At 35.2% G+C, this 72,089-nt stretch overlaps 1 protein-coding gene and 1 non-coding gene across 11 annotated transcripts; one reads left to right on the forward strand and one right to left on the reverse strand.

The window, feature by feature from the left end:
• Window positions 1–17,041: 17,041 nt before the first annotated feature.
• LOC121226447 (small nucleolar RNA R71) lies at window positions 17,042–17,148 on the reverse strand. Its single transcript, XR_005924262.1, has one exon. It is a non-coding gene; the product is annotated as a small nucleolar RNA R71 (small nucleolar RNA).
• A 21,470-nt stretch (window positions 17,149–38,618) lies between these two features.
• Window positions 38,619–52,401, forward strand: LOC121219439 (uncharacterized). Of its 10 annotated transcripts, none has more exons than XM_041097625.1 (4): window positions 38,664–39,142; window positions 39,259–39,369; window positions 46,457–46,545; window positions 47,722–48,234. In XM_041097625.1, exons 1-4 carry the CDS (start codon window positions 39,054–39,056, stop codon window positions 47,733–47,735), a joined length of 303 nt encoding a protein of 100 aa, XP_040953559.1. In that variant the 5' UTR covers window positions 38,664–39,053; the 3' UTR covers window positions 47,736–48,234. The 10 variants fall into 10 exon arrangements, 2 of the variants coding, with proteins under 2 accessions (XP_040953559.1, XP_040953563.1); XR_005916209.1 differs by lacking the exons at window positions 46,457–46,545; window positions 47,722–48,234 and adding exons at window positions 51,321–51,404; window positions 52,157–52,401 and having other exon boundaries at window positions 38,665–39,142; XM_041097629.1 differs by having other exon boundaries at window positions 38,666–39,112.
• Window positions 52,402–72,089: the final 19,688 nt, after the last annotated feature.

Here is a 72,089-nt window from a genome sequence, read left to right on the forward strand (position 1 = left end):
ACAGTCAGTGCCTATTAGTTGACGAGTGTGCCTGAGTAGTTGTTCTGGATCTAAGTATGGTTCAATTGGGGTGTTGGAGCTCCGAGTCATAAACAGCCTAAAAAAATTTAAAAAATTGAACAAATAAATAAAAATAAATAAATGAACAAAAATTTTACTATAATGGCAAAAGAACAAAGAGTATAAAAGATGGAGATAAAAAATAAACCCCAAAATCAAAAAAACAAAGAACCTTCAAAATGTAAACACAAAATTTTCCAAAAGTGTTATGAGTTCTAATATTTTAATACATGTATTTTCTAAGGTTGTAAAAAAGCCTATTTATAGGCTAAATTCGTAGGTTAAATAATAATAAAATAATCTAGACTAATCAGAGTTCGACTGAAACAAATAAATAAAGTTTAATTTGGAGATAATCTCTTAAATTTGACTGAAATATAAGGCATACTCAACAAATCTCCACCTTGACTCCTATTTCCACAATGCCATCGTTGCCAAGGCTCACAACGGGCCTATCTTAAACTATGCAGGAATTAACTGAGTCGAATTTATGCTTAGAAGCTAGAAGACTTCTAGCCTTCGACTTGTGCACTGCCAAATCAAAACTAATGTGGGTTTGATTTTCACGAACACAATGCCATAACTTTTCAAAACCCATATTTGCTCCTATGACCAAGTTGCCTCTGCTCCAAACGAGTTGACTTTGAATCTATAACGGACGAGGGATGTCCAATTTCACCTGTCACTGTAGAACCTTCCAGAATATAAAGACTGTCGGTCCTTTTACCTTTTTAACAAAACAAGATCCCCATGAGACACCTTAATGCTGCTCGATTTGATGCTAATTCTGCAACCTTTTGATTTTAAAATACTCAACGAGATGAGATTATTTTGTAAATCAGGTACATACTTGACATCTGAGAGTGTCCTAATCGTCGCATCATGCATCCTAATTTTAACAGTACCAATACCGATTACCTTACTAGACGAATCATTTCTCATGCACACAACTCCACTTTCAACCGAACTATATATGGAAAACCATTCTTTATTGGGACACATGTGGAAAGAACATTTCGAATCTAGGATCCACTCGGACATAAGCTGGGAGCTATCGCTTCTTCACATTAACAAGAAATCATCACCATTTTCATCAGCCAAATTAGCACCAACTACATCTTCCTCGTTACTATCAGCAGCCCTTTTATTTTGCAGTTTATAATAATCTGCTTTGATGTGACCTAACTTCTTACAATAACGACACCTTTTGTCTCGCTTCTTTGATCCTTCCAAAGCAGAAGCTTGCCTATTTGCCTCGTTATCCAAACCAAACTCATTTTCAAGTTTGTCTTTACTCAATAAATGAGTCTTCACATCCTCGAACGAGAGTTTGTCTCTGCCATAAGTCAAGGTCACCTTAAAAGACTTGTATGAAGAGGGTAAAAAACACAATAATAGCATCGCCTGATCTTTATCATCAATCTTAACCTCAACATTCTTTAAATCATTCAAAAAGGTAATAAATTGACTAATGTGATCTCTAAGAAGCTCACATTCGTTCATGTGAAATGTAAATAGATGTTGTTTCAACACTAAACGGTTAGCTAGAGACTTAGTCACATAAAGAGTTTCTAACATTTTCCACAAGGCGGATGATGTTTTCTCCATCAATACCTCCTAAAATACCCTATTCGCGAGGCATAACTGGATTGTAGACATGGTCTTTTCATCAAGCTCTTCCCATACTGTCTGATCTAAATTCTCAGGTTTTTTTCCTGGTAATGACATTTTTCAGACTAGTCTGAACTAGAATTGCCATTATCCGAACTTGTCATAGATTGAAATTTGTGACACCATTGAACTTCTCAATGCCAAACCTTGTTGCTTCCATCTTTGAATTGGTTTATCTACAAAAATTAAATAAGCTCTGATACCACTTATTGGGGATTGACCCGAAAAAGCAATGAATAATTAAAAAATAACGGAAAAAATTAAGAAATTGAACACACAAATTTAACGTTGAAACCCCCCCAAAGAGGATAAAAAACTATGGACAAAGATAATTTTACTATAATAGCAACAGAATGAAGAGTATAATAGATGGAAATAAAAACTAAACCCCGAAACCCGTAAAATAAAGAACCCTCAAAACGTAAACACAAAATTCTCTAAGAGTTTTATGAGTTCTAATCTTTTAATGTGTGTATTTTCTAATGTTGTAAAAAAGCCTATTTATAGGCTAAATTCGTATGTCAAATAATAATAAAATAACATAGATTAATCAGAGTTAGACTGAAACAAATAAATAGAATTTAACTTGGAGATTATCTCTCAAATATGTCTGAAATATGAGGCATGCTCAATAGTAAGATTATCACACTAAAAATATAAGAAATTAAATCGGAGGTGGCCACAAGTATACGGGTAATATAGTATATGTGTACAACGATACACAAGAGGTATTTCGAGGATCGTACCCAAAGGAGGATGGAATAAACCTATAAAAAATCTCTTTACAATAATAAGTCTAAATAGTAATAATTATATCCTATATTATGACATATCATAAAATAGATTAATAAGAGAAATTAAATAACTAAAATAAATAAATAAGAAAATAAACAAATGACTAAACCAATAAAACTAATCAGGAAGATTAACTCATTTTAGGGTTTGTAATTAACTTCGGGTTAGGGTTTTAGGGTGGATTATCTATCTATTAACTAATTATTACTTCTCGACCCCTGACTAATTAATTGATTGGTTGATACTCACTTATCTCCCGACCTTACTTTCTCAACAAGGCAAACTTCGACTTACTTGGTTAGACTTATCACCCGATCTCGTCTAACCTATGATTACTTTGTACGGTTGTCAAGCCTAGGGTTTACGAAGGCGTAAGCTATACCAATTAATCCTCTCGAAAAACTCTAGATACTCAGTAAATCATGTCCCCTTTCAGTCGTTAATCTCCCCTAAGGGATTTAGCCACTCATGTTGTAACACCTGAAACTCGGCCTAGACGTTATGGCTGAATCTGGCGATGTCACATTGAAGTGCTTTTCGCAAAGTATAATATCATTGAAAAACCTGTTCTATATTTAACCTCTTTGTGATCTTTAGCAAAGATTTAAGGATATCCCATTTATTTTCAAAGTTCAAGTCTTTTGACAAAAAGCTAACCATGTTAAATTTGTTATTAATTTTAAAACATTATTTCTTGCGGAAGCTTCTAAAAACATGTTGCGTAAACGTGGTGATTTGAAAAAAAAACATTGATCTTTCTGAAAACCCGCATCATACTAGTAGCAGATATAAATCAGAATAAATAAAACCCTAAACTTAAAGATTAAAAATTATAGAGGCCTTATTACATTTAAAACACCCAAAATAAAACTATTTGTAATTTAAAACCCAATAAGAAAGTTCGTGTAGTTGTATGGCCACCTTCGAGACCCTCGCAGCACCGACTCGCCTAAGCCTGAGGATTACCTGTACAGATAAACAGATGGGTGAGTTTTGAAAACTCAGTGTGTAATCCCATATCAGATAATCAACCAGAGAGCATATATAGTCTGGCCTAAGACCAATTCAGTCATGGTTCAGTTTCAGTCAGGGCCTTAGCCCATTACAGTATAAGTATTAGTGTGGGCCTGAGCCCATCTCAGTAACAGTACAGTGCAGATATGCAATAAATAAATCTTACCCCACTAGCCTCTACACCCTATCTCCGTCTAACCCTACACTCCATGTGGGGATAAAATCAACCCACCCATCCCTACCTCCAAGTAGTACCGATTGCGGCACTAATCAATATTTGTAGTAGAGCTGCCAGTACAATACACTTCCTCCAATCACAATAAACCCAATCCCCATGAAACATATCATGCATCATGTCATAATATCTTACATGTGATAAATATATATAAAATGGCATGCTCAAACCTAATCATACATCTCATAGGGGCATATCAGTCATTTTACCATGTAGGGGCATTTCAGTCATTTTGTCAATTAAAGGGTCTAGGTACACTTAGCTACCCAAGAGTAGGTCCACAGTCATCTCAAGCGACCCGTGCAACATTAACAGTCAAACAGTGAGAATGGGCCCACAGCCTATATTACGGCCCATGTGGCCCACATAGCCCAAAAATAGCCTTGGCCATGTAGATTACACAGCCTGGCCTAATATTCTCCACATGTTCGTGTGGTTTACCCGTGTGGGTCCTACGTGCCTATGGGGCCCACATGGTCCAGTTTGACCCAAAATGGCCTAAAACGATCTCAGCCCATGAAATGCTCACGGCCGGTTTTAAAGATTATACACCCATATTTAGGCATTCGGACTACCACACGAGCGAGCAGACCCCGTGTAGCGTCAACGATAACTTATTTCGGCTTTTGTCGATCTACGATTAAGGACAGTGTTTTTACACACCTTGGTACAAAAATACGTGAAAAACACACGAGTACCAAAACCTACATTCAATCAAGATAGTCCATTAATCATTTGATAATAGGGTTAACATCTCCTCTTAATATTTAACCCAAAATATTCATTAATACTTACCTTGATTGAACGAATAAAGATCACACACTTAATCATATACACGAGACCGATTACGAACTCCTTTGAAAATACCTACATTCCAAACGAACTTATTAACTAACATAGTACACGCATATAGCTTGAACAAAGTGCACAACCACTTATCGAAGGTGTAAAACCAAGAATAGGGAATGGAAACAATCGACCTACTATCCCCAAAATGATCACTCACTACGATAGAGACAGAGCTAGCACAACCATAACCTTAGCAATAGTCGGTAGCAAAAGAAGGTGTTAGATGAAAACTATTCATACGGCAGAAAGGAAAAAGAGTTAGAAAAATCGAATAGGTAATTACCACCAAGATCGACAGAGAAGAAGAGAGAAAAGTCGGCACAGTGAGGGTAAAAGAAAGAGTGGTATTCGGCCAAGCACAACCGATTGAGAAAGCCAGAAAAAGAGAAGCAATTGGTCAATAAGAAACTGATTGGAAGAGGGAAGAAGAAAAAGAGAATCAACCAACAAAAGCTGAAAGGATTTGAGTGAGAGAAAGGAAAGTATTCGGCCAAACAAAAGGTAACAAGGGGAAAAACGATTACTAAAGGAGTAAAGGGAGAAGAGCAAAAACCAAAATAGACAAAATGAAAAGTATCCGAATGATCCTCTAGCAGAATTCGACTATCCAAAAAGTGTAAAAAAGAACACAAAAGTAATTGTCAAAAACCGAAAGTGAGGAGAGAAAGCAACTAAAAAAGTGCACAGCCATCGAAACTAAAACTCACCCAAAGTTGAATTCTTCCCCAAAACTGATTTCTTTGAGTGCCTAAAGTTCAAATTCGGTACACCACCTCTTTTTACCTCAACTCCCTATGATTTTCTCCTAAAATCCCTCCATCCCGTCCATTCCCCTCTCAACTACTCAATTCAAAATTCATTCAAACACTTCAGTGTTTTGGTCAACCCACAATACTCGCATGGCATAGCAGCAAAATAAACACTCCACCGCGCCCACCAGGATTCGAACCTCAGACCTCAAGCAACTACCACATGCCATTTATCCCCTAGACCAGCAGGCCCTTTTCTGTCAGGTTATAAACATATTAATTTAAAAGACCTACTGACTAGAGACCGGGTTTATTCGTCTAAAAACAAAACTTTTGCACAAGCCAAGGCTTGAACCCAAGATTTCTCAAACTCTTCCCAGGACATATAACCACTGAAGCAGACACACAGTTGTGTGTCACAACCATACAAAAATAATTATTTATGATTTTGAGGCGTTACAACTCTACCCCCTAAAAGAAAATTTCGGCCTCGAAATTTACCTGATTAGAACAGATGAAGGTATTGTTGTTGCATCGCCTACTCAGGTTCCCATGTGGCCTCCTCAGATCTGTGATTATGCCAAAGTACCTTAACCAGTGGAATAGACTTCCTCCTTATAATCTTTACATCACACTCCAATATCTGAACCGGTTCCTCTTCAAAAGTTAGGTCTCTAATTTCAATCTCCTCGAATGAGATAACATGCGTAGGATTAGAGCGGTAGCAGCTCAACATAGAGACGTGGAACACATCATGAATCCGGTCTAACTCTGGAGGTAAGTCTAACTGATAGGCAACTAGTCCCACATGTTTCAGTATGTGGTAAGGCCCAATGAACCTAGGGCTCAGCTTGCCCTTCCGTCCAAATCTTAGTACCTTCTTCCATGGTAAGACCTTGAGAAAAATGAAGTCCTTCACAGAATACTCAATCTCCTTACGCTTTAAGTCTGCATACGACTGTTGTCTGTCTGATGCAGCCTTCATTCGATCCTAAATTAGTCTAACTTTATCCTCGATATTAGAAACTAACTTAGGGCCCAGAACACGCTACTAGCCCAACTCAGTCCAACACGAAGGAGTATGACACCTATGACCATATAATACCTCGTAAGGTGCCATCTGTATGCTAGACTGATAGCTATTGTTATATGCAAACTCTGCTAACAGAAAGTAGTCCTCCCTACTGCCTCGAAAATCCATCACATAACTCCTTAACATGTCCTCCAGTATCTGAATCACCCTCTCTGACTGACCATATGTCTGAGGATGGAACACAGTACTGAAGTCTAACCTTGTTCCCAGAGCTTCATGCAAATTCTTTGAGAATCAAGACGTGAAGCGAGGATCCCTATCAGATATTATGAAAACCAATACCCTATGCTGTCTCACTATCTCAGACACATACAGTTTAGCCAACTTCTGTAAAGAGTAATCGGTACAAACTGGTATGAAATGGGCAGACTTGGTCTATTGATACATGATGACCCATACCGAATCCTTCTTAGTAGGTGTTAGGGGTAGCCTATTAACGAAGTCCATAGTCACTCTCTCCCACTTCCAAAGTGGAATCTTAACTGGCTGAAGCAACCCTGAAGGTAACTGATGTTCAGCCTTAACTTGCTGGTAAGTTAGACATTTACCCACAAAATCAGTAACTTTATGCTTAAGACCCGACCACCAATATATCTCTCAAAGGTCTCGGTACATCTTATTTCAACCAAAATATATAGCATAAGTGCTACTATGCGCCTCTAACAGTATAGACTACCTCAAATCAGCATCCTTCGGTACGCAAACTCTCCCACGGAAATAGAGTACTCCTTCACTATTCAACCCAAAATCCACAGTATCCCAACTCTCAACCTATCGTAACCGATGACCCAGTGACTTATCTTCCAACTGTTTACCCTTAATTTGCTCAATCCATTTCAGTTTAACTTGGAGCTCGGCCAACAAGCTACCATCATCAAATAAAGTGAGACGGGCAAATATCACCCTCAGATCAGTCATAGCCCTACGGCTCAATGCGTCAGCCACCACATTAGCATTACCAGGATGGTATTTGATCGTACAGTTATAGTCTTTAAGCAACTCAATCTATCTACGTTGCCTAAGATTTAGCTCCTTCTTAGTGAGGCGATACTTGAGGCTCTTATGATCCGTGTAACTAATACACTTCTCACCGTACAGATAATGCCTCCAAATTTTCAGTGAGAATACCACTGTGGCAAATTCAAGGTCATGTGTTGGCTAATTTGCCTTATGAGTCTTAAGCTGATGAGACTCATATGCAGCCACCTTACCCTCTTGCATCAACACACATCTCAACCATGTGATGCATCGCTGTAGACAGTGAACACTTTTCCAGACTCTGGCTGTATCAAGACAGGGGCCTCAGTCAGAACTTTCTTAAGCTTCTTAAAACTCTCTTGCTGTACATCAGTCCAGTTAAACGGCACACCCTTACGCATCAACTTCGTCAGAGGTGCAGCAATCAATGAAAACCCCTCAACAAATCGTCGATAATACCCTACCAGTCCCAGAAAACTGCGAATCTTTGATACAGTCTTTGGCGGTTTCCAATCCAGAACAGCTTCAATTTTCTGAGGATCAACCTTAATTCCTTTAGCAGATACCACATGGCCCAGAAATGTTACCTCTCGTAACCAATATTCATATTTACTGAACTTGGCGTACAATTGTTTCTCCCTTAGAATCTGTAGAGCAACTCGGAGATGTTTATCGTGTTCATCTTTAGTCCTCAAATACACCAGAATGTCATTAATAAAAACCACTAAGAACTGATCCAGATAGGGATGGAACACTCGGTTCATCAAATCCATAAAAGTCGCAGTTGCATTTGTCAATCCAAACGGCATCACTAGGAACTCATAATGATCATAGCGAGTCCTAACACTGTCTTATAAACATTAGTCTCTTTAACCCTCAACTGATGGTACCTTGATCGGAGATCAATCTTAGAGAAAATCGAAACTCCACGAAACTGGTCGAACAGATCATCAATCTTCGGTAGGGGGTACTTATTCTTAACGGTCAATTTATTCAGTTGCTGATAATCGATGCATATGTGCATGAATATATCTTTCTTTTTCACAAACAAAACTGGTGCTCCCCATGGAGACACACTAGGTCGGATGAACCCACGATCTAATAATTCCTTAAGCTCTACAAGCTTCTTCTATGCCATTCTATAAGGGGCAATGGACACTAGAGCTGTACCAGGCAGGAGCTCAATCCCAAACTCAACTTCACAGTTTGGAGGTAACCCAGGTAATTCATCAGGAAAAATATTCGGAAGGTCTTTAATTGTTTTGATATCCTCGACAGAAGAAACCCTAGAGTCTGAAACACTGATGTAAGCTAGATAGGCCTCACAACCCTTACGAACCAATTTCTCGGCCCTTAATGCAGAAATCACATTTAACAAGTAATTCTGACGCTTCCCAATTACAACTACCTCATTATTCCCTACAGTTCTCAGTACCATCTGTTTAGTAGCACAATCCAAGTTTGCCCGATGTTTCATCAGTCAATCCATCCCCAGAATTAAGTCGAATTCTCCAAAAGAAAGTTTCATCAAATCCGCTAAAGAGATAACTCCTTGAACCTCCAATGGCACATCTTTGAACAGTTTATCTACCCTTACAGACTGCCCCAATGGACTCAACACAGTAACGTCACTTGCAGTACTCTCAACCAAGATATCCAAAGTCTAATACACATTACAAGCTATATAGGAATGAGTAGATCCTATATCTATCAGTGTAGTATAAGGTACATTATAGATAAAGAACGTACTTGTGATAACGTCTGGGGCATCACCATCCTCTCAATGGCGTGCAGCATAGACCAGATTGGCTGCCTCACCTCAGTGCGACCAACACCTCTGCTCGGTGCCCTCTGACCACGACCCATACCATTACCACCTCTAACTTGACCACAACCTCTCGGTGGTTGCTGAACACCTCTCGACAGTTGAACAGTACCCATACCAGTAGCTTGCATCTGATCGGGCCTCTATGGACAATCTCTGATATGATGCTCCAATGATTCGTATCTCTAACATGCCCCAATCCTTTTACAGTACCCGCCTTAATGGCGTCTCCCACAATCCACATAGGGCCGCAGTCCAGTAACAGTAACAGGGGCCCCAGCTCTGACTGGTCCATCAACTCTGGCCTTTTTCTTAGGCCGCAGAAAGGAACTTAAAGGCTTTGAATCCCTCTTATTCCTGCCTCTCTCCTTTTGACGGTTCTGGCGCTCAACGCGTTTTACATCCTCGGCAATCTTCGCCTTATCCACTGAAGCAGCAAAATCTCGCTCCCTCTATGAAGCTATCAGAACTCTTATACTATCCCTGAGTCATTCCTCGAAAAGAACACACTGCTTGTACCCAGTCGCCACCATACCTTGCGCATAGCTGCTAAGTCGCAAAAATTCAGCTTCATTATTGGCCACTGATTTATCCCCTTGTGTCAGATTTAGAAACTCCCTCCTTCAGGCATCCACATAACTAGTGCCCACATACTTTCCTTAAAAAGTGGTCTTAAAGAATTCCCATGTCAATCGATTGGGCTGAGTGCCCTCTTTTACTATGAGCCACCATTGGTAAGCCTCATCTCTCAGCAGTGATACTGCACCCTTTAGTTTCTACTCAGAGGTACAGTCGAGATTATCCATAATCCTTTTCGTGGCCTCAATCTAATATTCAGCCACATTAGGGGCAACTCTAGCAATTCCCCTAAAAATTTCAGCTCCATTGGATCGGAGTCGTTCCATAATCGACCCGTGGCCCACAGCACTAGTATTGGGTCCAACGATCCTCTCCAGAATCCGTAACATGGCCTAAGACAATGCGTCATCCCCAGCTGTATGATCATGAAACCTAGTCTTAGTCACAGGTGAAGCTGATACCTCTTTAGCTTCAACATTCGGCATGTGGCCAGATGACGAAGACCGAGCTCGAGCACCTCCACGGCCTCCGCCGCGGCCCCTTGTACCCCTTCCACGAGTACCTCTGGTGCTCATTATCATATTACACTTTATCTATATTAACAATTTTATGCATCAGTTTTACAATTCCAGTATTTATTAAGAATATTTTATGAACACAGTACCAGTAATTTAGAGTTCATTTTCGCGGATCGTAGTCTTACTACAGTTTTAGTTTACCCTAAATAGAGTATTTCAGTATAGTCTACTACCTATAGTAGTCTCAGCATTTTAGTTTAAAACAAGCAATAGTTTCAGAAGACTTACAGAATTGGCGCTGTAGACTCGGTGTACCACACATTCAGTAAAACTTTTCAAAATACTTTCAATTCATTTAAAACAGTTTTTTTTGGAAATTTCAAACTTTAGAGAATACCTAAATCCACAGTCGAGTTTTGTAACCTGGCTCTGATACCACTAAATGTAACACCCAAAACCCGGCCTAGACGTTATGGCTGAATCTAGAGATGTCACATTGAAGTGTTTTTTGCAAAGTATAAAATCATTGAAAAACCCGTTCTATATTTAACCACTTTGTGATCCTTAGCAAAGATTTAATGATATCCCATTTATTTTCAAAGCTCAAGTCATTTGAAAAAAAGTTAACCATATTAAATTTGTTATTAATTTTAAAACATTTTTTCTTGCAAAAGCTTCTAAAAACATGTTGCGTAAATGTGGTGATTTGAAAAAAAATATTTATCTTTCTGAAAACACATATCCCACTACTAGCAGATATAAATCAAAATAAATAAAACCCCAAACTTAAAGAATAAAAATTATAGAGACCTTATTACATTTAAAACGCCCAAAAAGAAAATATTTGTAATTTAAAACTCAATAAGAAAGTCCATGCAGTTGTGTGGCCACCTTCGAGACCCTTGCAGCACTGACCTGCCTAAGCCTGGGCTTACCTGTACAGATAAAAAGATGGGTGAGTTTTGAAAACTCAGTGTGTAATCACATATCAAATAATCAACCAGAGAGCATATATAGTCTGGCCTATGCCTAATTCAGTCATGGTTCAGTTTCAGTCAAGGCCTTAGCCCATTACAGTATAAGTATCAGTGTGGGCTTGAGCCCATCTCAGTAATAATACAGTGCAGATATGCAATCAATAAAACCTACCCCACTAACCTCTACACTTCATCTCAGTCCAACCCTACACTCTATATGGGGATAAAATCAACCCACCCATCCCTACACTCCAAGTAGTACCGGTTGCGACACTAATCAATATTTGCAGCAAAGCTGCCAGTACAGTACACTTCCACCAATCACAATAAATCCCATCCCCATGCAACATATCATGCATCATGTCATAATATCATACATGTGATCAATATATATAAAATGACATGCTCAAACATAATCATACATCTCATAGGGGCATATCAGTCATTTTACCATGTAAGGGCATTTCAGTTATTTTGTCAATTAGGGGGTCTAGGTACACTTACCGACCCAACAGTAGGTCCACAGTCGTACCAGGCGACCCGTGCAACCTTAACAGTCAAACGGTGAAAATGGGCCCACGACCCATATTACGGCCCATGTGGGCCACATGCCGTGTGGCCCACATAACCCAGAAATGGCCTTGGCCATGTAGATTACACAGCTTGACCCAATATTCTCCACACGTTCATGTGGTTTACCCGTGTGGGGCCCATGTGCTTGTGGGGCCCGCACGGTCCAGTTTGACCCAAAATGGCCTAAAATGACCTCGGCCCATGAAATCGCTCATGGTCGGTCTTGACAATTACACGCCCATGTTTAGGCATTCAGACTACCACATGAGCGAGCACATGCCCGTGTAGCGTCAACAATCACTTAGTTCGACTTTTGTCGATCTACGACTATGGGTAGTGTTTTTACATACCTTGCTACGAAAATGTGCAAAAAGCACATGAGCACCAAAACCTACATTCAATCAAGATACTCCATTAATCATTTGACAATAGGGTTAACATCTCCTCTTAATATTTATCCAAAAATATTCATTAATACTTGCCTTGATTGAACGAATAAAGATCACACACTTAATTCGATACACGCGACAGATTACGAACTCCTTTAGAGATTAGTTGTATTCCAAACGAACTTATTAACTAATATAGTACACGCACATAGCTTGAACCAAGCATACAACCACTTACCGAAGGTGTAAAACCAAGAATAGGGAAGGGAAGCAAATGGCCTACTATCCCCAGAATGATCACCCACTATGACAGAGACAGAGCTAGCACAACCACAACCTTAGCAATAGTCGGCAGCAAAAGAAGGTGTTAGATGAAAACTATTCATATGGAAGAAAGGGAAAAAAATTTAGAAAAATTGAATAACAGCAATTAGCACCAAGATCAACAGAGAAGAAGAGAGAACAGTCAGCACAAAGAGGGTAAAAGAAAGAGTGGTATTCGGCCAAGCACAACCGATTGAGAAAGCCAGAAAAAGAGAAGCAATTGGTCAATAAGAAATCGATTGGAAGAGGTATGAAAAAAAAAAGAATCGACCAACAAAAGCTGAAAGGATTTGAAAGAGAGAAAGGAAAGTATTTGGCCAAACAAAAGGTAACAAGGGGAAAAACGATTGCTAAAGGAGTAGAGGGAGAAGAGTAAAAACCAAAATAGACAAAATGAAAAGTACCCAAATGATCCCCTAACAGAATTCGACTATCTAAAAAGTACAGAAAAGAACCTGAAAGCAATTGTAATAAACAAAAAATGAGGAGAGAAAGCAACAAAAAAAAGTGCACAGCCACCAAAACTACAACTCACCCAAAGCCGAATTCTTCCCAAAAACTGATTCCTTTGAGTGTCTAAAGTTCAAATTCGGCACACCACCTCCTCTCACCTCAACTTCCCATGATTTTCTCCTAAAATCCCTCCATGTCGTCCACTTCCCTCTCAACTACTCAATTCAAAATCCATTCAAACACTTCATTGTTTCAGTTAACCCACAACATTCTATGGCACAGCAGCAAAATAAACACTCCACCGTGCCTACCAGGATTTGAACCTCAGACCTCAAGCAACTACCACATGCCACTTATCGCCTAGACCAGCAGACCCTTTTCTGTCATGTTATAAACACATTAATTTAAAAGACCTACTGACTAGAGATAGGCTTTATTCCTCTAAAAACAAAACTTTTGCACAAGCCAAGGCATGAAACCAAGACTTCTCAAACTCTTTCCAGGACACATAACCACTGAAGTAGACACATAGTTGTGTGTCAAAAACATAAAAAAATAATTATTTAGGGTTTAGGTTACATGTTATTCATAATTTTAATCTCAATTGAATAAAACATTTAAAGAAAAGGTTTGAATCAAAAGATAAAAGAGATTAGAATAATCCTAGATTTGATGTCGATTGAAGAATAGAGTAGTAAATCTCTCGATAGGAATAACGAATAACGTCACTTGCAAAGGAAAATAACTAAAGTACTTCAATAATATAAAAGAGCTATTGGATTGAAAATGATTCCAAGAGATAAGAACAAATTTGTCTATGAAAATTGAAGGAAAGATAAGCTTAATCCTACTCCTAAACTACGAGGGTTTTTGAAGGGGTTTAAAATGACTTAGTTACATCAAATCCCTAAAGTCTTATTTATAGAAGTGTTGTTAGCCTGAATTAGGTCTTCAACACATCCTATGTCTTAGTATAAAATCAATTGTGTAAACAAAAATAACCTTGATATATTTGGGTGGCATGTCAACTTATGTCACACCATAGGCCTTGCATGGCACGACACGACAGGTGTTCCATATCTTATTTGGTTCGTTTAATGCTTTGACACCTCAGGAAGCTTGTACATCACTCTTCCCTTGACCCACATCAATTGGGATTGTAATTCATCATCCTACACACTCAATTTAACATATTAGCTTTATCTAAGGCCTATGTCGGCCTAATAGGTCACAACACTCACAAAATGTGTTAAAAACACTTATTTTTACTAACTATTAATAATAAGTACAAAATATTGAAAACATAATAATAAATATTAAATTTCTAAGAAAACAAGCTTCTTAAGTGCGAAAATAGACTAAAATAACTACTACATTTGACGACAGACCAACCATGTTGGATTATTGGTACACCTTGTGGTGCAAGGGAAAAAATTATTCTGTCAATTATCAACCACGGATCCATGTACAAGGAACGAATTAGGTTGAAATAAGGTTAAAAATATACCTTTTCAAACTGAAAAACGACGTGTAACATTGTTGATTGGAATCCTTTGCCCGATGTCAATCCAAGCCCCAATAAAAGTGTCTCAACCTCTATGTCGTCCACACAGTCAACCACGAACAGAAAAACTCCTCGAAAAATTTTAAAAAGAATTCAAATACGGCTACTAGACCCGTTGAATTTTTCTTTCTTACTTATTGATTCCTACATAATCAGGACTTATATTCTATTTATTAATAACATGTTTTAAAACAAAATAATTCCCCTTTTACTTTGCAGAGAAAATCATAGAAGATATTGAAATTATATTCATTCAAAAGAATACTAACTTCCATATTATTAACTCTGAAAGATTTTGTTAATCGTATCCGCCAGGTAATTCTATCCGCCAAGCTATAATATTTGTGATAAACCATAATATATACATATTTTTACCCCATGCTTGGCATATTTATGGATGATTTTTCCTTTGTTTCATTGAATTTGATGCTCCTAATCTTTTAATTTCATGTTTTGTACTCAGGAAAGCTTAGGATAGCGAAAAGAGCGAGAAACGGGCCAAAACAGACAAATTTAGCCTAAATCAGTGTTTCACACGGCCTAGGCACTTCCACACGGGTGATCCACACGCACATGTGTGACACACGGGTAGATCACACGCCCGTGTGTCATAGCCGTGTCGACATTAGTCCAAGTCAGAATTGCACACAGCCTGAGCACTTTCACACGGGCATGGCACACGACCGTGTCCCTATCAAGCCCAAGTCTAGTTCTACTCGAAAAAGGCTAATTTTGGGCTATTTTGGGCATTCGTAAGTCTATATAAACACCCTATAAGAGGATTAGGGGGGACGGAGAGTGGAAGGTAGAAAATACTCAAGGACAGCCATCAAAATCACCTCAGAGGTAAGATCTACATCAAGATTGAAGATCTCCATCCAATTTCCTAGAAGTCTTTGGGTTTCTTTATGTTTTGTTGTTTTCCAAACTTTGAGATGTTTTCCATTATTATTATGAACTAAACTCCCTAAATACTTAAGGGAGATAAAACCTCAGACGGATCTTATTATTATTTAAGTTATATGATAAATATTTGTTCTAATTCTTAATTGTGAATTTAACCCTTGTTTTAATATTCCAGGATATTAATTCAGGTTTTTGATGTGCTTATTCGGTGGAGCAAAAGTCCCTGTTTAAAAGTAGATCATTCATAATTAAGCGGAGTTGCATGCAATCCTAGAGATAGGACAACATAAATCTGCCGGATTAGAGTCAAATCTAATAAGGGAATCCATAGATCGAGTTAATGTGACAATAGGGGTTTTAATTAGAAAGAGATTTCAATTAATCAACCTAGAGTCAGTTGTTTTTAGTCTCGAGAGAGATATTAACATAAATCAGGGATTTCTACGGATTAAGTCAAGTGAATAAATCATCTAACTCAAAGGTAATAAGTGAAGTCTAGGTGGATTCTTCCTTGGGTATTGTCTTCTCCATCGGTTTTCCAGAAAGTATTCTCCAACTTTAATCTCTGTAGCAATCTTAATTAGTTTTAAATAAAACATTCTCTTAATTTTTAGGCTAGATAATAAAAAGATAGTAATTACTAGTACTTTTAGTCCTCGTGGATACAATATTTCTGGTCTCACCATAACTATACTACTATTCGATTGGTGCGCTTACCTTAAGTCAAATTTTTAGTTAGTTTCAGGATCATCAAGTTTTTAGCGTCATTGCCGGGGACAAAGATATTAGGAACACTTAATTTTTATTACTTTAGCCATTCTTTATTTTTATTGCAATTTAATTTTGTTTTTAATCTTTTTTAGTTACTAAATTTTATTTTCTTTACTTCTAGCAGGTTTTTATAGTTTATGATTAGAAGAAACCCATCAGGACCTCTACTATTTGACAGTGAGATCGAGAGTACAGCTCGCAGAAATCGAAGAGAAATAAGACGAAGCCTACAATATATAGCGGAAGGGCAAGAGGACAATATTCATACTACAAACAAGGAGATAGCTGATAATCAGAATAATCCGTTACCTCCTGTGGTTACTGCTGATCCAGTAAATCAGAATCCTACTTCTCATACTATGTATGATTATGCTAAACCTACTTTAATAGGAACTGAATCGAGTATAGTTAGGCCTACTATTGCTGCAAATAATTTTGAATTGAAACCTAACACGATTGAAATGATACAACAGTTTGTTCAGTTTGATGTTTGTAGGACGAAGATCCAAACACTTATTTAGCAAATTTTTTGAAATTCTTCGACACTTTTAAGATCAATGGCATTTCTGACGCTGCCATTCGCCTCCGGTTGTTTCCATTCTCATTAAGGAACAAAGCTAAATAGTGGTTAAACTCGTTACCACTAGGGTCAATGACTACTTGGGAACAAATGACTGACAAATTTTTACTAAAATATTTTCCACCGGCTAAAATGGCTAAACTAAGAAATGATATTTCTTCTTTTATGCAGATGGATTTAGAAACACTCTATGATGCATGGGAGAGATGCAAGGATCTACTGAGAAGGTTCCCTCACCATGGGTTACCTCTTTGGCTACAAGTTCAAACTTTCCACAGGAGTTTGAATCCCTAGACTAGACAGATGATTGACACAGCTGCTGGTGGGACTATTAATAGTAAGACACCTGAAGAGGCTTATGAGTTTATAGAAGATATGTCACTGAATAATTGTTAGTGGCAAGTCATGAGGACAAAGCTGACGAAAGCAGTCGGTGTTTTTAACGTCGATTCTGTTACTATGCTTTCCAATTATGTAGAACTTTTGAATAAAAAAATTTGGTGGTTTACTTGGTTCTACGCAGGTACATCCAGTAATGCAATGCGATGCAAATGGAGGTGGATTAAACAATTTAGACTATCCATCTTATGGCCCTAACATGGAGAATGAGCAAATGAACTTTATGGGTAATAATTCTCGACCTCAAAATAATCTTTATAGTAACACTTACAATGCATGTTGGAGGAACCACCCAAATTTCTCATGGGGAGGCCAAGGAAATCAAAGACCACCACCCCCTCCAGGCTTCTAACAACAACCTTACCAACCAGAGAAAAAGCCGAACCTTGAGGAGATGATGACAAAATTTATCTCAGCAGCGGAGACTCATTTTCAGAATACTAAAACTGCACTTAAAAATCAACAACCATCAATTCAAGGGCTCGAGAATCAAATAGGACAGCTGGCTAAGATGATTTCAGAGAGACCACCAGGGAGCCTACCTAGCAATACCGAACCCAATCCAAAAGAGCATGTGAAAACAGTTACATTAAGGAGTGGGAAGGTGTTAGCTGAATTTGAAAAGAAGCTGCAACCAGAACCTGATAGAAAAGAAGGTGAGGAGGAAGAACCCTAAAACAATGAAAAACCGGTGTTAAAGGAATATAAACCACCAATCCTATACCCAGCAAAGTTGAAGAAAGACAACATGGATGCACAATTCGGTAAATTTCTTGAACTTTTTAAACAATTACATATTAATTTACCTTTTATTGAAGCTATCTCGCAGATGCCTGCATATGCAAAATTTTTAAAGGAGTTTTTAACAAATAAAAGGAAGTTTGAAAACTTGTTTACAGTGGAACTCAACGAGGAATGCTCGGCCATACTCCAAAATAAACTGCCAACCAAACTGAAAGATCCAAGAAGTTTTACTATTCCCTGCTTAATTGGTAGTTTGAATGTTGAGAAGAGACTAGCTGATTTAGGCGATAGCATTAATTTGATGCCATATAAAATGTTCAAGCAACTGGGTCTTGGGGAACCGAAACCTACTAGGATGAGTATTCAACTAGCTGATAGTTTTGTTAAATATCCTAGGGGTATTATAGAGGACGTACTTGTAAAAGTAGATAAATTTATATTTCCTGTTGATTTTGTTGTACTTGACATGGATGAGGATGTTTAGGTGCCTTTAATTTTAGGATCTCCATTTTTAGCCACTGCTAGGGCTGTTATTGATGTGGGTGATGGTAAACTTGTGCTTAGAGTAGGTGACGAAGAGATTATTTTTAAAATTTATGATGCCATGAGATTTTATAGGGAACAAGATGACTCATGTTATTTTATTGACTCTATTGATTATGCTACTCAAGACTCTTTACAGTAAATCGTACATAAGGACATGTTGAAACTGTGTCTTACCCAAGGAGATGAGGTAATTGACGATGACTTTGAGATGGGTAAGATAAAATCTTAACTAAATTCCAATGAGCCTTCACTAAGACAGAAGAGCTATGAGGGTATTGAGGTAAACAATGAATTAAAATTAAAACCCTCTGTTAAAGAACCGCCTAAATTGGAATTAAAAAAATTACCAGATCACCTAAAATACGTATTTTTTGGAGATAATTCCACATTACCAGTAATTATTGCTTTAGATTTATAGCCAACCGAAAAAGATGAGTTACTCAAATTATTAAAGGAGTATAAAAGGGTCATAGCTTGGAAGATTTCTGACATAAGAGGGATTAACCCTTCTTTTTGCACACATAAAATTTTAATGGAAGATGAATTCAAACCCTGTGTGCAAGCTCAAAGACGATTGAATCCTAACATGAAATAATTCGTAAAAGCTGAGTTAATTAAACTTCTAGATGCTAGAATTATTTATCCTATTTCTGATAATTCTTGGGTGAGTCCTATGCAGGTTGTTCCTAAGAAAGGAGGCATGACTGTCGTGGCCAATGAGAAGAATGAATTAATTCTAACACGAATAGTCATGGGATGGAGAGTCTGCATTGACTATAGAAAATTGAACGATGCCACAAGAAAATATCACTTTCCCCTACCATTCATTGATCAGATGTTGGAAAGATTACCTGGACATATGTATTATTGCTTCCTAGATGGACTCTCCAGTTATTTCCAAATCCTAATAGCTCCTAAGGACCAAGAGAAAACAACATTTGCATATAGTACGTTTGCTTATCGACAAATGCCTTTTGGATTATGTAATGCTCTTGCTACTTTTCAGCGATGCTTGTTGGCCATTTTTGATGAACTCGTGGAAAACATTATGGAGGGATTTATGGATGACTTCTCGGTATTCGGTAACTCTTTCCATCTTTTCCTTAAAAATTTAAAATTTTTTTCATTAGATGTGAGGAAACAAATCTTGTACTGAATTGGGAAAAATGTCACTTCATGGTTCGTGAAGGAATTGTGTTAGGCCATAAGATTTCTAGTAAGGGAATCGAGGTTGATAAAGCAAAAGTTGAAACTATTGAGAAACTACCTCTCCCTAATTCAGTAATAGCTATTCGTAGTTTTTTAGGTCATGCTAGATTTTATAGAAGATTTATTAAAGACTTTTCTAAAATAGCTACGCCTTTAACGAAGTTCCTAGAAAATGACGTACCTTTCAATTTCAGTCAGGATTGTTTAGAAGCGTTCAATACTCTTAAGGATAAATTAATCAATGCTCCGATTGTAGTTGCACCTGATTGGAATTTACCTTTTGAACTAATGTGTGATGCGAGTGATTTTGCAGTAGGAGCGGTTCTTGGACAGCGGAAAGACAAGCGCTTTCAACTGATTTATTATGCTAGCAAAACATTGACAGCTGCACAAGAAAACAATATGACGACTGAGAAAGAATTGTTGGTTGTAGTTTTTACATTCGATAAATTTAGACCATGTCTAATATTATCTAAAGTTGTTGTTTACACTGACCATTTAGCTCTTCGATACCTCCTTACTAAAATAGATGCAAAACCTCGACTAATAAGATGAATTTTATTGTTGCAGGAATTCGATTTAGAAATTCAAGATAAGAAAGGAGTAGAAAATCTTGCAGCAGATCATCTATCTAGATTAGAAAACCCACATCTCAATGAACTGAACGAACAGGAGATTAATGACTCATTCCTTGAAAAATAACTTTTTGCTATCTCTGACTCTGAGGAACCTTGGTTTGCAGACATCGCGAATTATTTAGCCGCTAACATTATACCAAAAGGGTTGACACATCAGCAAAAGAAGCGATTCTTCACTGATGTGGAAAACTATTTTTGGGAAGAACCTTTTCTTTTTCGTATATGTGCAGATCAAGTAATTCGAAGATGCGTTACAAAGACAGAAGCGATTAAAATTTTGGAGCATTGTCACTCAGGACCAACTGGAGGACATGACAGTGGAACCAAGACCGCACATAAAACACTCAAATCAGGTTTTTACTGGCCCATACTATTCAAAGACGCTAACAGGTATGTTGCTACTTATGATAAATGCCAACGAACAGGTAATATCTCTAAACTTGATGAAATGCCCCAAACGTACATGCTCTCATGTGAAATATTTGATGTATGGGGTATTGATTTCATAGGTCCATTCCCTAGCTCATTTGGGAATAAGTACATATTAGTAGCCATTGATTATATGTCTAAATGGGTGGAAGCCCAAGCCTTACCTACTAATGATGCTAGAGTAGTGGTGAAGTTCCTTAAGAAACTTTTCTTTTGATTTAGAACACTTAGAGTAATCATCAGTGATACGGGCACTCATTTCTGTAATACTCAATTTGATAAAACCCTTAAGAAATATGGAGTTTACCACAGAACAACTACCCCTTACCATCATCAAACTAGTGGACAAGTCGAAGTTGCTAATAGGACTTAAAGGCATTCTAGAAAAGACTTTAGAGTCAAATAGGAAGGATTGGGCAAAGAAAATAGATGATACTTTATGGGCCTATAGAATCGCTTTTAAGACCCCATAGGAACATCCCCTTACAGACTTGTTTATGGGAAGAGTTGTCATTTACCGTTTGAATTGGAGCATAAAGCATTCTGGGATATAAAATTTCTAAACTTTGATCCCAAACTCGCAGGTGAAAGGAGATTGATGCAACTGAATGAGTTAGATGAATGGAGAGCTAATGCCTATGAGAATTCACGAATATACAAGGAAGCAACAAAGCGCTGCCATGATGCTCGTTCAAAGCAAAACAAGCAATTTGAAGTTGGAGATCTTGTCCTGTTATACAACTCAAGGCTCAATGTGTTCCCTAGGAAGCTTAAATCACGATGGTCAGGTCCATTTGTAGTCCAAACTGTCTTTCCATATGGCACAGTAGAGGTAAGTCACCCAACCCAAGGCACTTTCAAGGTAAATGGACATCGGCTTAAACTTTATAACGGTAAGGATTTCAAAGATAAAGGAGAGGAGCTACAGCTCTATGAAACTGAATAAACATACCTACCATGTAAAGTTGAGCTTAGACTCTAAATAAGCGCTTCTCGGGAGGCAACCCGAGCACTAACCCCACTAAATAACTTAGTTGTTTTTCCTTTCACTTTATAATCTGACTGCAGGTATTTTCGGCACATACGACATGTAACACGGGCGTGCTTTAGGACGTGGGCTCCCTACGAGCAGTAGACAAGGGCGTGGCCTTGGCCATATTAAAACAGGACAAACATTTTTCCCAAGAAAAGATGACACACGGCCTACGATAAGTCACCATGGCCGTGTAAAGCGGCCGTGAGAGTCACACGACCTGTCACACGGGCGTACTTGAGACCGTGTGAGAACTTGCCCAAAAATTGAAATGATAAACGAAGTCAGAATAGAACATGGGCGTAGGCCACGGCCGTGCTAAAAGGCCGTGCCCAATCCTGATTAATTGACAATGGCATGTTGGACTGAACATGGGCGTGAGAGAAACGAAAGGGAGCACCACATGGCCGTGCGATGTGGCCGTGTGCGATACTAACTTAAAACATCAACCCATAAGTATAAGCCATGAGCACGGGCATGGAGAACCTAACACGGGCGTGGGAGAAGCAAGTGAACATGCACATGACCGTGTGACGTAGCCGTGTGCACCACACGGCTTGAGAACACGGGCATGTCGAAGGGCCCGTGTTTGAACTTGATTATGATCTCATGAAAAACACGGGCTAGGAGACTATCATACGGGCGTGGACCACGGCCGTGTCGCCCAAAATAGGGCTTACACGACTATGGCCTCGTTTTAATCCCCTCTTAACCCTAAATTTTTTCTTATTCACTATTCATCATCTCCCCCACCCAGCCACCCTCCTTCCTTTTCTTCCTTTTTCTCTCATTTTTCTTTTTTTACTTCTTCTTTCCACTACTTCCCTATCTTCTTCACCTCCACCCTTCTTTCTCCCTTCTTTTCTCTATTCTCCTCCGACCACCACGCATCATCGCACACCACCGCGCCCCATCACCAACCACCACTCTTGGTTTTCCTTCTTGTATCTTTAACTTCATTTTACTATTTTAATCTGCCATATTATGTCGATTATCACTATTACTACTCTTAATTCTCTATTTCTTTTTCTATTTGACTAGATTATTACTACTCTTGCTTTAGTGCTTTTACGATTCTTTCTTTGTCATTGATTTAAGTAAAGCTTAGGGGATTAGTAGAATACTATATAGAGTTTAGGACCATGTGTTTTGTAAATTCATAGTTGCTTATTTATTGAGTAATCAATTAGTTAGTTTTTTTTCTCTAGGTATTATGATTCTACTTAGTTCATCTGCCTGATTAGAGTACATTTGGATGATTGTTCTTATTCGTTTGGTTGTTTTATTGATTCGAGTCATGTGATTAATTTTGCAGATATCATGACGAATCGAAAAGGCAAGAAAGTTGCGGTTCCCCCCTCAAAAAAAGGGAAAGGAGCAACATCTTCCTCGGGTCCCCACTGAGATACAACACCAATTCTTCCAATTCCCACCAGGGCCCCAAGAAGAATTATTTCAGATTCTACGTGCCCAACCCCTTGGTGTAGGGCGTTGCATCGATTGGGCCGCACTAGAGTAAGTCCACCTAGCTGATTCGATTCGGGCACTTTTTGCTACCACTCCGTATAGCCGCTTCTTTGATATCATCGAGCCGACATATTTGAAATTCACCTTGAAGCTCAGCTCGACTTTCTAGTTACAGACAGTGACGGCAGATTACGATGACCCAGGAACAGTTCAATTCTGCCTTGGTGGTTTAGTACGTCAGTTGAGTGTCCCCATATTTGGAGCTGGCTTGGGACTCTATACCGACGAGTTTATGGAGGCCAACCATTTCCCCCACCTCTACCACCACATACATCGTTCACCTTCATCGTTTTGGGTAGACCTCCAGCATGCTACAGGCATTTATGATCCTAGCCGTTCAAAGGCTTCGGCTCTAGCTCCAGTTCTGCGCTATCTCCATGCCCTTTTGGCACACACATGAACAGGAAGGCGAGAGAGCACTGGCGTCGTCAACACCCATGATGCATGCTTCTTGTAGAGCATGAGGCAAGGGAATATTTTTGATCTCGCTTACTTTGTCGCCCTTGCCTTTCGCCACCAGACAGAATGACACTGAAAGGGAGTCATCAGCATCGACCCATATGTGACTCGTCTAGTGCGATATTTTGGGCTCCTGAATATAGTGGCGCAGTCTTCATTGCTCACTCTCATTGGCCAAATGTCCCCACAGGGCATCCAAAGTATGCTCCATATGCGAATGATTAAGCATCATCGTGGGTTCGACCCTCCTTAGTACCAACTTGCACGAGCTACTGATGAGGATTACGCCGAGGATATTCTTGATGATATCCTTGCATTTCAAGAGGACCCACCTTCACAGCCACCACTGAGTCACCGACCAGTTCATGCAGCAGCTTCATTGTCTGAAGTTTCTAACCACCTTCATCGCTTTGAGCAGTATTGCGCTCAGCGATTTAATAGCATCGAGGTGACGCTACAACAAATTTGCCAACATTTTCACATATCGCCTCCAGCACCGCCACCTCACGATCTAGATGTCGACGAGGACTTTTAAGTCCATTTAATTTTCAACTTGTTTTTCTTTTTCTTTTATTTTTATTTTTGCATTTCTTTTGCACTTTCATTATCATTTTCTTCCAAGACTTTTATTAGTATACTTTGAATTTTCTTTTATCTAGTTATTTCACTATTACTAACCATAACAACCCTTTACATATAAATCCCTTAAATATTATTGATGGCATCGCAGTTTCAAAAGGTTCAGTCGATAGGTACTACTAAGGAATAAACAAACAATCCTCCACGATCGCCATGTCCTGCTCGACCATGACCATAGCCACCATAACACTGACCACCATGATAACCTCTTCGCTGGGCACTGTGATTGTGGAACCCAACCTCTACCACCACAATTACCTCTATCTACATGTCACATACACATCACTTTCAATGCCTCTAAACCTATTTCCGCTCTTTCAAGGATTACATCCAAATTCAGGGCAGTTTCGATTCTCTCTCTGTCTTCTGATATTATGCTTATATTGCTATTATCTATCTCTGTACATTGAAGACAATGTACATCTTAAGTGTGGGGAGGTTATTTATGTGATTATCAGAAAAATCCCTGAATTTTTATCTTGTTCTCAAATAATTTCCTCATTCACTATTAGAATGAATCTTGATTGACTTATGATTTTTATTGATATGTTTTGAATTAAATCATAGGTAACTGTGCTTTGATTGTTTAAACTTTAAGACACTAGAGGATCAAGCATGATAAGTTGACTTTTGAGAATTAAAATTTCTAGGTTGTTTCCCTGAATTGAGGAATGATCTTGAAGTTTTGAATTTACAGGATTGACATCAAATACCTATAAATTTCGTGAGATTTTGAGCCTTTTAGAGCATATATCTTTCTTTCTCACTAATTGTTTTTATGAGTATGTCAGCATTGATTTGCTATTCTAGAACTTGCACCGGTTATACATGTCGAGACCACACCTTTGATTTGATATAATAAAATGATAAAGGCACTTAGGTTTTAACCCATTTACCCCATAAAAAGCCTACCCACATAATTAACCGCTAGTGAACCCCTTTGAGTCTTAACTATTATTTTCCGATTTTACCCCTTAATTTTAACCCACAACTTATCCCTTTTTGATTCATTAAAAATTTCTCCCTTTTTATTAACTCCCTTTTTTTATCGAGATTTAATTTGATTAGTTACCTAATTATGTTCATTCATTCTAGTTGCTGAATTATTTCTTATTATGTACTTTCCATTATTGCTCTTATTCTTAAAAAAGAAAAAAAAACAACCCGTATATTTATTCAAATTACATATTATTCTAAAGAGCTTGGATAAGTTATCATATTAAGAGAAAAGCTCCCTTCATTAGTTTTGGTTAGTGTTAATTCTGGCACTTGTTTGTAATTCAGTGATTAGCTTTGTTTTTTTAAGTTTGGTAATCTATTAAATTAATCTTGATTCTAACCTCTTTTGCAGTCTTTATCTACACCTTTAACCCAAGCCCTATTACAATCCTGTTAAAGACCTTTTGATTTGTGTATCATCTCATTATAGTGGTGGAGATTTGATTTTCATGCAAGTCTATGGTAATAACTTTTCATGTTTGACTATTGAGTGCTTAATTATTGAACCTTAAACACTTTGAGTGATTTGAGTGAATCATTAGTGAGGATGTCAACCTTGTCAATTTGGAATTAAGGGTGATTACTTATATAAAGGGGAATACCTATGATTTTATGATTGAAATGCTCAATTTGGATTGTTTGAAACTTTAATGTTCTTATAGTTAAGCTCTTAATATATGATTACTTGTGGATTATTTCAAACATTATTAATGAGAATTATAAGTTAAGAAGTATTTATTTTATTTGTGAGTTGAGGATTTTGCTTGAGGACAAGCAAATACTAAAGTGTGGGGATATTTGATAAACCATAATATATACATATTTTTACCCCATGCTTGGCATATTTGTGGATGATTTTTCCTTGGTTTCATTGAACTTGATGCTCCTAATCTTTTAATTTCATGTTTTATACTTAGGAAAGCTTAGGATAGTGAAAAGAGTGAGAAACGGGCCAAAAACGGGCAAATTGGGCCTAAATCAGTATTTCACACGGCCTAGGCACTTCCACACAGGTGATCCACATGCCCGTGTGTGACACACAAGTAGATCACACGCCCGTGTGTCATGGCTATGTCGACATTAATCCAAGTAGAATTGCCCATGGCCTGAGCACCTTTACACGGGCGTGGCACACGGCCGTGTCCCTGTAGAGCCCAAGCTAGTTCTACTCAGAAAAAGGCTAATTTTGGGCTATTTTTTGCATTCGAAAGTCTATATAAACAACCTAGAAGAGGATTAGGAAGGACAGAGAGTGGAAGGTAGAAAATACTCAAGGACAGCCATTGGAATCACCTCAGAGGTGGGATCTACATCAAGACTGAAGATCTCCATCCAATTTCCTAGGAGTCTTTGGGTTTCTTTATGTTTTGTTATTTTCCAAACTTTGAGATGTTTTCCATTATTATTATGAACTAAACTCCCTAAATACCTAAGGGAGATAAAACCTAAGAAGAATCTTATTATTATTTAAGTTATATGATAAATACTTGTTCTTATTCTTAATTATGAATTTAACCCTTGTTTTAATATTCCAGGATATTAATTCAGGTTTTTGATGTACTTATTCAGTGGAGCAAAAGTCCCTGTTTAAGAGTAGATCATTCATAATTAAATGGAGTTGCATGCAATCCTAGAGATAATATGACATAAATCTATCGAATTAGAGTCAAATCTAATAAGGGAATCCATAGATCGAGTTAATGTGACAATAGGGGTTTTAATTAGAAAGAGATTTCAATTAATCAACCTAGAGTCAGTTGTTTTTAGTCTCGAGAGAGATATTAACATAAATCAGGGATTTCTACAGATTAAGTCAAGTGAATAAATCATCTAACTCAAAGGTAATAAGTGAAGTCTAGGTGGATTCTTCCTTGGGTATTGTCATCTCCATCAGTTTTCCAAAAAGTATTCTCCAAATTTAATCTCTGTCGCAATCTTAGTTAATTAGATAATTAGTTTTAAATAAAACATTCTCTTAATTTTTAAGCTAGATAATAGAAAGATAGAAATTACTAGTACTTTTAGTCCTCGTGGATACGATATTTCCGGTCTCACCATAACTATACTACTGTTCGATAGGTGCGCATGCCTTAAGTCAAATTTTTAGTTAGTTTTACGATCATCAATTCGCTAGGCAATACTGTCCGTTAGGCAATACTATCCACAAAATGATAATGTCTACCAGACGAAATTGTTCGCTAGATGATGCTTATATGCTAATGATAAGAATATGCAATATCATATGTAGGAGGGTATACGCCCATTCTATTAGCGCGGAGTATGTTCGCTGTAACCATAGGGTATGACCTTGTAGGTTCTTGTAGCATTGGTAGTAATACTAGAACATTTCTAATGTTACAAGCAATGAATGACATCTAGCAATGCATCATTGCTACCAATTTATAAGAAGTCGTGATTCGACATAACCTTTTTGTGACAAAATTTTCATGTATCATATCCTTTTATCCTTTATATCTAGATTAGACACAAGTCATGGTATAGTCACACATGTATAGTCCAATCTCATATTTCTTGATAATCTGAGTGGATTATGTTAAACATATAAGTGTGATATCTCATGTCAACTTATCTAAGTATGACCATGCATTTCTAGTCTCACTCCATCAAGTGCCTAAGATATTACTCTTATTATGTAGGAGGGATAAATCCTATCTTGATTAATCATATAGTACTACATAGATTGTGGTATATCCAACATCTGTCTTTATAGTACAACCTGTTACTGTAGTCCTTTGACTATATCAAAATATGTGACTCACAATGTTGGGAAAATGATGACCTCATGTCTTTGGATCATATACATAATAATAACTATAAGAATGTTTGTAATTATTACATAATAATCCAAGAAACATACTAATGGCAAGTCAGTCAAGTATGTTATTCTCTAACACATACTCATGTTTTGATTTTGACATCCCTATGTCAATGATAATACTATGTCATCAATGAAAATGAAAATGAATTCATGGCATTTCCTTCAATGGAATAAGCATTGAACTGGCAGATCATGATATATGAAAATGGTCGTGTAGCCTTTAGTAGGGCAGAAATTATGTTGCAAACCAGATTGGCAAATCATGACAAAGGAATATGAATGGAATAAATAATATGGCTTGACTATGGACTGGGGTACGTGACTAACATGAAGGAGGTTGTTTGTATGGTTACATGGGCATGATGTACACGCCAAAGGGAATAGTGTTCGGCGTATTGTTTATCTGTGTTTGGCACCTGCCAACTGGCGAACTGGGTATTTGCGTTAAGTTGGAAAGGTTTTTTCTGAATCATGTATAACCGACATAATGTCTACTTATGGAACCCACTAAGTTTTTTGAATTTACTTAGTTACCTTTCCTTCTTAGGCCTGTTGACGAAGTAAAGGAATTTTTTAAGACTACGTCAGAGGACAATCGTTGCTGTGAGACTTCTAGTATTGTGTACTATACATGGCATGTGGGTGGTGTCAAGACACTTAAATTTTGAAGAATGAATTTTGTATTTAAACTTGTGTTCATGAAACTATGATTTTCATGAAATTCCATTGAAGTCTATGTGATTCTAAAGTGTACCATTTTATCTAACTTTGAATGACAATCTGTTTACATTTTTTTATTAAATTAAACTATATTTTAAGTTGGTTTACATCAAATATGGTTTTAAAGATATTGATTTTATGTTAGTAACAAGAGATTCCTAGATCCTCCTTAAGGGTTGGGTTTGGAGTGTTACATTTTCTTTTTGTTATCTTTGTTTTTTAAATCTATTTAGTTTCTTCTTTTCAGGTTAGATTCAAATCCTCTCGTGTCGAACATGTAACATCCCAAAAATTGGGGGTTTGTGGAATCGAGATTGTGAATAGAGAGAGAGTTTTCATGCCCTAAAATTTGAGGTTATCTACGCATTTTTAATAAATAAACGAGGTATTGGTTTTTTGGATAAGTGTTAGTGAAATGTTCCTAGAAACCCAAGTTCAAATCCCTTATATCGCATCATTTTTATTATTTTACAAATTTTGCCTCAAACCCTAGTATGTGAAATGCCTTATTTTTAAATAAATATTCCATAATTATTTCAAAAATAAGGTAATATCCCAATGGTTAATTGATAAGGGTGAAAGCATGAAAATTAAATTAAGGCTCCAAGTTCAAATCCTTTCTCATGTAAAATAATTATTTTTTACAAAAATCCCTTGTTTTCAATGTGTGTGCCGTACATACCCTTGTAACCCTAGGTATAAATGTTAAATTTTACACAAAATAATAAGCATTTATTTTATTTTTACTCACCCTAGTCGTTCCTCCCCTCCCCCCCTCTTTTCCCTTCAATTTTTTTTCCTTTCTCCATTGTTGTCATCGCCCATAACACCTAGTTTTATCATCTTTTTCGTTCTTTTTGCCACAAGATTTTGCATCATCTCCTCCATTATATTTCTACCATTTTTATCTAATTAAATCAACCCAAAATATGAAATCTTGAGTCTCCAAGATAGATTCCTAACGTTGCCAAGAAGTGCCATTGCTGCCCATTTCAATTAGCTTGTGTAAGGTCTCTTTTTCCTTCAATTTCTTCATTAATATTGTCAATTAAAAACATAAATTTCCATATCTGGAATTTTTGAGAATTTTAAAGGATTTAAAGGTATTTTTCCAGCTTTTTAAAGGATTTCAAAATCGTTCTTGAGTCAACCTCAATTTTGGCCAACATGGGTGGTGGTGCGTACGCCTAAATGCAAGAAATGGGGTTGTTTTGTTTCTAAATTCTTGCCCATCTATTTCCAGAATTAATTTCAGTTCTTTATCCCTCCTAATCAGCCTTTAATCAAATATCAATTAGGGAAAATGTTCTTGATCAATTGGTCATTCGGATCTCACAAATCGGGAAGCATAGATGTGATTTAATGCAAACTAGTTTGTTGTTTTGACATAGTTATTGGGTAAAGGTTATAGATTGATTAAATGAAGGATTTTAATCAACTGTAAAGACAAAAGACATTTGCGCGTACGATTTGCATCAAAACAGTGTAAGAAATCTAACTAGTTTGAATTCATAAAAAAGTTATAATTATAACGATTGGTTTGAACCCATAAGTGTGTGTTTAGGGGGTTATCCAATATGTGAATTAATTGAATTTATACTTATTTTTAATTTAGGTTTTTTTTAAGGTTTATTAAGGAAATCGGAAGATTCTCTAGTATGCTGCGAAAAAACGTAAAATAAGGTGTGAGTCCTAAACTCATAAACTTGTTTGATAATGATAATCATCATGTTATGTTTGATGATTTATCTTGCTGATTCGATTGGATTAATAGCCAAATAATCAATTTTTAAGTGGCTGAGCCAAGTACATTTCGATCCCTAAAAGATTGATGTGTTAGCAAAGTTGCTAGTTTAACAGTGTGATTATGTGATTGATATTATGATGCATGACTGTATTATTTGGTATGAGATTGGTTGTATGTATGGCATGATTTACTGAAATCTGAGTTTATGCATGATATATGATTATGTGATTGATATTATGATGCATGACTGTATTATTTGGTATGAAATTGGTTGTATGTATGGCATGATTTGCTGAAATCTGAGTTTATGCATGATATAATTGCCTGGAAAATTTGTTATGTTATATTGGAAAGATTGTTATACATACACATTGGAAATTCGTAAAAATATGTGAAATTATGTAATGTAGAATGATATCATCTTAATGGTAATTTAAAAGTTGGGAGATTGATTCCATTCACTAAAAATATCCGATTATTGAAGGCATGTTGAACATGTCAATTAAATGTGAAAAGTATTAAATTAAGGTTATGTATTAGATTTTATGACACATTGCATGTAGATTGGGATGAGACATTTTTGTGGTTGACGGAGGAGTTCAGTGGAGTATCGGCAACATATTAAGTACGCATTTATTTGTAGTCAATGCACTGTATTTGGAGTATCGATGGAATTAGCGATTATATCGCATTATTTGTTATTCGGCAGTTTTACTACATTATTGTTATTCGGTGGTTTTACCACATCAAGCTATGCTCGCATTCATTGGAGTTTGACAGATGGGTTATGAGGAACTTATGGTGTGTAGCGGATGGTTTGGGTAGGAACCTTTTTGCATTGCATCATGCTCATGACATACTCAAATATTATTGATTTATGCTGTGTATTTTATTATGTTGTATTGAATGGTATTGAAATTAATGATTATTACTCAAAAGAATGATGACCCATGCTAATATACTGTGTGACATTGATTTGATAATGGTTAAGTAATGATATGAAATTCCAATAATAGTTATGTGTTCTTCTGTTAATACTAATATGTTTTACTGTTTTTGATATTTGTGATTGTTTAAATAATTGTTTGACTCACACTGAGGTTTCTAAGCTCACCCCCATAATGTTTAACTTTTCGACCAAACCCGACATACAGAGAATCATCTTGGAGCTTAGACTTTTTTTAATAAGTATTAATCAGTCTATATTGGTTTTAGTTTGTATTTTTAATTATTTCTGGTCTATGGCTTGGTAACTTTTTATTTGGAGATTTTTGCATGCATGGATTGCTCAAGCATAATAACCGAGAAATGCATGATATCTGACTTAACTAAAATTTGGCATTGTTCCCTAATTATTGATGCATTGCAAAGGAATCGTTTTTGAAAAAAAATCGAGAAGGCAGCTAGGTTTCCAAAATTACTTGAAAAATGGTTTTTTTTGCTGCATTAGTTTAACATCGAGTTTTTACAAAGATGAACGACAGCAAACGGTTTTTGCTAAAACAACACTATCAACAATAAAATGAATATTAAGTGTAGTTGACCTAATAAATGAATGTTTTAAATTAACACAAAATTACAACTATAGTTTTTCTCTAAAATGAGTTTATTTAAAGTCTTCAAAGGTACGTAAGTTAGCTTATCCATTTTGATGGCTAATGTAGGCTTTTTAATCTAGCCCTAACGACTAGGTCGGGTTTGGGAGGTTACAGAACAACTTGAATACAATCTTGGTCTGCTACCCCTATCAGCCTGCCCATCACATTTGAGTTCAAGAAAGTCGAGTTCTAGAAAAGTTGAGCCCGAAAATGCCTGAGCCCGAGATAAATTCGACCCAAAGCTCAAATTTATAACTGAACAACCCATAATAGACTTTAATAATTAATATAATATTATGAAATTACTTAAAATAAAAATAAAATAAAGTTGAACGATAATTATTTATTTTATGAAAATGTATTCATAAGTGTCGTGAATTTTCTTATGATGTGCAAGTGTACACAATCACTCACAAGTAATATAGTAGTAAATACTAGAATTATCGTCTCCATAATGACTAATTTTAAAATATAAATTGTAAAATTAACAAATGACAATTTGGAAAGTAAATAAAAATCTCAAATAAATATGAAAATCAAATTAAAAACAGTAACACAAATTAATAGCAATGAATTGAAGAGCCAGAATAATTATTTCCCCTTAATATGCAATTATTGTTGGCCATGTTGCGGCAATGCAACAATTTATTAATTCAAAACCGACAACTTATAGGCTTCTCTCAAAGTAACTATATTAAATCCTATAACTAATTTAACATATGTCAATGCCAAATTAATGCCAAGAGTACAATTGCAAGTACCATTCATATAGGATTATGCATGGTAACAATATATGTTTATATCATTACACATTTAAATTAAAGAAACTAAACATTCACCATTCAAGTTTTACGTCCATTAATCACAACATTTTCAGAATTAGCAATTAACTTAATTACTCACTAATGTTGATCAAGCAAGAGCAAGTATTAAACATGAAAAATAATTGAATCAATAAACCTCATATTGTAACAAGCATCCTTAAAAAATTACCAATAATCTCATATTAGGGTTACATGATTATTCTAGCTAACAAACGTTTAGCCCATAATCATCAAATTAAAAACAACTAAGCAAAACTCAACCATGGTTCAAAATAATAAAGGAAAAGAAATAAAGGGCAAAGAGAAAGGTGAAGAGATGATAAGTCGAATGAGGTCGCTCTCCTCTAGTCTTTCTTCTCTCTTTCTTCCTCTTTAGATCTTCTTTCTCTCGAACTTGTTTCCTTTTGAAAATTGGTGTTCTATTCTGTACTAGGTGGCTCTCCTCTTTTTTTTTCTCAAAGTATGATATTTATATTCCCCCAAAAGGTTGTAGACTAGATCAACTCCCTTTCCTCTTTTATTTTTGTCCTTTTGTGAGCATTTGGGCCTTTACATTTTCGCATAAACTATTCTTTCTGATTCTTGGTCATTATCAACACTTGATTAAGAGATTGGTTAAGCCCAAAAGTTGATGTGGCGTTTTTTAAGTGTGAGCTTCCCAATCTGTTCCCGTCAGGCTTGATGTTGCAACAATGCTACAACATTGGGCTTAAGATGTCGAAATTTAGCATATTTTTTTCTTCACATTTCCAATATTCTATTAGCCACCTTTAAGAATGAAATTTCACATTTTCAACGTCTAATTTAGAAAAAAAATGTTATTGAAATAAAGCTTTAAAAGTTAACTACTTAAAATAAACATAACTAAAACAATTATGAAAATACTCTAAATCACTTTTAACTTGATTGAAATATAAGCTTAAAGACTAATAAAATAACTCTATATCCTAGAGTTATCAATAAGCATTACATATTTATATTAAAATTTCATTAATAGCAAAAGTAATTAATAATTTATATTAAATTATAAAGTGAAATAATTTAAAAAAAATATTAATTGAATATACAATACTTTTAATACTATAATTATATAACATATATATAAAACTAATAATTATTAAAAAATATAAAATTTAAATTTAATGATATTATAAAATATATAATCACATAATATATTAATTTAAAATACAATAACTATAGTTATAGTTATGATAAATAATTAAATATGATTTATTATGTAAAACTAATAATATTACTAATAAATTTAATTTTAATAATTTGATAATTAAGGTTTTATTTTTTAAATTTTTTATGATTTTGGAATTTATATTTTAGTTTTATTTTTTATTGATTAATTTTTAATGTTTTTTATTAGTATTATTATCTTTACATTAATTTTTAATTTAAAATGAGTTTATTTTTATTTAGGTTGAGTTGTAAATAAAGTTTAAATTGGGCTTAGGTTTGGGTTTGGATTTAGTTTGTATTGGGTTTGGGTTTAAACATATATATAATATTTAATAGGTATAAAGTTGGTTAATTTAGTTTAATCAATTTTGAATTTCAAAACTAAATTGACATGAAATCAATCGATTACCTAATCCAATCTTAATGTATATATATAAATTATTAATATATTATATATTATATTATATGATTTAGCATTATATAATATAGTAGAACGTTAACTTTCAAATGTATAAAAAAAATAGGAACTTAGAGCATATTTTAATCAATATAATAATAAATAATAATTATTAATTAATTTATTATGTATTACTATTATAGTATATGATATAGTATTACATAATATAATATATTTTAAAACTATTAATACATATATATAACTATTAATTGGTCCAAAATCAAAACTGAATTTACCAATTAATTTGTTTGAATTGGCTTGATTTGTCGATTAAGTTAGTTTTAATTTTTATGTACAATAGATAGTATACTATTACATAATACAATAATATTGTATATGGGGAGAGATCCACTTATACCAGTGTAAAACTATATCATTTTCTATCTCTTTGTACAAATAATATTTTAACAATCCATCTATTAAATTTATCAATATAATTGTACTTGTCATTCATGTAAAATTTTAAACTGATTCAATATCTCAATCATATTATATATATTAATATTTATTAAGCGACTAAATTTTTTACATAAAACAAATAGTTAGAAATTTTTAATTTACATTAAATTTAACATGCATGATCTATATGATGTAATAACATATTTTAAAAATATTAATATATATAATTATTATTATATTATAGATTATAATAAAAGATATAGTCTCAATAGGCATGTGTAATTTAATATATTACAATACATGTCTATAACTAGTAATAAATAAAATATTATTAAAAAAATTAATATCTTTATTAAAGTATATTTTGAATTGGGTATTAACTTTAAAAAATTGTATATGGATATTGGGTTTAATTCCTTTTTATTTGGGACTTGAGATTTGGGCTTTAATTTATTTATTTTGACTTTGAGTAATAATGGGTATATTATTTGGGTTTAGGCTTAGTATAATATATTTGGAGTTTGAAATAAGTATTTTAGAATATGAGTATTAAGTTTATAAATTTAATAAGAAAGATAAAATTTATTCAATTTTCAATATTATATAATAATAAACAATAAAATATATTTTTTTCAATTCGTATACATATCATATAATAAAATTTACATATGATTAGCAATTTAATTATTATATATAAAAGAATTCTAGTAAATCTATATAATTTATTATTTTTATGAGATAAATCTGGATTGTGTTGTTATCATATTAAAGTAAAATGAATTATTACATTGGAAAATAAAAAAAAATTATAAATAAGAAATTTCAAAATTATTTGAACTCATCAGAACTCGTGCAGCTTGATCCGAGCCCAAATATGAAAAATTTCAAGTCGAAAAGAGCTAATCTCGGGAAAATCTAAGTCCGAGCTAATCCAAGCTTGAGAAAATTTAAATCTAAAGAAAGCCTGATCCAAGCCTATCTGTTTTCCACCTCTAATTTGGAGGGTATTTGATTTCAAATGGGAAGCTCTTAGAAAAAGAGACTTTTTTTTTTGGTACAAGAAGAAGGATAAAGCCCATAACTAGGCTAGGCGAGGTTAAGCTATTCGAGAGCAATCATTATGTAGCAGTTGAAAAACTTCATTCGACGGTTGCATGTAGATTTACTTTAGTAGCGAAATACATTGTGACTTCTATAAGTTTAATATTTGTTTTTTTATTAAACGTATGCGATTAGGTTTAGTTATTTGTTTTTGTAATTTCATTTAATTTTTTTTAGGTTTTTTGCATAATATTATATTATCCACGTGAAATTGATAATTTGAAGAAAAATACTTCTTGAACTTTCATTACCTGATTTAGTATTTATTAACCAAGTTATTTCAAGTACCATAAATAATAATACCCATAGATTAATATTTTAAGTACTATATGGACATTTTAAAATATAATACCACATTAGACATTTTATGAAAGTACATGTATCAAATGTGACATTATTTCATTTAAACAATGAAATAGACGATAAGTACATATTTTTATAATGAAAAATAATAAGAATTCCTCTTAATTTATACAAATAAAAAAGTCATGATAATAAATTTAGCCCTCAATGTTTCTATTTTTTTTATCACTTTGGTCCTTATTCATTTTTTGAGCTAGATTTGGCCCTTAACCTTTTAAAAAAGAGTCAAACAACTTTTTTAATAGAAATGATGACTAAAACATTCATTTTGAACACCGCTGGCTTGACAGCTCGCATGGTAGTCCATGTGCATGTCATGCTAACATAACACCATTTGTCTTATATGTCAAGTCAACAAATAATTAAAAAATTATTAAAATCAAAATAAAAAATATATAAAAATTTTATAAAAAATCAAAAAAAGAAGCAACATGGAGTACATTGTCATGTTTAAAAAATTAACATTTTAATTAATATTAATCATTAAAAAATTATTTCAACTGTTTTTCAAAAATTTGATGGTCAAATTTGATTTTTTTTTAAAAAGGTTAAGGGCCAAATTTTGCTAAAGAAAAAAGGACCAAATTGACAAAAAAATGTAAGTACTAAGGGCTAAGTTTGAGATTATACCAAATAAAAAATATAAAAACATTTGCGTGCTGCATTCATGATTTCAAACTGAAATTGTTAATATTTTTTAAGATCCAATAGATAATATTTTAAGAGGCAATAGATAGGGCTATAAAATGACAAATACCATGTCGCAGACAGTGCAATAAGATAATAGGACAGACACTGGTACAAGAAAAGGTATCACTGCCTATGTTTTGTTTTAAACTCTTTTTATGAATAAAAAGTTGTGAGAGAATATTAAAGTCTCAAATAAAATGTAATATCTGCACTAAGTAACTAGTTTTATATTTATTGAAGGCATCAAATCTCCGAATCTAGCCAGGCAATGACGGCCAACGATCCAGATCTGGACTACTCATTGGCGCATTTCATACCCACCCTTTCCTCAAGATCCCAAAACCCATTTTAATACTTTATTTTGTCACAAAATATCTAACCTTTTCTAATTAGATTGTTATTTTGATATAACAAAATCTTAAACTTAATTGGTTTGGGTTTATATTTTGATAAATCATTTTTAAAATAATCTAAAAAAATATATATGTTGTTAGTGTAATCTGAAGGTCTAAAATGAGTTTTTAGCTTTATGAATCCATTTAAAATGCATGAAAGCAGTTTACCATACAAAAGAATATCAAGAGAAAACATCCTTGCATTAATGTTTCTTCTCTTTGATTTTTGTTGTGCTTTATATAGTTAATACTTCTTGTACTATCTTAGAGTATTCAAAAAGATGATGCTTATCTTTGAAAAAATAAAATAAAATTCTGGTGTTGACAAATGAAGTTAAGACAATTTCTATTTCTATTTCTATTTTATATGATGTAGAAGCAAATCTTTTAGATTTAAATATTTTTAAAAAATTACAATATTATTTTTATTTACTTTCAATTTTTTTATATAAATATTTATGAAAAAGATTTTGAAATTTAATCAAATAATATTTCTAAAGTCATAAAACAAAGCGTACTTTGTTAAAGTTCAAAAACTCAAAATTAATATGGAAAAATAGAAAATCAAACCGAATCATTACAATATGAGAAAGTCAAAAACTTGATCCAACCTAAACTCAATCTTGTATAGTCCAACACAAATATTTTATATACAACATGTCAAAAATCATATATCTAAATCTAAAACCAAAATCATTCAACAATTTAAGGAAAAATTAAAAATATTGTTTTCTCTTAAAATTTTATTTATTTATTTATTGAAACAGAAAACGAATATGCTTTAAAGAGGTAACTCGAAATCCACAAATTAAATGGCTAAACAACAGTTGGCCCAATAGCTGTCGCAATATTACTAGCAACCGAGGTGGTACCTTGGGCTTTCCTAAATCATTAAAGAAAGAAATGAAAAAAACTTAATACCTAAGGAGAAATAAAACCTAATAACAAAAACCTCTAACCCTTTTGGGTTCCTAAACACATTTCCTCTTTTTTACATCTGCAACTATCACCGGAGCCATCTGGTTTCTTCCATCACTGTATTGTTCTTCGAAAACCATACCAGACCTCTCCAAAGCCTGAGTTCTTCGGAGAAAATATGTACCATTTTTCTTTAAAAACACCATCACCAAACTCAGAATGGTAACACAACTCCTTTAACATTCCAAAACCCTTCTATGATCGTTGACAATGATAGGCTCTACTTCCGATGATACCTCTTCCATCCAGTAGATTAGGTCAGATAGATTGTGTCCTCGTCCTACTAAGGCATGTGTTGCTTCATATGTATTTTGAGGGGTATATTCAAAAGATAAGAGAACAAAGCTGGATCTTTTCCTCTTTATTTCATCAATTAAGTTGCCTATAACCGATTTATCTTTTAAATCATACTTGATTTTTTTAATAATGGTTAGGGCATCACCTTCCACAACCAGATCTAGAAAGCCCATTTCTTCCCCGAAAATAATAACTTCAAGACAAGCCTTCGCTTCTGCTGTAATCGGATCCCCAGTTCTTCCTAGTGGGTAAGTACTAGATCCCACAACAAAGCCATCCTGATCTCTTGTAATGATTCATGTTGTCGCTTTCATTTCCTGTTGATAGAATGCTACATCAAAATTAATCTTGCCTTGTTCTGGGGGTCTGCAAAAATCCTCCCTTGGTTTAATATTAGATTCTGTAATGGATTTCATTTGATCCAACTCCAAGGCGTAGGCTTTAATTATAACGCCCCAAAATTGAGGTTAGAATTATTCAGGCTAGTTGGTTGGATTAGTGGTTCAGTAGGACTGTTAAGTTAATTTTCATGCTTTAGGAGCAAAATGAGTTTGTTGGTTTAGTGGCTAACTCTTTGGTAGCTTATCTTTGGTCTTGGGTTTAAGTCACATGTATGTAATGTGAGAATTTTTTCAAAGTATTTTTGTTTTTAATTCTTTAAAAATTAAAATTTGAGGGGTTTTGACAAATTTGATATTGTTTAATTTTTTGTTTTGAAATTTATTTTAATAGTAATAATAAATAAATTTGTTTGGTTGTTAATGATTAATTAAATAATAATTTTTATTTGAATATTTTGATTTATTTTGTTAGATTTAAAAAAAGGGAAACCCCCAAATGTTTTGCTCACGTTAGTCTACTTTTTTCTCTTCTTCTCTCTCACGTTGCTCTCATTTCCTTCCTCTTTCAGTTTCAATTTTTGTTTTTTTATTTATTTGGCCATTGTGTTTTCTTTGTGCCTTTATCAGTTTTGTTCTTGATTAACAGTTCATCTCTATTAGAATATCAATGCTTGGTAAATTGTGTCTTTTTGGTTATGCATTAAAGCCCTGATTTCGGTCGTTTCATTAGAGGAATTGTGTGTTCATTTGCTAAATTGCTAAAATTTAACGGTTTTGTGGAGGCAAATCAATTAGTTCTTGGTGCTTGAGATCTTGATATAAGGTGTGTTTTCGAAACTGTTGTAGTTAGGGATCAAATAGTCGATGAATTTCATGATTTTTAGTCAATTTTGATGTGATTTCAGGGCCGCATGAGCAATCACATGGGTGTGTGCTAACACGGGCGGTCCACACGGCCATGTGTCGCTATAGGAATTAGGTTACTTGTAACACGCCTTACCCGTGTCCGATGTCGGGACAGGGTAAGAGACATTACTAGACTTAAACATAACCAATCATACAAAATCGGGCCATAAAATTTCATTCAATTTAAAACCATTCATACACATGCATATCGTCCCTTATGCGGGCCTACAAGGCCTAAAACATGCATTAGAAGTGGTTCAGGACTAAATTAGAAACTTTAGAAAACTCAAAAAAAAAATTCATCAAAACAGGGGTCACATGCCCGTGTAGCTTGGGACACGCTCGTGTTGGTAGGCCGTGTGGTCACACATGCCTGTGTCTACATCCTGTTTAACTCTCTGTTTATGACGTCATACACAATTTGGGGTCACACGGCCAGGTCACACGCCCATGTCCCGGGGCCGTATCCTTCACATAGCTAATACATACGGCCATGTCTCTGTCCGTGTGGCGAAGAAAATGGCTATTTACCAAGCCATTTGCACCCCATTTGCACCTCATTTGCTCACTCACATACACACTTTCAATGAAACTTAACATGGCACAATTAAGCTACCAACATAACCATAATCAAGGCTTAAACATATCAAAACAATTATTTACTATTCATAACAAAACTATCCACTTGAGTCATAGTCACTAAATTATTTATATCTTGAGCTACAGAATTCTAAATTAAGATCTGCTTGATTTTTCTAAAACTAGACTCAAATATATTCTTTTCATAAAATTTTCAGAATTTATGGTTTAGCTAATAAGTACATTTAATTCTTCAAATTCATCCATGTTTTGCTATTTGATAGTTTTGACTTTTCTTCACTAAAAATTAATTATCTCTTAGTACGAGATTTGGATGATCTTTTCATTTGTTTATCTTGAAAATAGACCCATTAATAATTTAAAAGTATAAATTTTAACCCCCAAGTATTTTTATACGATTTTTAATGATTTTCCAAATTCAGAATAGGGGAACCCAAAATCATTCTGACCTTGTCTCACAAAACTTCAAATATCTCATACAATTAAATTTTTTTACTTACACCGTTTATTCTATGTAAAACTAGACTGAATAGGCTTTAATTTCATATTTTATTCAACCTCTAATTTGATTTCCACAATTTTTGGTGATTTTTTAAAGTTACACTACTGCTGCTGTCCAAAACTATTTTAATACTAATTTTACTCTTTCATGATTTTTTGTATTAACATTCATTTAGACATACAAAGCACCAAAGCATATCCATAACTACCATTCCAATAGCTAGTCATTATCAAATATTTTCATGCCATTCATTGGCCAATTTAACCTATACATCGACAATAAATACTTAAACATATCATTTCCTTACCTTCATATACATGCTCATAACATCATACTTTATCAAGTCCACACATACCCAATCACCTTCAACATAACAGCTTCCCACATGTATCATCTAGTCTAATTTCATTAACATACCATTATAAACCACATCACAATGACATTGGCATAGGAATATGAGTAATTAATATGCTTACAACTCATTAGCCAATATAAGCCAATTTATGTAGCTACATACCAAATCAAATCCTTAATCATTACAAGCCAATACATTTGGCCATATCATAATGACACATACACAAAATGACTAAGCCCCTATACATGCCATAGACTCAAGGGTTTGCATTCATTTACCCAACATGATAGCTTGATAGAGTGATAGCATCTCTGGCAATCTCCAACTCGAGCTAGCATACAACCTTATAAGATATGGGAAAGGAAGGGGAGTAAGCTACAAAGCTGCGTAAGTTCGTATGCAAATAACAAGCAACAATAGTCATACAACAAACATAACATAACACAACATAAACGTCATTAAATCTTCATAGGCATAACTTACTCAATCACAATGCATACCCTTTTCAATTTATAAGCATAATTTAATACATCTTAACATTTTCCAAACGATCGTAACCTCTCCAATATAACATAGCATAATAATCATTAACAAATCATTTCAAGCCTCATAGTAACATGCATATTAATTATGCATATTCATATTTTCAAGCCCAAAGCTTAACATCTTTCGATGATTTAAACTCTTAACTTCACATACTTTCATAACCATTTTAATAGGCAATTATGCAAATCTTTCATTTTTTACACATATCCAAAGAATCACAAATCAAGTGAACTAAACAGCTTATCTCTCAATTTGATATGGCTCAAAAGCCTAACACGTGATTCTCAACTGAATTTACCATGAATTTACACATCATCAACATAAATACTTATTCACAAGATTAACTTAAGGTCACTTCATAGTGATCATGAACTCATAATATCATGAAGCCAATGCTTATAAACTTTACGTGCATACCTGTACGAACTCGTAAAAAAGTCATGTTTTCACATCTTTGACATAATCTTTGAATTACCCGTTGAACCACTTGGAATACTAAAGGATACCCAAGAAACATCATACGCAGTAAGATGCCAATGCCATATCCCAGATATGGTTTTACATGGGATTACATATCGATGCCGATAACCCAACTATAGTCTTACACGATGTCTTATATCGATGCCATGTCCCAGACATGGTCTTACACAAAATCACATATCGATGCCATATACCTGATATGGTCTTACACGAAATCACACATAACCCTAATGTCATGACATTTGTCTCCTATCTATTCCTAAGATTCAACCGGGACTTCTTCGTTATCTTGGCATTATCGAACTTGCTCATAATATCAATCATATAAATCATATAATATTAAATAAATTTAAAACATAAATATAGGAATGCATTATTCACATGCAAACTTACCTCGATACCAAAAATGGTGAAAATGACCTAAACGTCAAATACTTATTTTTCCCTCGTTCTAAGCCAGAATCTCGTTTTTCTTGATCTATAATATCAAATTTATTTACTTATTAGTCACATTATTCAATGTGACCCAAAAATCATATTATGGCAAAATTATATTTTCGCCCCTAAAGTTTGACATATTTACATTTTTGCCCCTAAGCTCGAAAAATGAAATTTATTTTATTTCTTTGATTCCCAAGCTTAGTTAAACCTCTTTTATACTTACAGCAGTCTACGTTTTTTGTTAAATCACACTTTTATGACATATTTTATAATTTTTACAAATTAGTCCTTTTAGGCATTTTCACCGAAAATCACTTAGTAAAAGTCGTTTCTCTAACCATAAACATGCATTTTCTACCATTAAACAATAAAATACAAACATATTCAACATGGGTCAAAACCCTAAACCTTAACTATATCTCAAATTAGTGGTAGAAATAGATAGATCTTGTTACGAGGATTTCAAAAACATGAAAATCATTAAAAACGAAGCTAGAACGGACTTACAATTGTGCTTGGAAGCTTGAAAAACCCTAGCCATGGTTTCCCCTTGTGAAATTCGGCCATGAGGTTGAAGATGGACAAAAATTGGCTTTTAATTTTGTTTTTAATTAATTTTAATTACTAAATGACCAAAATGCCCCTAATTTTAAAAAAATTCCATTTCACCTATTTCATGTCCATTTTTGTCAAAAAAATTAACCAATGGACTAATTACCATTTAAGGACCTCCAATTTAAAATTTCATAGCAATTAGACACCTCTAGCTTCTAGAACTCAAGTTTTGCACTTTTTATGATTTAGTCCTTTTGACTAAATTGAGTGCCCAAACGTCAAAATTTTTGAACAAAATTATCATGAAATCATTCTGTGAAATTATAGGCCATAAAAATATAATAAAAATAAATTTTTCCTAATCGAAATTGTGGTCTCGAAACCATAGTTCTGACAGGCCCCAAATCGGGTTGTTATATTACTTTCGTGTTGCATGCTCTAGAGTGGGTCATATGGCCTGGCCACACAGCCGTGTTTCCTCTGTTTAGAGAATTTGTCATTTTTTAGACAGGCCTGTGCCTCAATCACATGACCATGTCTTCTTTGCTTCTTTAATGTGAATTTTTGGTTACACAAGTGTGTGTTTCAACGACACAGCCGTGTATTTCAGCCACACGGGTATGTGATTTAGCCACACGAATGTGTCTAATCTACTTCCTAAATATGTTAATTTTATCACACGGCATAGTGGGTTACAGGGTCTGGCTACACGACCATGTAACTCAGTCACACGGATGTGTGTCTCAGTCACACGACAGTGTACTTCACTCACACGGGCGTGTGTGCCAGTTACACGGTCGTGTACCTTTGTCACAAGGTTTGAACCCTTCCACATGGCCTAGACACATTGTTTAGCCCTATCTTTGCATATTTTAACTTTTGTTTGTAATTAACCCGTTTTGGTTCCTGTGTAATCCAACATTCATTTAAGCTTCTGTAAATGTGCTTGGGATACCATTTTTGATTGTGGGAGGTTTAGAAGGATGTATTACTGTATGATTTTAGTTTTGTATGTGAGCTCATTTGATTTAATTATGTTAATTACATAAATGCTTAAATGTGGTGTTTTTTAATTATATATGTGTTTCTCTAAACTATTTGCGTCTGCATTTGGGATTGGGTTATGTTTAATGTGAAGGAAGTCTGATTTGGTAGTTTAACTGCGATATTTTGTTATAATGATTTTACTGTACTGTTATATATGCCAGCTAAGCTGCATATTTCTATTTGAATAGCTTAGGTCCACTATTGTGGTGTGTAGGGGGATAGGCCTACATAGCCTAATTGTGGTGTACAAGGTTGTCAGAGTGGTGTTTTGGGCGGTGGGGTAGGATTTCTACTTGTTGCATATTTTATGCATTTGAATTTATGTATGTTTGTATGAAGGTTAGGTTGTTTATGAAATACTTTGAATAGTCTATCACGATTAGGCAATATAAGTGTTTGAAATAATATAATTTTGTTCTATTTGTTAAAGGAAACATTTCATATATAGGATTACTGGTTTGTATGTTTCATATGTTATCTGTATATATATTTCTAAAGTACTTGTTGTGTTATTTCTTCTTTTGTTATTTTCTTATGTTTCGGACTCACACTAAGCTAGTGTAGCTCATTCCTTTAGTTTCTCCTTTTCAAGTTGTAACAACCCGATTTTGGGCCTAGTCTGAACAGTGGTTTCAAAACTACTAACTCGAGATTGGAGAAATTATTTTTAATATAATTTATGTGTTATAGCATGTTTATATCAGTACATGAAAATTTTGGTGAAATAATTCTAGCGATTGTATGCTTAATTGCGAAAAAGGACTAAATCGCATAAAGAGCAAAAGTTTTGTTTTTTCTAGAAAATGTTGTTAAATAGCTAGAGAGTCATAATTAGGGGTCTTTAGAGGGCAAATAGACCCATTTCAATAGGGATGGTCAGCCATAGGGACAAATATGAATAAAAAAATAAAATTTGGTGAAGTTGGTAGCCTATTTTAACTAGAAAATGAGATTAAATAAAACAAAAGACTTCATCTTTTTCATCCCTTCTTTCACCACTAAAAATTTCAGCCATTTTAGGGGTTTTGGAGCTTTAAAATTTTAGCCACTCTTTACCCTTACAAGTGATTTTGATGGCCTTTCTTGATAATTTTTGTACTTTTGGGACCCTTATATCATAATCTAGCTAATTAGGGGACTATTTTGCAAAATGGTTGAAATTATAGGGTTTTTCCATGAGAGTGTTCATGTTTTTTGCTGAATTTTTATAGAAGAAAATGAATCATAGTTGTTAAACAAACAACTTTTGTGAAGTGTTTTCATGAAAACCCTAAGGACCATTTTGCATAAGTTATAAATTATGGGGTAAATGTGTGAAATGATGGGAATTGTGGGCTGCTTCTTATATAAAAATAATTCGGCTAGGCTTGGTTAGTGAGAAAATTTGATAAAAATCAATTTACGAGCCTAGGGTAAAATCATAATTTTGTGAAAGTCTAGGGGTAAACTGGTCATTTTGCCAAAAATATGATTTATGATGATTAAATTAGTGAATTTTTATGAGCCTAGGGTAAAATCATAATTACTATGATGATTAAATTAGTGAATTTTTATCATTTTAGATTAAGAAATACGAAATTCAGACCTAGACCGGGGAAAGGCCAAGCTAGTAGACTAAAGCCAATTAGTCGACCACTTTTTGTATACCGAGGTAAGTTGTATGTAAGTGAGGTAACTTTATCGTTATTATGTTTTGAATGATTTATTTTGCATAATATGGTTGAATATGATTATGAATAATGCATGATGAAATTAATGCGGTAAATTCCCGTTGAACATAGGAATAAATTGGATACCCATGCCATGACATTGGGTGATATGTGTGCCAGTGTAAGACCATGTCTGGGACATGGCATCGATCACATTATAAGAGCCAGTGTAAGACCATGTTTGGAACATGGCATCGGCGATGTTGCGAGAGCCAGTGTAAGACCATGTCTGGGACATGGCATCGGTATTGATATGTGCCTAGTGTAAGACCATGTCTGGGACAGGCATTAGCGATGTTGCGAGAGCCAGTGTAAGACCATGTTTGGGACATGGCATCGGCATTGATATGTGTGCCAGTGTAAGACCATGTCTAGGACATGGCATTAGCCACATTATAAGAGCTAGTGTAAGACCATGTTTGGAACATAGCATCGACAATGTTGCAAGAGCCAGTGTAAGACCATATTTGGGACATGGCATCAGCATTGATATGTGCGCTAGTGTAAGACCATGTTTGGGACATGGCTTCGACCATATTATAAGAGCCAGTGTAAGACCATATTTGGAATATAGCATCAACGATGTTGTAAGAGCCAGAGTAAGACCATGTTTGAGACATGGCATCGGCATTGATATGTGCGCTAGTGTAAGACCATGTTTGGGACATTGCATCGGTATTGAGACGAGAGTTAGTGTAAGACCATGTTTGGAACATGGCATTGGCAATTCACCCTCTTGTGTAAAGCTTGTCAGATATCCTTTAGTATTCCAAATGGTTTCACGGGTTATTTTAAAAGCTTATGACAATGATATGGAATGATATAATCACGTTGTGAGTGGTACAGGTTCTTATTCGAAACTTATGAAATATGAGTCTAGTTATGTTGCCTTGAGGGTAAGAATGACATGAGTAAGTTCTAGCCATGAAAATGATCTTGGGACAATATTGAAATCTTTGGTTTATACTTGTGATTTACATAAGCATGTAGTGATATTTACCTATGTTCACTCAAGAATGTTGTGTTGATTTATAATATGCATGGTTGATGTTGTTACTTATTTGTATGCAACTTACTAAGCTTTATGCTTACTCCCTCTCCTTTCCATTTTCTTATAGTGCCACTAAGCTAGTATCGGGGATTAAGAGACGTCGGAGGCATCGATCACAGTATCGCCTGAAGCTTTGGTATAGCTAGTTTAATATTTTGATTTTGGCATGTACAGGGACTTGAATATTTTGTTTAGTGTCTTGTTAGTTTAGCCATAAGAGTTGGCTCATATGATGGATGTGATATTAATTTTGTATAGGCCATTAATGTTGGCTAATATTGATTATAATTAAATGCATTTGATGCAAAATTTTTTATGGTTGTGGTTAATTTGGTTATATGTGTTAGGCTTGGATTGGTTTTGGTTGATATTGTGTAAGCTGGTATAAGTAAGGGTGGCAGAAAGGCTTGGTAAATAGCCTTATTTTTGTCCACACGCGCAGACACACGGGCGTGTGTCTAGGCCATGTGTGACACATGGTTTGCTCCATGAGCGTGTAGTCCGGTCGTATGTCCCCTGCACCTTAATTTTTACAAGTCAGTATGCATGGTTGTAAACACACGGCCAGAAACACGGCCGTGTGTCTCAGTTGTGTAGAGGACACGGCCTAACATACGGCCGTGTGCCTTGGCCGTGTGCCCTTAATTGATTGATGACGTCAGAAACAGAATGTCAAGGTTTTTGTACACGGGCTAAGACACGAGCATGTCATGGCTGTGTGAGGGACACGGGCCATGAACACGGGCGTGTGCCAAGCCGTGTCAAAACCCTTATAGATTCGAATTGAAAAATAAATCCACATGGGTTAGGGACACGAGCATGTCCAGATATGCCCAGGCTGTGTGAGCTACACGGGCATTCAGCACGATCATGTTAAGACGACACATGGGCATGTCACTTTTCGACACGGGCGTGTCACTTTTCGACACGGGCGTGTGCCCTGTTTACCTTAAAATTTTTTAATTTTTTTAAAGTACTCGGTTAAGTCCCGAATCTTCTTCAAAGCATGTTTTTGGCTTCATGGGCTCGTATTAGGGACTTTATATTAGGTTTTCAAAATTTTTTAATTTGGATGAAAATTTATGGCACGAAAATGTCTAAAAGCATGTGTTTAACTACGGCAACACTTCGCATCCTGTTCCGGCGTTGAACTCGGGTAAGGGTTGTTACACAGGTAATTTGTGAAGTTAGGTGTCAGAATCAACAAAGGGAGGTCTTAGAATTTTAGGCTTTGATTTGAGTTTTAAAATAAATTTTATAAAGATTGATAATATGTTTTCATTGGAACTGTAATTAAATTTCATAGGGACTGTGGTTTGAATTTTACCTTCGGACTATCATTAAGTTTGAGTTTATGGTTTTTGAATTAAATTTGTGATGCTATGCATGAGTTTTAGTATCTGAATACGACTTTCTGACAAGATAACAAATTTTTTTTCCCAATGTAATATTCTAATTTTAAGTTTAGTCATCAAAACTTTCAAATCTATTTTGGTTGCAAATTTATCATTAAGTGTGAATTGGTTCCAAGCAAAGTTTTAAGCAAGAATAAGTTCAACATTTACAAAGAATTTTGGTAAAATTCATTTTCATTTTAAGTAAGTCACAAGAGAAAAAGATTTTCGAAAAGAATTTCTGTACTTAAATTACTGTTTTGTTTTGAGCCATTTTGATGGCTAATGTGACCTTTGGAACTCGGACGAAACTTCTGAGTCAGGTTTTGGGGTGTTACATTTAGTGGTATCAGAGCTAAGTTTGTAAAAGCTCAGCCTATGTTTTTAACGTGTCTACATGTGTGTGTGTTAAAAATATTTTTAACAAAACACACCATAGTGTTTTGAAAGTGTTTAGCGAAAACAAAACATCTTAGACTTTGATGTTGATTCACGTGAAATTTCGAGTTTATAAGTTTAGATCTGTAAGACTAGAACTGTAGTGTTTAGATATTTATTTGGTGTCTTGTTATGAAATTGTAGATTCCTTAAGAATTTATTTTCAAGGTTTGATATGTATTCTAGTGATAAGTAAGATCGCGAGGAGTTATCTGCTTCTTTGGGATGTGTGTCTGCTAATGAGTCAAAGATTACTGTGGTTACGCCAACTACGGGTGTTGATAACTCAGAGGTTGATGCTGAGGCGTTGACTCTGTTAGTGAGAGAAGTCTTAAAGAAAATCTTCAAATCTAGTTTAGAAAGAACCAAGGAAATGGTTCAGGGTAGGTGTGTGGAGTGTGGGAAAAAGAGGGATCGTAGTCCTTTGAGTTCAGAGCCTCGATATTTGAAATGTCTCAGATATCAGTAGGACATCAGTAAAGGTAATGTGGAAGGTTCTAGTAGTGGCGAGGACGTGTCGGTTTGTGGGCATTGTAAAAAGTGTCATCCGAGTGAATGTCAAAAGAAGTCGGGAACGTGTTTCAGATATGGGTCTACGAAGTATCGGATTAGGGAGTGCCCTCGATGACATTGAGAAAGGTACGATTGTAGGATATGTGATTGGTATGTTGTTTGGTTTTTTGGATATAATGTGTTTTCTAGTTGTTTGGTTAATGGGTTGTGCGTGTGATAGTAAGGTATATACTTTAAGACTGTATATATGAGATTATAAGATAAGTATGGTATGTTATTGTGTCGGGATTAGAGTGCACAGCGAGAGCATAGTGGTGAGTTTGTGTTAGGCGACTGTTCGGTTAGTTGGAAATTTTAAGGATAAAATTTCTTTTTAAGGTGGTTTGTGTAACATCCCAAATTAGGGCCTAAACGGAATAGTGGTTTCGAAACCAAAAATTTGAGGTAGAAATATTTATATCGATAAAGTTTTAAGGCCTACTGTGTAATTAAATAACTGTGTGAAAATATCGATGAGAAATTTTACCGATAAGGTGTCCAATTGAATCATTAGGACTAAATTGTAATAAGTGAAAAATATATGTTCTAGTTGATTTAAGGACTTAAATGTGATGGGATTTGAAACTTGAAGTCCTTATTTAGTTAATAGACCATTATATGTCATTATGGACAAAAATGGACATAGGAGGGATAATATATCAAAGTTTTAATAGAAGGCCATTTTGGTCCATTGGTATTTAAAAGAATTAAAAGGGAAAAATAGTAAAAAATTTAGTCCATCTTCTCCATCCTTGGCCAAATTTCATAAGGAGCCATAGCTAGGGTTTCTTTCATCTTTCAAGCTCAAAGTAAGTGCATCCTAACCCTGTTTTTAATATTCTTTATATTTTTTTGAAATTGTCGTAGCTCGATTAAGCTATTTCTACCCTTAATTTGAGCTAGGGTTCATGTTCAAAAACATACACATGAATGATATGCTTGTTCTTTGATGTCTAATGGAAGAATATGGAGGTTTGAGGTGTGGTAAAGAACTTTTACTAGGTGGTTGTGGTGAAATTGATAAAAAGGACCTAATTGTAAAAGTTTTAAAAACTATATGTAAATGTGTGAATAAATAAAAATGTTGGGATGGTATAAGAGAATAAATTATTCGGCTAGGCTTGGGTAATGAGAAAATAGGATACTTTTCATTTTATGAGCCTAGGGGAAATTTCATAATTTTGTAAAATTTTAGGGGCAAAATTGTAATTTTTTTCATATCTTGATTTTTGGACTGAATTGAATAGTGCCTGTATTAAATGAGCTAAATGCACTATTATAGATCAAGGGGGACGAGGGATAGGCCTTGATCGAGGAAAAGACAAGGTTGTGGACTATATCGCAAATTGTCATATTTTACACCGAGGTAAGTTGTGTGTAACTAATTTAATAACTCCAATGTTACGTATTTAATATTTGACATTATATGATACATGTATGTATACTTTAATGAAATTGGCTTGTGATGATCTAATGGAAGTTTAGTGATAACCTCGTATCTCGGAAGCCCCGGGTGACCCAAAGGAATACTTAGGACTTGGATGTCATGACACTATGCTAAATGAGATTCTGTGTAAGACCATGTCTGGGAGATGGCATTGGGGATAATATGTATGCCAGTGTAAGACCATGTCTGGGACATGGCATCGGCGATGATGTATGTGTTAGTGTAAGACCATGTTTAGGACATGGCATCGACGATGATATGTGGATTCATGTAAGACCATGTCGGGGACATGACATTGGTACTTTATTTGGTGTATGATAATCCCGAGTGTCCTTTAGTATTTTGGTGGTTCAACGGGCCATTCAAGATTTTGGGTTAAGAAGTGGAGTGATATGAGTAAGAATGTATGGTATAGGTATGTACGTAAATCCCATGAGTATTGAGCTCGATTCATGATGGGAAGTTTAGCATGAGTAGAAAGGAGTAAGATAAGCATGATGTTTAATGACATTTAATGTCAATTTTGACTATGTTCATGTGTGCAATATGATATTATCGTGATAATTGATAACATGTTTAACCCATGATTATTTTGACTTATGTTGTTTATTATTTACATACAACTTACTAAGCTTTGTGCTTACCCTTCTCTCTTTTCCCTTTTCTTTTAGCATCGCCAAGCTAGCTCGGGGATCGTGGAAGTCGGAGCGTGAGTCACACTATCAACAAATCCTTTGGGGTATATTTGGTTTAATGCTTTTAAGTATGGCATGTATAAGGAACTTTGCACTTTGTCACTTGTGTCATATTTGTTAGCCAAAGTGATGGCTCCTTTTGGTATGTTATTCCCTTTTGTATATGGCCATGAAACATGGCTCATTTGATTATTGGGTTAAAATTCCTAAATATTGATACATGCATGGGATGTGTTATTATTCGTGTGGTGTGTGCTAAATTGGTTGCTAACAGTGAACGATAAAAGGTGGAACTCATGCTTGATGGATAAATGATACCAATTAGCAGAGTCATAATATGAACAAAGGTAATGAAATGAAATGACTGAACTTGTCAAGTGGGGAGTTTTAAACATGTATACCTTGATATGTGAATGTCATGCATGATGTAAAGTTTTGGAGGTCTAAGTAACCCAACCATTGCCTAATCTATCACCATTGACATGTGAATGTGTTTGTGTTGTTATGGGTGACAAGAGGGCTTGCTAAATAGCCTCAAAATTCGTCCACACGGGTAGACACATGGGCGTGTGTCTAGACCGTGTGTGACACACGGTCAGCCCCATGGGCTTGTTGTCTAGTCGTGTGTCCCTTGCACCCTAACTTTTCAAGTCTGTATGCATGGTAGTAAACACACGGGAAAAGACACAACCATGTGTCTCAGCCGTGTGGAGGACACGACCTTAGGACATGGGCGTGTGCCCAGGCCGTGTGAAGTCTGTATCTTAAATGCGAAAATTAAATTCGCCACATGGCCTAGCACATGGGCATGTGACCCTTAATAGATGCTGACGTCATAAACAAAGAGTTACACGGACTAGGGACACGGGCGTGTCCTTGTGTCCACACGGGCGTATGACCCTGTTTTATGAAAATTTTTCTAAAGTTCACGGTTTAGTCCCGAACCACCCTCGATGCATGTTTTGGGTCTCATAGACCCATGTAAGGGAGATATGCATGTTTTTGAATAAATTTTAAATTTGAACAAAATTTTATGGCCCGATTTTACATAGTAGTGTATGTTCAAGTCCGGTAATGTTTCGTATCCTGTCTAGGCATTGGACACGGGTAAGGGGTGTTACAGTTTGAGTTGTAATGCCCCAAAATTGGGGTTAGAATTATTCAAGTTAGTTGGTTGCAACAGTGGTCCGATGGGACTGTTAAATTAGTTTTCGCGCATTAGGAGTAAAATGAGTCTGCTGGTTCAGTGGCTAGCTCTTTGGTAGCTTACCTTTGGTCTCGGGTTCGAATCCATGTGGGAATTATCTTTTTTAAGTATTTTTTATTTTAATTCTTTGAAATATTTTTAGTTAAAATTTGAGGGGTTTTGACAAATTTGATATTGTTTATTTTGTTTTGTTCTGAAATTTATTTTAATAATAATAAATAAATAAATCTGTTTGGTTGTTAATGATTAATTAAATTATAAATTTTATTTTTTTATTTTGATTTATTTTATTAGATTTAAAAAAAAGGGAAAAACCCAAATGTTTTGCTCACGTTAGTCTATTTTTTTCCTCTATTTCTCTCGCACGTTGGTCTCCTTTTCTTCCTCTTTCAATTTTTATTTTTGTTCTTTTTTTTTCCATTGTGTTTTCTTTGTGTCTTTATCCATTTTGTTCTTGATTAAACATTCATTTCTATTAGAATAACAATATTTTGTAAATTGTGTCTTTTTGGTCGTGCATTAATGTCTTGGTTTCAGTCATTTCATTAGAGGAATTGCGTGTTCATTTGTTTAAACACTAAAGCGTAACAGTTTTGTGGAGGCAAATCGGTCAGTTCTTAGTGCTTGATATCTCGATTTAAGGTGTGTTTTCAAAACTGTTGTAGTTAGGGATCGAGTCGTTAATGAATTTCATGATTCTCAATTAATTTTGGTGTGGTTTCAGGGCCATATGGGCAGCCATATGAGTGTGTGTTGCACATGGGCGGTCCAAATGGCCTTATGCCGCTGTAGGTGTCACAAGTTCTAGAGTGGATTACATAGACTGGCCACATGGTTGTGTGACCTCTATTTGGGGAATTTTTCATTTTTCACACGGGCATGTGCGTCATCCACACGACCATGTTTCCTAGGCACATGGGCATGTGCTTCAATCACACGACTATGTCTTTCCTACTTCTTTAATGTGAAATTTTTTTCACACGGGTGTGTGTTTCAACCATATGATTGTGTATCTCAACCATACGGGTTTGTGATTTATCCACACGGCTGTGTCTACTCTGCTTCTTAAATGTGTTAATTTTATCACACGGCACAGTGAGTACATAACTTGGCCACACAACCATGTAACTCTGTCACACAGGCATGTGTCTCAGTCACACAACCGTGTGTTTCACTAATATAGGCGTTATATCAGTTACACGGTTGTGTACCTTTATCACACAGTTTGGACCCTTCCACACGGCCTGGACACACTGTCGTGTGGCCATATTTTTGCATATTTTAATTTTTGTTTGTAATTGACTTGTTTTGGTTCTTGTGTAATCCAACATCCGTTTAAGCTTCTATAAATGTGTTTGAGATAACATTATTGATCGAGGGAGGTGATGTGATCCAGCTCAGGTGTTCGAGTTGGGTTCACGTAATTGTCCGATCGTCGACGATAAGAGTCATTCACAAAATTTTCAATTGGTTTGAATTGGCTTAGAAGAACAATTGTTAATGAAAAGGGGGTTCAATGGGGCTAGATAAATGATGGAAGGTTCGGCTATGAAGGAACAAAGGTAGAAGATATGTGGATCGGTCGGTTTAGAATATGAAGTCAAATAACGAAAGGAGATGGTGATGGAATGCGAACTCAAACTTCAGTAGTGATTCAACACTAAAGAGTGTCACCCCGGTTCCTATACTGTTTAAGGGGATGGATGGAATAAATGGATAGGAGAACGCCACACCAAAACGGTGATAACTTCTAAAACAAGCTCGGTAGATGCCGCTAGCACAACTAGATAAGTCTTAAAAACTTGTATGAGATATGAGAGGAAGTAAACCTCACAGAAACAATGTTTTATTAATCAAAATGTCAAAAGTTTCTTTACAAAATGAAATGAGCTGAAATTTATAGCTAAAACAAGGGCGAGCCGAATGGACTTTGAATAAGTTGAATGGTCACTTAGTTTCAGCATTTAAGGAGCTAGAAAATTCCAGAAAACTTCATGAAATTCCAGGAAGCTTCCCACCTATTTGGAACGCTATTGTACAGCTTCTAGATGAAGTTGGTTCAGCTGAAATGTATTTGAAGCAATTGGAATGAATGGGAGCTGATTAGCCTTGTCTATGTTTAGCCATAGTGTGTTAATAGGCTTAAATACAAGTGTCTTATTCAGCTGAATGGTTTGAAGCCTTAATGAGCAACTTGGAGCATTGCAAGAGCCATATAGGTGTGAAACCGAATTGGAGAAGTCCCATGGGTGTGAACATGCATAGCCGAATGGTCACTCCATGTGAAAGGCATTTTCCAGCAATGTGAACACTTTAAAATGTTGCCTTGGAAAGCGGGATGGTCAAGAAGGTCATTGATTTTAGCTTAGGAGACTTCAATGGGCAGCAATATTCAACTAATATCTTAGTGAAAAAGCATGGTTGGCGGAATGCCCAAGGCGTCACTTTAAAGGAGCTTTAATTTGCTGCTTCTGGAAATTAATTCTTTAAGGCTGTTGAGCTGCTTGAAAAACCAGCTGAAAAAAGGTGATCTTCAGCTCCCTTTCTGGCCGAATGCATGCATATGAGCTGCACATTAAATAGCAAATTAAATAGCTTAAGACATATTAAAAATTGGCAGCTCATGACACATTTAAATCATGTAATGAACTAAGGAAAACTAAAAACATGCTGGAACTAAGACATATTAAATTCGGCTACATTAATTAACAAGAAATAAAGTTGTCCCAAATTAATAGCTTAAATAGCTAATTAAACTCATTAATTTGCGTAGCATGACACATTAAATTCATGTTGTGATTTTGGACAAATTAAATACTTTAATATTTATTCGAGCTAAAAATAACATGCAATTTATTTTAATTATTTAAAAGCAAAGTTGGAAAAATGAAAAGGAGCTCCATTGAGCTGGAACGAGCTGGCCTAAATTCATGGAGTTGAAATTGAACTAAAATCAGCTTGAACAAAAGTGCAGGGAGCTTGTACTAAGCTGGCCCAATCTAACCTTTGGCTTGGAGCTCATTGTTGTTCCAAAGTTGAGCAAACAAGGCTAAAACAGCTTCTTGAAGGCGTTTAGCTCGTGCTTGAGTCATTGGTCGTTTAGGCAGCTCAAGGGAATCTTGGCTCGTGCTTGATGAGCTCCCAGGCGTGCTTACATCAGGAGGTCTAGTAAAGGTGTATTACTGTATTGATTTTAGTTTTGTATGTGAGCTCGTTTGATTTAATTATGTTAATTACAAAAATGCTTAAATGTGGTGTTTTTTAATTAGATATGTGTTTCTATAAACTATTTGCATCTGCATTTGGGATTGGGTTATGTTTGATGAGAAGGAAGTCTAATTTGGCAGTTTAACTGCGATATTCTATTACAGCAGTTTTACCGCACTATTATATATATCAGCTCAGCTGCATATTTCTATTTGAGTGGCTTAGATCCACTATCATGGTGCGTAGGGGGATGGGCTTACCATAGCCCAATTGTGGTGTATAGGGTGGTCGGAGTGGTGTTTTGGCTGGTAGGGTGGGATTTTTACTTGTTGCATATTTTACGCATCTGAATTTATGTTTGTTTTATGAATGTTAGGTCATTTATGAAATACTTTGAATAGTCTATCGCAATTAGGCAACATGAGTGTTTGAAATAATATAATTGTGTTCTGTTTGCTAATGGAAACATTTCGTATATCGGATTATCAATTTGTGTTTTTCATATGTTATTTGTATATATATATATTTTTCTGAAATACTTTTGTTATTTTGTCTTTTACTATTTGCTTATGTTTTAGACTCATACTGAGTTCGTGTATCTTATTCCCTCAGTTTCTCCTTTTCAGGTAATCCATGAAGTTATGTTTCAGAATTAGCAAAGCGGAGGTCTCAGAATCTCAAGTTCGGTTTGAGTTTTAAAATAAATTTTATAAAGACTTATAATATGTTTTCATTGGAACTATAATTAAATTTCATAAGGACTGTGGTTTGAATTTTCCCTTCAGACTATCATTAAGTTTGAGTTTATGGTTTTTGAATTAAATTTGTGATGCTATGCATGAGTTTTAGAATCTGAATATGATTTTCCGACAAGATAACAATTTTTTTCCCAATGTAATCTTCTGATTTTAAGTTCGGTTATCAAAACTTTCAAATCTATTTTGGTTGCAAATTTACCTCTAAATGTGAATAGGTTCCAAGCAAAGTTTTAAGCGAAAATAGCCAAGTCCCTATACATATCATAACTTAAAGTATTTCTAGTTACAAAATACCGAGATAACTCATTGATAGTGTGAGGCGATCTCCGACGTCCTTATGATTTTTTGAGTTGGCTTTGTGATAATATAAAATAAGAGAGAAAAGAAAGGGATTAAGCATAAAGCTTAGTAAGTTTGCATGTAAATAAATAACAACATTCTAAATGAATTATCAAGATAACCTGAACCTTTCGAACATGGACTTATCTTACCTTCCCTTTGGTACACTCTTTGAATACTAAGGATACGCGAGTACCATTTTCTTTTTAAACTTACCGTTGCCTTGTCTTGACATGGTCTTACGTGGTATCTTTGCCTCATGAACTCACCATTGCCATGCCTTGGCATGGTCTTACGTGGGAACTTTGCCTTATAGTAGTTTATCAATGCCATGTCTTGACGTGGTCTTACATGATTTTCTTACCTTGTAAAACTTACCAATGCCATGCTTTGCAATGGTCTTACTTGGTATCCTTAAACCCTAATGTCATGACATTTGTATCCTACACATTCCTAAGGTTCAACCGGAACTTTTAAGTATAATTTCTCCGTCAATTCTTACTTGAATCATCAAGGAATAAATTTACAAAATAAATATATAGATGCTGAAAAATAATATCATTAATTATAAATAATAAAGCATTGCATTTATTTACCGCAAACTTATCTCGATATAAAATATGATCATATATTTTGATTTAGTCCTTAACCTTTTTCTTTCCTCGGTCTAACCCCAAATTTCGTTCTTCTTGATCTATAATAGAAAATTTAACTTATTTAATATTCACATTTATCAAAACAGTCCTTAACTCTAACTTTGGCAAAATTACAATTTTGCCCTAAACTTTTGCATATTTACACTTTTACCCCAAGCTCGAAAATGAAACTTTATCCCTAATTCTTATGTTTTATGACATGCTGATCATTTATTTACCTACAGCAACATCAAATTCCCACTCTAACATGTACTTATGACAATTAGGTATTTTTACCGATTATGTCGTTTTACTCGTTTTCGCTTAAAATCGCTTAGCTCAAGTCGTTTAACATAATTTCAAGCTTCATATTCTACCATAAAACATCAAAATAAACATATTTCTCCTATGAGTATTTTTCCAAATATGAACCCTAAGTTAAATTATTGCTAGAATAAGCTAAATCAAGTTATTGGGACTTCAAAAATGTAAAGAACATTAAAAACGGGGCTTGGAATCACTTACTATGAAGCTTGGAAGCTTGACAAAAACCTGGCTATGAAGAACCCTTGAAATTTCGGCCTAATGAAGAAGATGGGAACATTTTGCCATCTTTTTCTCTTTTTTAATCTTTTAATTACCAAATGACTAAAATACCCTTCATTAAAACTTTAGTTATTTTTATCTATATATGTCTATTTTTTTCCATGAAAAACCAATGGTCTAATTACCATTTAAGGACCTCTACTTTAATTATACTCTTCAATTTAATCCTTTAGCATCTAAAATTCATATTTATCAACTTTTGCAATTAAGCCCTAGTAGGCAAATTAAGCATGCTATCTATAAAATTTTCCATCGATACTCTAACACAAGCATCTAATCACTCGGTAAATTATAAAAATTAATCGGAATAAACTTTTCTTTCTTTGATTCGCGATTTTGCAACCACTGTTTCATTTAGGTCCTATTTTGGGATGTTACATTTCTCCCCCAATTAGGGATTTTCGTCCTCGAAAATCTTACCTGTGAAAAGATTTGGATACTGTTTTCACATAACGTCTTCAGGCTCCCATGTAGCCTCGTCTACCCAATGCCTATTCCATAATACTTTCACAAGTGCAATACTTTTGTTCCTTAGTTGCTTGACCTCTCAAGCTAAAATCTTTACTGGTTCTTCACCATAAGTCATATCTTGTTGAATCTCAACCTCTGTCTGTGAAATCACATATAAAAGACCAGAGCAATAACGACGTAACATGGACACATGGAACACATCATGAATCTTCTCTAACTCTAGCGGCAAAGCTAACTGATATGCTAATGGTCCAACTCTTTCAGTCACCTCAAACGGTCCAATAAAACGTGGACTTAGTTTGCCTTTCTTGCCAAATCTAAAGACTTTCTTCCATGGGGATACTTTTAATAACACTTTGTTATCAACTTGATACTCAATCTCTTTTCTTTTCAAGTCTGTATAAGACTTCTGTCTATTGAAGCTACTTTCAAGCAATCTCTGATAACTTTCACTTTCTCTTCAGTTTCTTTAACTAAATCAACCCCGTAAATCTGATTTTCTTTAAGCTCTGTCCAATACAAAGGTGTGCAACATTTACGTCCATACAAAGCTTCATAAGGTGCCATTTTCAAACTCGACTGGTAACTATTATTATAAGTAAACTCTACCAATGGCAAATATTTCTCCCAACTACCTTGAAATTCTAAGACACAACATCTGAGCATATCCTCGAGTATCTGAATAACTCTCTCTGACTGACCATCGGTCTAAGGATAAAAAGCTGTACTAAAACTCAACTTGTGCCCAAAGCTTCTTGTAACTTCTTCCAAAACCGTGAAGTGAATCTCGAATCTTTATCTGAAATAATCGATAACGTTATTCCATGTAGTCTGACTATCTCTGAAATATACAACTCGACCAACTTGTCAAGTGAATAATCCATACGAATTGGAATAAAATAAGCTGACTTCTTTAGCTTATCAATACAACCCATACTGCATCTTTCTTTCTTGGTGTCAATGGCAATCCTGTCACAAAATCCATGGCAACTCGATCCCATTTCCATTCAGAAACTAACACAGGTTGCAATAAACCAGAAGGTACCTGATGTTTGGCTTTTACCTGCTAACAGATCAAGCATCTAGAAACAAACTTTGAGATATCTTTCTTTATTCCTAACTACCAATACATTTTATTCAAATCATTATACATCTTTGTACTACCTGGATGGATAAACAAAGAACCGTTATGTGCTTCCTCTAAAATCTTTCGAATAAGCTCATGATTCTTTGGTACACATATCCGATTTCTGAACATTAAATAATCGTCAAAATTGATCTAAAAATCTGACTCTATACCCGACTCACACTGACCTTTTTTGGCTTGTAACTCACTGTCATCTTTCTGAACTTGACAAATTTCTTCAAGAAACATTGGCTTAGCTCTTAATTCGGCTAAGACAGAACCATCATCTGATAAGGTTAAACTAGTATTCAAAGCTCTTAATGCAAATAAAGATTTTCTACTCAAAGCATCAGCAACTGCGTTTATCTTTAATCAACTCTAGCCATCTTCTTTGCCTCAAGTTCAATCTTTCTGAGTCATCAAGTATTTCAAACTTTTATGATTAGTAAATATTCAACACTTCTCACCATACAAGTGATGTCTCCAGATTTTCAACGCAAATACAATGGCAACTAGTTCTAAATCATGTATCGGATAATTTTTCTCATGTGGCTTTAGCTGTCTAAAGGTACAAGCAATTACCTTTCCTTTCTGCATAACACAGCCTAGTCCATTCAAGGACGCATCACTGGAAATCACAAATTCTTTACCCGATTTTGGTTGTACTAAGATAGAAGCTTCAATCAATAATACATTCAACTTGTCAAACTCTGCTGGCACTTTTCAGTCCATTCAAACTTGACATCTTTCTATAGCACTCTTGTCAATGGAGTAGCTATCATGGAAAATCCCTGTACAAATAGTCTATAATAGCTGGCGAGACCAAGAAAACTTTTCACCTCTGATACATTCCTAGGAGGCTTCCAATCAACAATGGCTAAAATCTTACTCGAATCAACTCTAATACCTTCACCTGAGACTATATGTCCAAGAAAACCAACTTCCCATAACTAGAACTCACTTTTGCTAAACTTGGCGTAAAACTGATTATCTCTCAAAGTCTGTAAAACTGTTCTCAAATGCTCTGAATGCTTAGTCTTATCATGAGAATAAATCAAGATATTATCAATGAACACAACTACAAATTTATCTAAGTAAGGTCTGAAAATTTGATTCATTAAGTCCATGAAAATGGTAGGAGCATTAGTCAAGGCAAATGGCATCACAAAGAACTCATAATGGCCATACCTAGTCCGGAAAGCAGTCTTCGGAACATCTGACTCTTTAACTCGCAACTGATAATATTCGAATCTCAAATCTATCTTGGAAAACACAGTAGCTCCCTTCAATTGATCAAACAAATCGTCAATTCTAGGCAATGGATACTTGTTTTTAATAGTCACTTTGTTACGCTGCTGATAATCTATGCACAATCTTATCGAACCATCTTTCTTTTTCACAAAGAGCACTGATGCACCCCATAGTGAACAACTAGGTCTTGCAAAACCTTTCTCTGTTAGTTTCTACAACTGAACTTTCAATTCTGTCAATTCCATTGGAGCCACTCTATAAGGAGCAATAGAAATGGGTGTTGTACCCAGAACCAATTCAATACCAAACTCAACTTTCTGATAGGAGGCAAACCTGGTAGTTCTTCCGGAAACACATCAGGAAACTCACATACCACAGGCAATGATTCAGTTTTCAACTCTGGATCTTTAGTATTCAACACAAAAGCAAGATAAGCTTCATATCCTTTTCTCAAGAATTTCTGAGCAGACATAACAGAAATCATGGCAATTGAACTATCTGAATCATCTGAATTAACCCAAAGAATTTCACCATTTTTGCATTTCAACTCAATGAATTTCTTTCCATAATTCACTATCACATTATGTGCAGTCAACCAATCCATACCAAGAATCACATCAAACTCATCAAATGGAAATAGCTTGAGATCGGCCGGAAAATAGTAACCTCTAATCATCAAAGGGAAATTTTTACATACTTTGTCTACTAATACATACTGACCCAATGGATTCTATACTTTAATCACAAATCCCGTAGACTTTATGGACATGTTCATATTAGGCATCAATTTCATACAAACATAGGAATGGGTCGAACCTGGATCAATTAAAGTAATAACATTAACATTATGAAGAGAAAATGTACCCGTAATTACATCAGGCGAGGATGCCTATTCATGAACATGGATAGCATAGGTCCTTGCAGGTGCTCTAACATCTGGTCTCGATGCTGAATCTCTAGATGCACCTCTACCTGCCCTTATTCCTGAACTTCTTTGAGTTCTACTTCTAACGCGGCCATTGCCTGATCTTACACTTGATATTACTTATCTTTTAACCATCTCAGGACACTCCCGAATGAAATGATCCCATACACCACATCAGAAACAACCAATCTCAGTTGCTCGACATTAACCTGGATGACGTCAACCACATTGAGGACACTCAGTTCTATCAGGCTGAATACTGCCAACACTCACAATTGAAGTGGTATGAGCTTTCTGACCCATAAATCTTCTACCTCTGTTTTGACTAGAATACCCTGCTGAAAAATTAGATCTCGTTGAGAACTCTCTAGGCCTCTTGGATGTAGACTGAAATGACTTGCTCATTTATCTTTTCTTCGTGCATTGCATCTCAATTTCAGCTTTACCCTTTCCTTTCAGCAACTGCTCTGCCTTACAAGCTCTTTCAACTAAAATGACGAACTCTTTTATTTCTAAAACACCTACTGACAGTCGAATATCATCATTGAGCTTATCTTCAAATCTCTTGCACATAATAGCTTCAGTAGACACACACTCTCGAGCATAATTACTGAGTCTGACAAATTCACATTCATATTCAGTCACTATCATATTACCCTACTTTAGTTCAAGGAATTCTTTTCTTTTCTGGTTGATGATCCTCTAACTAATGTATTTCTTACGGAACTCCTCCTGAAAGAAATCCCAAGTAACCCGCTCTTTCGGTACTACTGACACAAGTGTCTTCCACAAATGGTAGGCTGAGTCCTGTAAAAGTGATACAACACACTTCATACACTCTTCAGGTGTGCAGGATAACTCTTCAAAGACCTTGATAGTATTCTCGAACCAAAATTTAGCTTTTCCTGCATCATCATCTTTAGTAGCCTGAAACTCTTCGGCCCCTTATTTTCTAATTTTATCAAATGGTTGCTTCTCTCTTCTGATTGTATTTGCGATTGGGGAAGCTACATGGGTAGTTTGAGGATAATGAGGGGGTGGAGATCTAATAGCCGGATTTGTAAGAACAAACTCGGCAAACCATTCATTCATAGCATGGAATAATGCTTCTCAAGCCCCTCCTCCCTGACTAACTGTAACGGGTCTTTCACTACTATCTGGTGGCACCATCCCTTCTGCGGGAGCGGACGCGTTACTTTCTACATCATCTGCACCAACTCGTTCGGGATCCATAACTATAAAAGAAAAACATGTTAAAATCGTCAAGAGTCGTCACACTATCAAAATATAAGTATGGCATGTATAGCTAGACTCTTACTCATACTGAATATTCTAAGAGCCGACTAAACTCTTGCTATGATACCAATAAATGTAACACCCCTTACCCGAGACCGTCGCCGGAGTCGAGCACGAGGCATTACCAGACTTATCTTACTTGTTCGGGGCATAAAAAGAATTTAATTTTAAAAAAATTAATTCGCTCACATTCATCCAATAAATCCATAAAAGGGCCCCTGAGGCCCTAAAACATGCAAATGGAACGGTTCAGGACCAAACCGGGAACATTAAAAATTTTTCGATTACTTACACAAATCAAAACAATTACTTCACTATTCATAATAAAATTGTCCATCTGCATAGCAGTCACTAAATTAATTATAACCTAAGTAAAGAAACTCGAAATTTAAATCTGTAAATTTTTCCTGAAACTAGACTCATATATCTTCTTACCATAATTTTTCCAGAATTCTTGGTTTGACCAATTTGTACAGTTTATTCATTAAAGGTTCCCCTATTTTGCAGTTCAGCAGATCTAACCTCTCTTCACTAAAAACTGATTATCTCATTATACAGAAATCAGATAATGTTTTTTTTTTGTTTTTAATGAAAATAAACTCACTAAGGAATCTAGACATATAAACTTTGACATATAATTATTTTTGTACAATTTCTAGCGATTTTCCAAATTTGGAACAGGGGATCACAAACTCACTTTGAACCAATCTTACAGAAATTTAAATATCTCAGAATATAGACTTCTTTTGCTTGTCTATTTCTTTCCTATAAAAATAGACTCAATAAGCTTTAATTCTATAACTCATTCACCATTTAATTCCATTTCTAAAATTTTTAGTGATTTTTCAAATCCACGTCACTGTTGTTGTTTCCTAACTGTTCCATGGCCAACTCTTACTCTTTCATAGTTTCTTTGCATCAAACCTCATTTCGGCATACATAATACCAAAACATGTTCTTATTTAGCTATATCATAAACTAATCATTACCAAGTATTCACATGCCATTCTTTAATCATATCATAAGGACATACACACAAAATAGCCAAGTCCCTATACATGCCATAACTTAAAGTATTTCTAGTCACAAAATACCGAAATAACTCGTTGATAGTGTAAGGCGATCTCCGACGTCCTTTCGATTTTCTAAGTTGGCTTTGCCATACTATAAAAAAAGAGAGAAAAGAAAGGGAGTAAGCATAAAGCTTAGTAAGTTTGCATGTAAATAAATAACAACATTCTAAATGAATTATCAAGATAACCTGAACCTTTCGAACATAGATTTATCTTACCTTCCCTTTGGTACACTCTTTGAATTTTCCGTTGAATCACTTGGAATACTAAGGATACACGGGTACCTTTTTCTTTTTAAACTTACCATTTCCATGTCTTGACATGGTCTTACGTGGTATCCTTGCCTTAGGAACTCACCATTGCCATGCCTTAGCATGGTCTTACATCGGATCCTTGCCTTATAGTAGTTTATCAATGCCATGTCTTGACATGGTCTTACATGATTTCCTTGCGTTGTAAAACTTACCAATGGCATGCCTTGGCATGATCTTACTTGGTATCCTTAAACCTTAATGTCATGACATTTGTTTCCTACACATTCCTAAGGTTCAACCGGAACTTTTAAGTATCATTTCTCCGTCAATTCTTACTTGAATCATCAAAGAATAAATTTACAAAATAAATATATAGATGCTGAAAAATAACATCATCAATTAGAAATAATAAAACATTGCATTTATTTACCGTAAACTTACCTCGATACAAAATACGATCAAATATTTTGATTTAGTCCTCAACCTTTTTCTTTCCTCCGTCTAACCCCAAATTTTGTTCTTCTTGATCTATAATAGAAAATTTAACTTATTTAATATTCAAATTTATCAAAACAGTCATTAACTCTAACTTTGGAAAAATTATGATTTTGCCTATAAACTTTTACATATTTATACTTTTTCCCCAAGGCTCGGAAATGAAACTTTATTCCTAATTCTTATGTTTTATGACATACTGATCATTTATTTACCTACGGCAACATCAAATTCCCACTCTGACATGTACTTATGACCATTAGGTATTTTTACCGATTATGTCGTTTTACTCGTTTTCGCTTAAAATCGCTTAGCTCAAGTCGTTTAACATAATTTCAAGCTTCATATTCTACCATAAAACATCAAAATAAACATATTTTACCTATGAATATTTTTCCAAATATGAACCCTAGGTTAAATTATTGCTAGAATAAGCTAAATCAAGTTATCGGGACTTCAAAAATGTAAAGAACATTAAAAACGGGGCTTGGAATCACTTACTAAGAAGCTTGAAAGCTTGACAAAACCTTGGCTATGAAGAACCCTTGAAATTTCGGCCTAATGAAGAAGATGGGCACATTTTGCCATCTTTTTCCCTTTTTTAATCTTTTAATTACCAAATGACTAAAATACCATTCATTAAAACTTTAGTTATTTTTATCTATGTATGTCCATTTTTGTCCATGAAAACCTAATGGTCTAATTACCATTTAAGGACCTCTACTTCAATTATACTCTTCAATTTAATCCTTTAGCATCTAAAACTCATATTTATCAACTTTTGCAACTAAGCCCTAGTAGGCAAATTAAGCATGCTATCTATAAAATTTTCCATCTACTCCAACACATACATCTAATCACTCGGTAAATTATAAAAATTAATTGGAATAAACTTTTCTATCTCGGATTCGCGGTTTTGCAACCATTGTTCCGTTTAGGCCCTATTTTGGGATGTTACAAGTTTATTCTTCTCTTGCTGGGGATCGAGAGATTCCAAAGTTTTGTAAAGTAAGCTTTTGTATTTGTTTGGTCTATATCATAATTATTCGGTAGTAGTAGCTCATCTGTAATTAGCCATTTATATCCACTTGGAACTGTGTACTCAACCGACTTATCTCATCGTCATATCAATGCGTTTGGTTGTGTCATGCTCACCAACGGAGTAAATAGGACTGCCTCGGTTTGTTCTGTAACACCCCTTACCCGTACCCGAGACTGGGACAAGGTATGAGGCGTTACCAGACACATACTCAGACACTTTCAAAAAATACGGGTTATAGAATTTCATTCTAATTTAAAACCAACCAAATAACATCACAATGTCCCGACTATGGAGCTACAAGGTCCCAGACAAATATTAAAAGCGATCTGGGACTAAACCGAGAACTATAGAAAATTTTAGAAAAATTACTACGGTTATGCCTCACATGCTTGTATAGAGGCAAAGCACACGCACGTATGCTTAGAGACACCCCAATGTTTCCCACCCGCGTTGAATTATTTGGATTTATTTTTCATTTCAAACCTACAGGGATTTTCACACGGCCAAGCACATGCCCGTGTCCTTTGCCCGTGTCCCTCACACGGCCTGACACGCCCTTTTCATCGCCCATGTTCAAAAACCCGAACATTCTATTTATGATGTCATCATTCATTTTGAGGCACAAAACCAAGGCACATGCCCGTGTGCTAGGCCGTGTCCTCCACCGGTTGAGACACACGGTCGTGTCTCTATCCATTTGTTTACTACAATGAAAATTGACCTAAAATTTTAATTGTAGGGAACACACGGCCAGGCAACACGCCCATGGGACTGATCGTGTATCACACATGGCCTAGACACATGCCCGTGTGTCTACCCGTGTGGACCTTTTTAGGGCTATTTTCCAAGCCTTTGGTAACCCTCTTTCATCCATACACACTTAGAGACTTCAATGATATTTAACATGGCCTAATTATACTCTTAAACAACCTTGACATAACTCATTGCATGTTAACCTCATCTCATCGGTTTAGTACATGCTGAATTATCCTTTTCGTATTAGGGATTAACATAGCACATTTTACTTTTTACATTTAGGCCATATTATAACCATATACCATTATATGCTATGTCCTCTCTCAAATTATTGGGTCCCATTTCAATCATCCATTCATGATAAGTCTCATCATCATATCTCATGAAACATTTAAACATAGACATGTATCATTAGGAGGTTTACAACCTACATCAATATGAGCCATATCTCATGACCATATACAAAGGAATAAGTATACCATTTAGGCCCTTACATTGGCTAGCCAAATGACACATATAACAAAATAATCAAAAATTCCTATACATGCCATTAAACAAAATAAAAGTATCTATATACCAAAGTAGAACAAGTCGATAGTGTGTTGATTCTCCAACTGTCTTCCAATCTTCACGAGCCACGAGCTCTACAAGACAGAGAAAGGAGAAGGGGGTAAGCATTTATATTCTTAGTAAGTCCGGATAACTGGAAAGTAAACTTACTAGTTAATTAGCATACAACCATATTTAGGCAATAATTCCAACAAGCATGAAATAGTTTCCCTATCACATACACTCAATCATCAAATTAGTCTCATAACAATACATCATGTCATTAGTTTTAGATGAGCTCATCAATTCAATATTTCCATTTCTATTTCTCATGTTAATTCTCAATGGATAGCCCAATTACCATCAAGTCATACAAGTGATCGTCTCGAGTACGCACCCTCATGAACCTTATATCTTACGAAGGGATTACCAGTCCAAGCAAATCCCCCGTAGTAGTAACTCATAGAGCAATGTCAAGATTACCAGTCCAGGCTAAATCGCTTTCAACGAAAATTGCTCTCATAGGCTCAGATATGAATTGCCAGTCCAGGCTAAATTCAGTCCTCAATCGGATTGCCCATCCGGGCTAAATCCTTAATGTACCCATATTCTTCGGGAGGCTCGATCACTTGAGGAACACCTGTCTGGGCTAGATCCATTCTATTTTGAGATCATTGGATTACCCGTCCGGGCTAAATTCTTTTCTGTAACACATGCAGGATCTCATGTCATGTAAGCCATAATTTATCCATCAGATCTCCCTTTCTATTTCAACCGGGACATTTATCATCTTTCATTTACACAAGCACATTTCATGAATTATCATGCCATGAAAATCTAAATTTTCATACATTCAAGAACATGTGTGTTTAAGTGTATTAAGAGTTTACTTCGGGTTACACGAACTTACCAGGTAATTGCTTTGGTTTCGTATTTCGGTTATTCTAAAACCTTTCGTTTTCCACGGTCGACCTCTGGAATTGATTCCTCAGGGTCTATATTAATAAAATTTGACTATTAATACATCACATTTTTCATTTTAGGATTTAAAACTCACCCCTGGGCAAAATGACCAATTTGCCTTTAACCTTTTACACTTTTAAAATTTAATCCTAAGGCTCGTATAATGAAATGCATGAAATTTCTAAGTTACCCAAGCCTAACCGAATATTTTTCTTGCCTATAGCAGCCCACATTTTCTTTCATCTCACATTTTTCTTTTACAAAATGGTCCCTTAAGCCATTTCTATGAAAAAATACTTAGTAAAAGTTGTTTACTATCCTTTAAACTCTCGTATTCCTCCATAAATCATCAAAATACAAATATCTCATGCATGGGTAAATTTTTTAACATGAACCCTAGCTTGAAATATGGGTAGAAATAGAGAGAGCATGTTACGAGGATCTCAAAAATATGAAGAGCATTAAAAACGGGGCTAAGGAGCACTTACTATTGAGCTTGAAATGTTGAAAACCCTAACTATGGAAAGCATGCAAATTTCGACAGCATGGAGAAGATGAATGACATGATTTTGACTTATTTTTCCCTTTTTATTCTTTAATTAACCAAATGACCAAAAAACCATTCATTACTAAACTTCCAAAATTTTCCATGCATGCTCATTTTTGTCCAAAAACTTAAAAATTGGGAAAATTACTATTTAAAGACCTCTAATTTATAATCCATAACAATTTCATACTAATTGTTTCTAAAACCCAAGTTTTGCAATTTATTCAATTTGATCCTTAATTTCCAGTTGGACACCTCACACATAGAATTTCTTCATGAAACTTTAACACATGCTTATTTTCATATCCTAGGCCTCATAATGATCATAAAATAATTATTCTAACATCAGATTTGTGGTCTCGAAACTACTATTTTGACTAGGCCCTAATTCGGGATGTTACATATCTCCCCCCTTAGGGACTTTCGTCCTCGAAAGTCTTACCAGTAAACAGGTTCGAATATTGACTTCTCATGGTTTCTTCAAGTTCCCATGTGGCGTCTTCTACTCTGTGTCTATGCCATAAAACTTTCACCACGGCTATATTCTTATTCCTCAACTATTTGACTTCTTGAGCCAAAATCTTAACCGGTTCTTCACCATAGGTCATGTCCGATTTAATCTCAATTTCCGTGGGTGAAATCACATGGGAGGGGTCTAATCGATATCGTTGCAACATGGACACATGGAATACATCATGAACATTTTCCAATTTGGACGGTAGTGCTAAGTGGTAGACCAACGGTCCAACTTTGTCAGTAATCTCGTATGATCCAATAAACCTTAGACTCAGTTTGCCTTTTCGACCAAATCTCAAGACCTTTTTCCATGCAGATACTTTCAAGAACACTTTGTCTCCAACTTGAAATTCAATATCCTTTCTTTTCAAATCAGCATATGAATTTTGCCTATCCGATGCCGCTTTCAAACAATCACGTATCACTTTAACCTTTTCTTCAGTTTCCTTGATCAAATCAACTCCATGAATCTGGTGTTCTTTGAGTTCTGTCCAGTGCAATGGTGTTCGGCACTTTCGACCATACAATGCCTCATAAGGTGTCATTTTTAAACTCGTCTGGAAACTGTTGTTGTAGACAAATTCCACCAACGGTAAATATTTTTCCCAACTGCCTTGAAGTTCAAGGACACAACACCTTAACATGTCCTCAAGAGTCTCAATCGTCCGTTCAGACTGACCATCTGTTTGTGGGTAGAATGTCGTACTAAAACTCAACTTTGTACCCAAGGCTTCTCGTAACTTCTTCCAAAATCTCGAAGTGAATCTTGGATCCCTATCTGAAATGATCGACAATGGTACCCCGTGTAGTCTCACAATCTCAGATATGTACAAGTCAGCCAATCTGTTAAGAGAGAAATCTATCCGTATAGGAATAAAATGAGCCGAATTCGTTAGTCTATCAACTATAACCCAAATGGCATCTTTCTTCTTCGGTGTTAACGGCAATCCTGTCACAAAATCCATAGTAACCTTGTCCCATTTCCATTCAGGAAACATCACGGGTTGTAATAAACCTGAAGGTACTTGGTGTTCAGCCTTGACTTGTTGACATATCAAGCATTTCGATACAAATTCGGAGATGTCTCTTTTCATGTCATTCCACCAATACATTTTCTTCAAATCATTGTACATCTTGGTACTTCCTGATTGAATAGATAAATAGCTATCATGCGCCTCTTGCAAAATTTTCTAAATCAGCTTGACATCTCTCGGTACACAAACCCTATCTCTGAACAACAAGCAACCGTAGGAACTAATCCGAAAATATGATTCAATGTCTGACTTGCATTGAGCTCTATTGGCTTGTAAGTCACTATCATTGATCTGAGCATTGCAAATTTCTTGTAGAAAAGTTAGTCTGGCTCTTAACTCTGCCAAAATTGAACCATCATCTAACAAGGCCAATTGCATGTTCAAGGCTCTCAAGGCAAACAAGGATTTTCTGCTTAGTGTATCTGGGACCACATTTGCCTTTCCTGGGTGGTAGTCAATGACCAGTTCATAATCTTTAATCAACTCTAACCATCTTCGTTGTCTCATATTCAATTTTTTTTGAGTCATCAAATATTTTAAACTTTTGTGATCTGTGAATATACGGCAAGTTTCACCATAAAAATGGTGTCTCCAAATCTTCAGGGCAAATACAATGGCAGCTAGCTCCAAGTCGTGTGTTGGATAATTTTTCTCATGCAGATTTAGTTGCCTCGAAGAATATGCTATTACTTTGCCCTCTTACATAAACACGCAATCCGGTTCATTTAAGGACGCGTCACTATAGACCACAAATTCTTTTTCGACTCTGGTTGCACTAAAACTGAGCTTTGGTTAGCAACATCTCAATTTCTTGAAACTCTGCTGACACTTCTCTGACCATTCAAACTTAACATGTTTT

Source organism: Gossypium hirsutum, chromosome A03, assembly GCF_007990345.1.
Source record: "Gossypium hirsutum isolate 1008001.06 chromosome A03, Gossypium_hirsutum_v2.1, whole genome shotgun sequence".
Taxonomy (NCBI): Eukaryota; Viridiplantae; Streptophyta; class Magnoliopsida; order Malvales; family Malvaceae; genus Gossypium; species Gossypium hirsutum.

Coding starts and splice junctions, on each gene's coding strand:
- LOC121219439 (XM_041097625.1), top strand. CDS start 39,054: ATGATACCTCTTCCATCCAGTAGATTAGGTCAGATAGATTGTGTCCTC. Junction 39,143..39,258: donor CTTCATATGTATTTTGAGGG/GTATATTCAAAA, acceptor AATAATGGTTAG/GGCATCACCTTCCACAACCA. Junction 39,370..46,456: donor TCCCCAGTTCTTCCTAGTGG/GTAAGTACTAGA, acceptor TTATCATTTTAG/ATTAAGAAATACGAAATTCA.